Here is a 72,089-nt window from a genome sequence, read left to right on the forward strand (position 1 = left end):
CTTCCCAGGCACAATATTCATTTTCAGTCATGGATTATTCCCATGACTGGGCTGCAATGCAGGATTTACAGGATCAAATTCTGTGGCCTGTGCTATACAGGAGAACAGATTAGCTGGCCATAAGGGTCCCCTCTGAACTTAAAATGTGTGAAGGTGTGCTAACTCCTATTGTTTCCTCATTGTACTCTGCCTGGGCTGACTAACTCCGACCATACTCCTTAGTTCCTCTCTGTCTGAGCGCACAGAAATATTGTCACAACAAGTCTTATTCACTTGATACTACCAATGATATATCTCCTGCTTTCCTGCCTCCATCCACCGACCATACTTCTTAGTTCCTCTCTGTATGAGCGCACAGAAAGTATTGTCACAACAAGTCTTATTCACTTGATACTACCAGTGATATATCTCCTGCTTTCCTGCCTCCATCCACTGCATCTCACCCATGCTTGCACGGGCACAGTCTTTACACATCTCTCAACAAAATGAGAATCCAAAGCTAGCACTGGTAGGGGCACTCTCTACATCAAAGGTGGTGGGGAATCACTGGGCGTTGGTGAGATGCAGACCATGTATCTGCACCAGATACACTACACTTTCTTAAGAGATGATTGGAAGCTTCTGGATGTTTTGAGAGCTTCTGGAGACATTGTGTCTATGCCACCTAGAGCTCTCACTCTGCCTACAATGAGGGGTTGTGCCGTACAGGCACACTAGAGCCCTCAGGCCATGTCATTCACAGAGTAGTACAAACTGAAGGCCAGACTAGTACAAATTGGCTCCATTGAGCTAATCTGATTTAAACTGATAAACTCATTGAGCAGCTGAGCATCAGACCTTACTATTCTCTACTAATGTGTATTCCTCCACTTCGTACAGCACAGAGCACACTGAGAGTGCTGTGTTGGTAATAAAAATACAGTGTTCTGCACTGCAGACAGGAACAACCAGTGTGAACTTTCCGTTTGCATTTCCATTAGCTGTTCCATGGAATGTGTAGCAATGCAAAACAACAAAGAAGAAGAAGAAGATGTTATACATGGGCTATTGTTTATTTGGGTCCCTAGAAGAAGGAACAAGTAAATTGTCTGAGGCAATTTACTTTACTGAGCTATCCGATGATCAAAGGCCCTTTTCAAACTGAAGGTGAGGTAGGGGAATGAAAAGGAGAGGAAGGAAGCTGGTGAGAGCAGCTGCACATGCTGCAGGATGAGATAGGTGAGCAATTCTGAAAGCAGCTAATCCTGGGTGAAGGACACAATTGCGGCAGAGGGCCAGGAGTTGCTTATCAGACAAAGATCATTGAACTCAAAGGGAATATTTCCATTGACTTAATGAGTGCTGGGTCAGGCCCTAGGAGAGAAGGCACTGCCCTTGCTCTCTGGGTAATTCTTTAGCAGCTGTCACCTGGCAGCTTACAGCCTTGCTCAGCTCAGCCTCCTTCAGTACCTATGCCTATAAATGATTAACTTGCTCTTGGTCTTTGCTCCCTCTGGGCCTGAGGGAGGCTGTGCCGGAGCTAGGTTAGTTTGGACTCTCTTCTCCATTCTGACATGGAGATAGGCATTTGGGGTGTTAGGCTGGAGCAGAGGATCCAAGATAACTTGGCTGTGGCACAGTTTCAGGAGCACAGGGAAAAAAGACCAAGAGGGTGAGAGTGAGTTAATCATTTATACGTCCCCCAACAAAACCCTAAACCTGAGCTACTCCTTGATTCACAGGTGGCTGCACTGCAGAACAGATCTCAGGGCTCACAGCATCTTAGTTCATGGACTGAAGATCATTTATCTGTTGAAAAAATATATAAAAACAGGTAATTGCCAAGCTAACTGAAACGGTGGTTAACTCTTTCCTCCTGACTCCTGCAGCATCTCTGTGGAGTTAGTTTGTTTTACGCAGTCAGATTGTCACCTAGGCATGCTCAAGGAGATCCCTTCCTTAGGGTTTGTCTGAGAACCCACTGAAATCAGTGGGAGTCTGTCTGTTGACTTTAAGGGGCTTTGGTTACAGTCCCCAATGTCTTGGGGATTGGTTTCTGAAGTCAGTGTAAGTCCCTGAACGAAGAAAAGGGGAATCTAGTAGCTTTGACTTTAAATATATCCTTTCCAAAGCATTTCTTTAGTAATTATGGACTAGTGAGGGGAGTGCTAAAGAACCTATTCCTTGTGTCTTCCTTCCCACCCGGGCCTGGAATAACAGCAGCTCCTGACCTCTTTCCTACAGCTGCAGTCCAACTGAGATTTAGCCAATAGAAAGTGTGGCAAGAAAAAGAAAATCATCTTATGGCCCTTGTACAGCAACCAGGGGACCACTTAGCTGCAGAGGGGAAAACATACTGCATCCTCTTCAGGGCTATAGCAGCTTCCCCAGAATGCCAGAATATTCTGCCCTTTCTCCTTTGCTTACTCATGAATCCTGCTCTCCCCCTGCTTGTGGAACTGTGGTCAGTAATAGAGCCCGGTAATGGAGTGTGTCATGGTGCACTGGGTCCTGGAGTGCCTTCAGTGCTAAAAATACCTATTCCCCCAATGCAGACCAGAGGCTAATAGGCGTGATTAAGCCTTATACTAGTAATTATTATTATTCAATTGCTATTATTCTTCTGCCTAACAGTGGTATCACATAATGTGAATAACACAGGCAGACACGTGAAGTGTTGCTCTCCTGTAGTAATATATATTTCATTCATACATTGTATCTACAGGAAAATTAATTTCTTGTTTCCTGTTGTCATTTCCTCTAGTTCCTTCCAGTCTCCGATATTAAGTGGTGAACTCTGGAGGTTAAGATTTCTCATGAAGAAATGCCATTAAGGCTTCCAGTGGTAATCTGATCATAGACTAATGAAAATTTGCAAGTATGGGGTTAGTCCTTCAAGCCCATGCAGCAATCTTTATCTTGGGCAACCTGGTGGCTTCTCAACCGCTTGCACAAAGTAAGTTGAACTTCCAGATATTAAGTTTAAAACCTGATGTGCAGATTTACATTATTTATGTGGATGCTTTATTTGCTTCATGTTTTATCCAGTATAATACCTTTTAAAAAAATAAGGCTTGCTTTATCTTTGGTGTAACAAGTCACAATGACTTCAGTGGAGCTACACCAGGCATGAATTTGACCCCTGTTTCTTTACAAATCTATAGGGATATAACAGAAATATTTAAAATGGTTTCTTCCAGTTAACATTCAGGGAAGACCTGTGTAAAGTTTTGTTTGAAATAAGGGGAGGGCCTCCTAAAACCCTGAGGAGTGGTACACACTGTCAAAGTTATGAATTATGCTAGCAGGGATCACGTACAAAAATAGAAGTGCAATCTTCTGGCCAGACATTCATATTAAAAACCAGAGATTAAAGTAAGACTTAATTAATATTCTTTCATATTAAACAGTATGTGGGAAAATATGCAGCTATCCATTGACCTGTGGATACTGAAAAAGTGTATACTTAATTATACATTTCCCAGAGGGAAAAACCTCACTTATTATTATTCCACAGTAACAGAATGGATATTTGGTAACCTGGACATTAGAATATCTGTTTGAGATTTTAGTTATATTGCATAGTATCATTATTACTAATGCTAAGAAATAAACAAATTGACTCAAAAATCCACAAAGAAAACCCACCCAGCACACATGGGTGATAATTTAACCTTCATTCTTGTTAACACTAACTTACTGTTTTTCATTTCTGAATTTCATGAAAAAAATAATGATTTAAGATTCTTCCAACAGTTTATCATTTTCTTTATAAATCTGTTCTATATTATATGATATGTCTGAAACATATCACTTATGGCAACTCAGTGACACAAGGACCAATGTTCCAGTGCTAATTACCTGGTGTAGTTATTTACAAAGTGGATGTAACACTCTACTATTCATACATGTTAGATCCAATTTGTACAAGCATAAATGACCTCACAAGATGCAAGGCTGTGGAGAATCAGCCTAGTAGTGCCTAGGTACTGCAGTGTCTGCTGATCCTACCAATTGTGGGCCACTTCCACCTGCTATGAAGCCCAGTAGATGTAATAAGGAATACATCTCCCCCAGGCATATGCACTCTCTCTCCATCTCACTCCCTCTCATTTTTAAGACAGAGATTCATTTACCTTTTATTCTGAGTCATGGGAGCTCATTTCATGCTTTTCAATGCTTATGTTGAGTAGCACTATTTCCTACATGTGGTTCTACTGACTTAGATGAGATTGCTGTCATGGATAAGTAATATTCAGTGCAAGTAGTGGCTGCAGGATCAGTTGCAGAGTATCATTCTCAGGTTGGTTCAATACAGGAGGCTAGGAGCTAATGCGTGTGTGGTTGCTTATTAGGTTTAATCAGTCTGGGGAAATCAGAAGTGGTGATTTTTTTGTGTTCTGTTTTGTTGTTTTGGTGAGACTGCAACGTTCCAGAACGGTTGTGTTCCACTCTGTTATCTTTGTAGATATGTGGTTTTTGTCTGTTCCATTACATTTCAGTGTTCCTTTTGGTTCAATAATAAAGAAAAACATAACTTGTGGTTCTCAGTTCTGCTGCTTACCTAATTGCTCTGGGTTCTACTTGCATAAATGATTGAGGATGGTGGGCTCAACTAATAGTTACATTTTCTGCTTATTTTTCCTATCAGACGACTTACTGCACATGCAGAGATCACGTATTTCATGTATTTATTTCTACACACTTTGGTGCATTCAGTGCTCAACTGTGCTGATAAGACCCTGTCTTTGAGAGCCATGTGGTGCACCATCAATCCTGTTGGAGTTCTAGCAAGAATTTTCCCGCAGAGAACAAAAGTAGAGTTCTCCCCAGAGCTGGAAGCGTTTGACCTTGCTGTGGCCCTTCCAGCAGTGCTAGAGACTCCTGACTGAGTTCTTGGCCATGTCCGCTGGCTGACACAGGGCATGCATCCAGAACAGCTCTTCAGGGCAGGCACTGTCTTTTTGCTGTATGGTTGTACAGAGCCTAGCATAATGGGGCCTTGGCTTCCAGTCATGCTACAGTAACAAATAATTATAATGATCATTAATTAATAACCTTGCTTCTTCCCTGTCATTTTGGGTTGTCATGTGACCTCTCTGCCCTTGTGCAACTTTGGGGCAGTGGGCAAAATGGGGGCTACAATTATTATGAAATAAGGCACCAGACTGGCTTGTAAGGATCCTGTCTGTGTGGATAGTTCAATGTTTGAGACCATCCCACCTATCTTCCTTGGAATCATGAAGCCTATGAAAGGGGAGAAAATATCCCGTTGTATCACTCTACCCTGTTCCCAGCCTCACCCCCTAAGTTAAAATTATCTAACTTGACTCCCATGAAAGCCACTTTCCACTGGCAGAAGATGGTTCTCCTTCCAAAAATGCAGTGGCTGCCCACAGAGAACAATAAGCATCCCTGCAGCAAAAAGGGCAGGAAGTGTAGTGCATAAGAGGGGATTGTCAGCATTTGGATAAGCTATGGAAAAGAATCCAAACTACTGGTTGCTGGTCTGAGTCAACCTTTTAAAATATTATATAATACATTTTCTTTATTTATATTATTATTTGTAAAGATGCACACAGTATGGTCCCAATACTTAAGGAGAGAGCATGGGTCCTGATCAGGGGGCGGCTCTAGCTTTTTTGCTGTCCCAAGCATGGCAGGCAGGCTGCGTTCGGCGGCAAGCCTGTGGGAGGTTCCCAGTCCCGCGGCTTCAGTGTACCTGCTGCCAAATTGCCGCTGAATCCACAGAAAACGGCGGGCCTCTCTCAGGCGCACTGCTGAAGGCTGTCTGACCAGGGCCAGCTCTACAGTTTTAGCTGCCCCAAGCAGCGTGTGGAATTGCCACTGCGGGCGGTGGGGGCAGTCCGTGTGCCCTTAGGGTGGCAGGCGTGTTTTCATGGCAGCAGCAATTCGGTGGCAGCTTCTATGTTTAGCTGTCCGGGGAGGCTTCAGATAAACATAGAAGCTACTGCCGAATTGCCACAGCTGCGGAAACACGCCTGCCACCTTAAGGGCACATGGACTACCCGCACCGCTGGCGGCGGCAATTCCATGCACTGCTTGAGGGCAAAACAACAGGGACTGCCGTCCCTTGCAGAATGCTGCCCCAAGCACCAGCTGGTGCCTGGAGCCGGCCCTCTGTCTGACTGCTGCCCTCACAGGGACTGGAAGGGCACTCCCCGCAGCTTGCCACCCCAGGCACGCTCTTGGAGCACTGGTACCTGAAGCCGCCATTGGTCCAGATCCTCAAAGGTATTTTATTCCCATTAATTTCAGGGGGAGTCTGAGGATCTGGTCCCTGGTCCCTTCTCTGGAACACATATTGTATTGGAGAGGGCTGTGAAATGTGTATGTAATACTAAATCAGACCCAAAAAGTGCAGATCCTGATTTCATTTCCTCAACAGCAAAGCATACTTTAATAATCAAATTATTTTAAAATGTATTTAAAATTATATAAGTCCGCTGTAATTGAGTACATTATTTTAAAATCTTTAACAGGTTATGTCACCAGTTACCTCTTATAAAGTTCTTAGAAACCAAAGTACATCAAGATTGTTCCTACCTCACCAGATGATTTATTATAACCTCCCACTCTCTTTCTATTAATTAATCACTGTTTATTGTTAATGTATTTACAAGATGTGCACATCAGTGACCATTTTGCTAGATGTCAAATACAGATGTGAAAATCCCAGAATTCCAGTCGATAATATGCAGCTGGCCTATACTTATGTGCAGAATAAGGCTGTGATTCTGCAAAGATTCCTGCATGTGGTTAGCTTTACACAATGCACATAGTCCCACTGAAGACAAGAGGACTAAATGTAAAGTTAAGCATATGGGTAAGTCTTTGCAGGCTTGGAATCAAAATGATAGTCTTTAAGGTCAAACAAAAAGCATATAAAGCCACAATATAAGGTCTTTATCCAGGGTTAGATTGAGCCTTTAAGGCACAGCCTATACTACAGGATAGTATGGAGCTATCCTCCCACAGGAGAAGAACTAGGAGGCATTCTTCGTGGGAAGCAACTTACTCTGTTCTTTGTGACCAATCATCTCTATTGGCTTTTTCTTGGAGGACGAGAACCCCTAGCCCCACCTCGTCCCCATCCCTTTCCAACCGCTCTGGGATGTCAGAAGGAAGTGATCACAGAACCTGGGATTTTGCCTTGTGCTTATGAGGGGTGTGTAAGGGTGGGTGTTCTCTCTAAATAGGCAGAAACTGACCCTGATTTTCCCTGGCAGCCTTTATTTTTTTTTGAAAGGGAATCCAGAGGAGCCCCAGTGGCTTCCCTGATGTGTCCACTCAGAGTCTGCAGATCTTGGAACAGTACGTAGTTCCTGATGAGAGGCCTCTATGGGGTGTGGGGGTTATGGGGGAATTTTCCATTTAAGTTCCCCTTTGCACATGGAAGGGAAAGGCAGAAACTTAATCAAGAGCTTCAGGATTTGGTTTTGAGGAAGGGTTGGTTCAGGGGATTGATAAAGGGATTACAGAACCTTTCACCTCTTAGTCACTGATTAGTATGGACAGGAGGTCAGCAGTGATCAAATGCTCTTAGCATATGATAGCTGTAAGGTGTTCTAAGTAAAATAAGTTACATTTTCTGATCCCTTCCTCAGTGCACTTGTGGTCCACATCCCAAAAATACCCCATCATCACAACTAGCCCTAGAGCTGGCATCCTTGTTGGTAATCTCACCATTGAGACCAAGGATTAAATGCCAGTCTGGCATCTTCCACAGGGATTAGTTATTCCTTGTTAAAAGAAATAAATTATAGACTTGTTCAAAAGGACAGGAATTATGGTTTATTTTTTATGAGTATGTTGAGAGGTCATTGTGATATGTAGGAGTAAACTTCCAGATATGTACTAATAGTCACCACAAATTTGAAGGGGAATTAATGCAAAAATGTTCACATCTGGCCACCCACAATATTTCTCAGATGTATATAAAGAAATTCAGACCAGTACTTCCCCTAAAAAAAGTACAGTGCTATGTGGCACAGTTTCTTAGAGCAATAGCTGGCTGAAAGACATTAAAGAAGTAGTTCCCCTTGAGAAGGACTCATAGCCAGCAGATAGCATATGGGCTTCAAGGTACTCCAGAGTCATTTTGGAGCTTACATACGGATCCTACATATGAATCGAAACACTTCTTTACTGCCTGCCATTATGTTTACCTATAAGTCAGTGCATTCTGACAGGCCTGGTCTACACTATGCATTTAAACCAAATTTAGCAACTTTAAACCAATTTAACCCTGCACCCGTCCACACCACAAGGCCCTTTATATCGATATAAAGGGCTCTTTAAACCAATTTCTGTACTCCTCCCTGAAGAGAGGAGTAGCGCTGAAATCGATATTGCCATGTCGGATTAGGGTTAGTGTGGCCGCAAATTGACGGTATTGGCCTCCAGGCGGTATCCGACAGTGCACCATTGTGACCGCTCTGGAAAGCAATCTGAACTCGGATGCACTGGCCAGATAGACAGGAAAAGCCCCGCGAACTTTTGAATTTCATTTCCTGTTTGCCCAGCTTGGAGCTCTGATCAGCACTGGTGGCCATGCAGTCCCAAATCCAAAAAGAGCTCCAGCATGGACCGTACAGGAGATACTGGATCTGATCGTTGTATGGGGAGACAAATCTGTTCTATCAGAGCTCCGTTATAGAAGATGAAATGACAAAGCATTTGAAAAAATCTTCAGGCTATGATAGACAGAGGCCATAGAATAGTGCTACGTGACAAGCGTAATGGAAAGCCAAAGAACATAAGAACATAAGAACGGCCATACCGGGTCAGACCAAAGGTCCATCTAGCCCAGTATCTGTCTACCGACAGTGGCCAACGCCAGGTGCCCCAGAGGGAGTGAAGCTAATAGGCAATGATCAAGTGATCTCTCTCCTGCCATCCATCTCCATCCTCTGATGAACAGAGGCTAGGGACACCATTCTTTACCCTTCCTGGCTAATAGCCATTTATGGACTTAGCCACCATGAATTTATCCAGTTCCCTTTTAAACATTGTTATAGTCCCAGCCTTCACAACCTCCTCAGGTAAGGAGTTCCACAAGTTGACTGTGCGCTATGTGAAGAGGAACTTCCTTTTACTTGTTTTAAACCTGCTACCTATTAATTTCATTTGGTGACCCCTAGTTCTTGTATTATGAGAATAAGTAAATAACTTTTCCTTATCCACTTTCTCCACGACTCATGATTTTATATACCTCTATCATATCCCCCCTTAGTCTTCTCCTCTTTTCCAAGCTGAAGAGGCCTCGCCTGTTTAATCTTTCCTCGTATGGGACCCTCTCCAAACCCCTAATCATTTTAGTTGCCCTTTTCTGAACCTTTTCTAGTGCCAGTGTATCTTTTTTGAGGTGAGGAGACCACATCTATACACAGTATTCGAGATCTTGCAGTACCATGGATTTATATAAGGGCAATAATATATTCTCAGTCTTATTTTCTATCCTCTTTTTAATGATTCCTAACATCCTGTTTGCTTTTTTGATTGCCTCTGCGCACTGCGTGGACATCTTCAGAGAACTATCCACAATGACACCAAGATCTTTTTCCTGACTCGTTGTAGCTAAATTAGCCCCCATCATATTGTATGTATAGTTGGGATTATTTTTTCCAATGTGCATTACTTTACATTTATCCACATTAAATTTCATTTGCCATTTTGTTGCCCAATCACTTAGTTTTGTGAGATCTTTTTGAAGTTCTTCACAATCTGCTTTGGTCTTAACTATCTTGAGTAGTTTTGTATCATCTGCAAACTTTGCCACCTCACTTTTTACCCCTTTCTTCAGATCATTTATGAATAAATTGAATAGGATTGGTCCTAGGACTGACCCTTAGGGAACACCACTAGTTACCCCTCCTCATTCTGAGAATTTACCATTAATTCCTACCCTTTGTTCCCTGTCTTTTAACCAGTTCTCAATCCATGAAAGGACCTTCCCTTTTATCCCATGACAGCTTAATTTACGTTTAAGAGCCTTTGGTGAGGGACCTTGTCAAAGACTTTCTGGAAATCTAAGTACACTATGTCCACTGGATCCCCCTTGTCCACATGTTTGTTGACCCCTTCAAATAACTCTAATAGATTAGTAAGACATGATTTCTCTTTACAGAAACCATGTTGACTATTGCTCAACAGTTTATGTTTTTCTACGTGTCTGACAATTTTATTCTTAGCTATTGTTTCGACTAATTTGCCCGCTACTGACGTTAGACTTACCGGTCTGTAATTGCCAGGATCACCTCTAGAGCCCTTTTTAAATATTGGTGTTACATTAGCTAACTTCTAGTCATTGGGTACCGAAGCCGATTTAAAGGACAGGTTACAAACCTTAGTTAATGGTTCCGCAACTTCACATCTGAGTTCTTTCAGAATTCTTGGGTGAATGCCGTCTGGTCCCGATGACTTGTTAATGTTGAGTTTATCAATTAATTCCAAAACCTCCTCTAGTGACACTTCAATCTGGGACAGTTCCTCAGATTTGTCACCTACAAAAGCCAGTTCAGGTTTGGGAATCTCTCTAACATCCTCAGCTGTGAAGACTGAAGCAAAGAATCCATGTAGTTTTCTCCACAATGACTTTATCATCTTTAAGCGCTCCTTTTGTATTTCGATCGTCAAGGGGCCCCACTGATTGTTTAGCAGGCTTCCTGCTTCTGATGTGCTTAAAAACATTTTGTTATTACCTTTGGAGAATCAAATGGATGCTTATAGAGGGAGGGAGGGGTTACTGAGGACTCCAGCTATCCCACAGTCCCTGCAGTCTCCGGAAAGCATTTGCATTCTTGGCTGAGCTCCCAATGCCTGAAGGGTCAAAAACATTTTCCCGGGTGTTTCAGGTTATATGTCATCAATTTACAACCTCCCACCCCCCAGTAAGAAAAGGGAAAATAAACGTTTCTCGCCTTTTTTCAATGTCACCCTATGTCTACTGCATGCTACTGGTAGATGAGGTGCTGCAGCTCTGAACACCAGCATCCCCTTTCTGGTGGCAGATGGTACAATATGACTGTTATCCATCGTCATCATCAGCCCATCAGTGCTCCTGGCTGGCCTCGGTGAGCACCTGGGTAAAAATGGGAATGACTCCCGGTCATTCCCGGCAAATGGTACAGAATGGCTGGTAACCGCCTTCATCATAGCAACTGGAGGCTGAGCTCCATCAGCTCCCCCCTTTCATGTCTAAAGAAAAGATTCTGTACTGCCTGGACTATCATAGCAGTGGGAGGCTTCCTCCCCCTCATTTTATCTCACTAAAAAGTCAGTGTTTCTTATTCCTGCATTCTTTATTACTTCATCACACAAATGGGGGGACACTGCCATGGTAGCTCAGGAGGGTTGGGGGAGGAGGGAAGCAACGGGTGGGGTTGTTGCAGGAGCACCCCCTAGAATGGCATGCAGCTCATCATTTCTGCGGGATCTCTGGGGCTCTGACACGGAGCGGCTGTGCTCTCCGGTTCTCTAGTACACTTGCCCCATACTCTAGGCAGGACTGACTCTATTTTTAGACAAAACATAAAGAAGGAAATGACCTGGGGAGTCATTCCCATTTTTGTCCATGCGCCCCCGGCCGACCTCAGCGAGGCTAGCCAGGAGCACCCATGACAGCAGCAGACAGTACAGAACAACTGATAACCGTCATCTCATCACCAATTTATAATGGCATGGCAGACGGTGCAATAGGGATGGTAACCATCTCTGCTACCTTGCAAAGGCAAATGAATGCTGCTGTGTAGCACTGCAGTACTGCCTCTGTCAGCAGCATCCAGTACACATACAGTGACAGTGACAAAAGGCAAAACGGGCTCCATGGTTGCCATGCTATGGCGTCTGCCAGTGCAATCCAGGGAAAAAGGGCGCGAAATGATTGTCTGCTGTTGCTTTCACGGAGGAATGATTGAGCAATGACATTTACCCAGAATCACCCGCAACACTGTTTTTGCACTGGGATCTCAACCCAGAATTCCGATGAGTGGGAGAGACTGCGGGAACTATGGGATAGCTACGGGATAGCTACCCACAGTGCAACGCTCTGGAAATCGACGCTAGCCTCGGTACATGGATGCACACCGCCGAATTAATGTGCTTAGTATGGCCACGTGCACTCGACTTTATACAACCTGTTTTACAAAACCGGTTTATGTAAAATTGGAATAATACCGTAGTGTAGACACACCCACATTGGAAAACTAAATGAGCATTGAATTTGACTTAGCCTTCAAAGTATGTGATTAAACAAGGATGCAATGCAAACATGCACTATTTGTTTTTTTTTATTCTAACATATCAAAGTTAACAATTCCTACTTGATTTATATAATGAAAAATTGTCATAATGATAATAATCAAAATGTTTATTTGCCTGCCTCTACAGGCTGTTGTGAAGACTAATGAGTTAATGTGTGTAAAGGGACTTCAAGATGTCTAGTGTTCTGTATACACTAATATAAAAATATTTCAATTTTTAAAAATTTAATAATATGGGATCTTTATTTAAAAGAAGAGATGTGATTGGAAAGTAAGGAAAAACACACAATAAATTTGTTTAACTATTCACAGATATAATTTATGCCCACTTTAAGGCCCTTTCACACTGCCAGAGATGTGTAATGTGGCCTTTGTGTCAATAAGAATCAGGTCCAATCACCTGTATCCTGCAAGTGAAGAATTGTTCCCTATAGTAATTTTTCTTGTATTATGTGATAACTGGAACCTACAATTTATAAAGCTCATTTTTAGGAGTTTTGTTTCTGATATTCAGCATAAATTTTCTTACTCTTGATTTCATTCCACTACCTATAGTTATGCTTCTTGTATAACGCAGAAGAATTCCTCTGTTTCCTTGATATATGCACCCTTCAAATATTTGTAGCTGTTTATCTTGTCTGTTAGTCAGGCTCTGAGGACTATACTTGATGTACCAATGTGGTATTCTAATCAAGCCTGAATAACTGGAAGCAGCATTGGCTTTGATCAGATGCCTAGAATCTGAGCGAGAGGGAAGTCTGGTAGAGGGGAGCAGGATGTGAGGATAGTAAGATGCTCTGAGGTGACCTGGCCATAAGGAGGTAGGTAAAAGTGGCCAGGTCCATTGGGAGAAACCATAAAATTCCTTTTTATCCACTGATCCAAATCTGGGACCCTAGCCAAACTAATTCGGAAGGAGAGGGATCAAAAATGGCCAGATCAGTGATGCTGCATATACTCTATGGAGGCAGTGCCACTTTCTAATGATTCCACTTCAAGCAGGTATTTGAAATATTATTTGACTGAAGCCAAATATCAGAAAGTTGGCTAGATTTTCTCTGAAGAGCTATTCAAAACTGAATTTCAGTATAGCCCCACAAGCTACCCAAATTCAGATCTGATACTTCTCTCAGACTGCTACCAATATGCAGTAAATCTGTTGAAGACACTGGAGTTACACCTATTCAAAACTGGTGTGAGAGAAGAAATCAGGACCATCATTCTTCTTTCCCAAATACTTAATCACTTTTTCTTGCTACTCTCTACATTCCTCCTAATCTGCTGACATCTTTCTGGTATTGTGCTGCACAGAACAAAATGAAATATTCCAGAGCGCTTATACTGGAGTTGTACAATGAGGGACTGACATCAACCTGCTCTGCTGTGTGATGTCTCTGCATATGTTTATGGGCCTATTGTGCTGCCACATGGCCTTGCAAACTCATATCTATTGTTGTACACTATTAACTTGTCTACACTTGAAATGCTACAGAAGCACAGTTGCAGCACTTCAGCTGCACTGCTGCAGTACTTCAGCGTAGACTTTACCTACACAGCCGGGAGGTTCTCCCACTGGTGTAGGTAATCCACCTCCCTGCGATACTGTAACTATGTCAATGGAAGAATTCTTCTGCCAACCTAGCGCTGTCTACACAGTGGGTTAGGTCAGCTTAACTACATCGCTGAGAGGTGTGGATTTTTCACACCCCAAGCAATGCAGTTGGGGCGATCTAATTTTTTATTGTAGACTAGGCCTAACAGTTCCTAGGTGTAGTTCATTCACTACTGTTCTCCAGGTTTCTCCTTCCAAATGTTTCAGATTATATTTTTGCAGAGGCTTTGTTTTGCACTTTTCCAATCTCAATACCATTATTATTTTCCACCCATATTTCTAACCTCTATATGTTCTTTAGTCTTATTTCCCTGCCTTGCAAGTCTTCACATCACCTCTCATTTTTTTGTTATCTGTGATTGTGGAGTAATTAAATCAGAACTACTGGTCTCTTAACAAATGTGTGGTCATGTCCTTGATATCTAGGGTTGAAATTGTTTTGTCTGTTATTGCAATGACAGGTTTGAAAGAAACCATCAAAATCACAGCAGTCAATTTCAATGGTGAATGGATGCAGATCACATGGGCAGCTAAAGACTATTTCCCTGACAGGACTGTGACTTTTTTTTACAGGTAAGTATTGGTAATGGCTATCCTCTTCCCCTTGGTTAATGGCTTTGCTTAGTGATTCTGAAAGTATATCTTTACTGCACTTAAATACCCATGGCCTGTGTCAGCTAACTTGGGCTTGTGGGGGTCTGGTAGCCCATCTACACCACATTTTTACAATCCGTAGCTCAAGCCCTGCGAGCCTGAGTCAGCTGTTATGGGCCACCTGTGGGTGTTTTAATTGCAATGCAGACCTACCCTTAGACATCTCATTCAGTCCAAGTTGTGTTTGAGCTACACCCGCAAATGAAAGAGAAGCTTATATTTGATTCAGATCAATATGCAGACTTGTTCATGTTTGCTTCACACCACAACCCTATTTTCCAAACTAATCATCAGATCTGCTGAATACTTAGTGGCATGCAAATCATTACATCCACAGTTTTGTCCATTCTTGTGATGCCCATCCGTGTGTCAGAACATTTGGAACCATTTTTCACACACACTCACAGCTTTATCTGGTGTTTAATTAAGAGCTGTGCCACAATCAGTTGAAGCTGAAAATGGAAATGAAACCTTTATAATTGCTTTGGGTCAATGACAAGTCAGCTAGTAGGAGGTTTACTCAATTGTTAGTGGGTATATGAGACAGCATTTCCAGTAGTATGGTGTAGAAATAGGACATGTCATCAAAGGGTGAATGTCTGACACAGCTGTTAAAGCAAATCCTTCCCTTCTTAGAAAAGACAATATTAAAGAAACCTCACAATCTCAAATTGTAAATAACAGATGTCTGGAGAGGCAATGGGAATTGGGTACTGGACTCCCCTTCTCCACTTTGAAAATCCCATCTATAAATCTCCCATGCAAATATCATTTGGGAGAAGTATTTTAATAAGCTAAAGTGACAAAAAGCAGCTAATTCATTTCAATAGATAACAAAATGACTGCGTAATCTAATTTTATTTTGTTTTTACTTGTAGATTTGGCACAGCTCTTCAAAACAGAGCTTGGAAGCAATGCCCCAACTATATACTTGACCAAGGTTACAATTCTGGCTGTCTCTTCAAGACAGAGGGACCCACTCTTAACATTTCTTTTAAGGATAAGAATGGAACTGAAGAACTTTTCAATTATATGCTAAAATCCGATTTCTTTAGTAAGTGAGTGAGTAATGACATTACCAAATTCTTTGGCAATGCTAGTGCCTTCAGTGATCTTCTTTTGTATTGAGTCTGAGATGAAGAGAGAGAACTATTTCAGAGTATAAAATATTATCAAGGAAGACGATGAATTAGTTAAGTGTCTAAAATATTATCAGGAAGGACAAAATAGAATATTGTTCTCTGTTTGGGTATATTGAGGCTGCTTCTTCAACACTTACTTCCCTAGTCACATTGTCTTCACTGGGGCTACTTGTTTTGAATAAAGGCCCCCAAATTCAGATCGAAATCTGGGTTTTGAACACTCAAAATGTAGGTATGTTTGGATTTTGAAATATTTAGTATATTTGACTATGTAAAACATGTAAACGTACATGTAGCAACAACCGGAAGCCTTGGTTCCATTTTCATAGTGGAGGGATAAATGTATGATACCACAATGCCAAAATGACAACAGGTTACAGTAAGAAAGCACTGGAAGAGTAAGAGAAAGGCATTTCCATTTCTCTTACACTTTTATTGGTTTTATGTATTATGACAGACCCAGGCCAGTAGGGTGCAGGAGTCTGGTAGAGGGCAAATATACTGGTCACTGGGTGAGTAGTTTTCTGTTTCCTGGTTGACCAGAGCAGGGTCTGCACTAGAGTAATCAGGAACTTGCTAGAACCAATTAAGGCAGACAAGCTGGTTAGAACACCTGCAGCCAATCAAGGCAGGCTAATCAGGGCACCTGGGTTTTAAAAGGAGCTCACTCCAGTCAGATGGGGAGGAGCCAGAGGAGAGGAAGTGTGTGTGAGGAGCTGGGAGCAAGAGGTGCAAGGAGCTGAGAGTGAGAGGGTGTGCTGCTGGAGGACTAAGGAGTACAAGCGTTATCAGACACCAGGAGGAAGGTCCTGTGGTGAGGATAAAGAAGGTGTTTGGAGGAGGCCTTGGGGAAGTAGCCCAGGGAGATGTAGCTGTCACACAGCTGTTACAAGAGGCACTATAGACAGCTGAAAATCCACAGGGCTGTGGGCTGGAACCCAGAGTAGAGGGCGGGCCTGGGTTCCCCCCAAACCTCCCAACTCCTGATCAGACACAGGAGGAGTTGATTCAGACTGTGGGGGAGATCACTGAGGTGAGCAAAGCTGCCAATAAGCGCAGGACCCACCAAGGTAGAGGAGGAACTTTGTCACAGTATGTAGATGTGTCTTATGGGTTCAACATGTAATGACTATTATTGCAAAGAAATCTACATAATAGTAGGAACTAATACTAAATAAAATAAAATAAACCAGCTATAGAACATCATTGAGCATGTGTTCTAAAATTAGGACAGCTTCCCAGGAGGAAGGCTAGTTTTATGGCCAAGGCACTGGAGTGGCATTCAGGAACTCAGGTTTAATTCCCAGCTTTGTCACAAACATCCTGTGAGACATTGGGCAAGTCACTTTGGATCTCTGTGCCTGAGTCTCCCATCCCTAAAACAGAGATAATAGTGCTTCAGTCCTCACAGGGGTGTTGTGAAAGTTCAGTAATATTTACCAGATGCTCAGATACTACAGGAATGGGAATGAAGTAGTTAGATTTCTTTGCAGGTGGGGTGGATCAAAAGAGAGGGTGCACTAATGTACTTTAGGAAGGGGTGTTATGCTCCAAATCTCAAGAAGATGCAACTTCCACGGCTCAGAGGTAAACAACCAAATGGTTCAAAATATTGTGCCCATAACAGCTGACCATCTGTACACAATGTGTCAGTTTAGAACAGCTCAAATGCATGATGCCACGGGTCTGAATTACATTTTGATGCACAGAAAACAGACCAGCTGGAGAACTGAACATTTCAGGACCTCTGAACTGAATAACAGTCTAAAGAATTCCAGGAAGGCTTGTGGGTGGGGGCAGTGGTTTGAAGTGAGATGTAGTGATTCATTTTAAAAGGGTATTGTGTAATTTGTATCTGTTTTTTTCCTCAGTAAAACCCAATCCACCTGAAAACGTAACCTTCCATTGGAAAGGAGATAGAGTTACTATAGAATGTAATAAACCAAAGACACCAGCAAGGTGCTTGCAGCTCGAACTTCAGTATACAAGCAAGTATGACAAAGAATGGCAGGTGGGTAGAGTTTGCAATTCTCACTTAACACAGGAAAGAGATGGGAGTGGCACCTTCACAGAACAGACAGCATAGGTTTTCCCAGCAGGCCCATCCCATCCCATTAACATACACTTGATGGACTGGCAGCAGAATAAGGACTAGTCTTCAGTGCAAAAAAGATGCATTTTTTCCTTCGGGGTAACGAACACACATGTGCTATCCTGAGGTAAATACATGCTGAAGGCCAGACACTTTAATTTAAAGAAAGGTAAAGCTGTCAAGCAAAACAGTCCTATACCTCCTCCAGGGATTGGCCTTGAGGAGTTTACCTCATGGTAAACTAAGTGGCTGGTCTTCACTGTATTTTTACCTCAGGATAGCTCAGAAGTGTTAGTTACCCCCAGTAAAAAAACATATCTTTCTTAGCAGTGAAGGCAAGCCCTAACATTTGCTAAACTACTGGATATCTAGTGTGTGCTAAATGTCAGCATTCCAGTAAATGACCACATTTCAAGGGAGTTACACTTCACTGCTTATGCACATGTCAAGAAGACATAGAGGAAAGGCAATATATAAAAAATGGAGCAGGGAGGGGAGTCATAAGTGGGAAATGAAGATGAAAAAATGGGAGAAAGAAGAAAAACAACAGAGAACAGGAGATGGGAAAGAGACAATGTTCCAGGCATTTTATTTATCTACCAGCTTTACATTTCATTTAATGGAATTAATTCTTCCTAGGCTCATAAGTAACATGTGTATGCTTTGTGGACCAAAGCTAATTCTGTTTGTTTCACTGCAAATAATTACTGAGGCATAAATGTAACAAAGAACTATATGTTAACTTAACTGTAACATTGTTTAATGCTAGAAATGTGTCTGAACAAGGAAAATCCATCCAAGGTCCAGATCTCCTAAAATTTTGAGGATGTTCTGTTTGTGTTGAAGAGTTTGCTTGTGTTCATTTTTGATAAAATGTGGTTTGCAGGGTGTTTATGCATAGGGTAGTGGAGAACTATGGGCATGTGATACACAAATCCATATATGGAAAGGTTAACTCTTATTGGTTAGAGGTTCATGTTATATAACTTGTTATGTAAGTGCCATGTGTTATAAAATGGCAAGGGGAGGGGCTCCTTGCTGGAGGGATTCTGCCTGATTTTTGTACCAGGGGCTCTCCTTTGTGCACATTGAATAAAGCCTTGTTGAGTTGAATCACATCGAATCACATTGAATCGAATCGCATCGCATCGAATTGAATTGCATCGCATCAGATCGAAGTCCCTTGACTCTACTGAGCATCTGACTCACTGGGAACCACAAAATCCCAACTGTGTCAGCCCATTTCTCATGTTTGTTATTACAATGATATATATAATACGGTGAGAAGAAAAATATATGTTGGAACTAATAATTAATGATCAAATATCTTCCTGGCCAGTCTAGAAAATCTGCATGTTGCAAAGTTGAAGAGCAAGGGTTTGATCCTGAAAAGTGCTACTCCTTCCGGGTCAGACTGGAAAGAATACCCGATTGCAATAGAATTCCTTATGCCAGTGAATGGGCAGAGGTAACAGTTTGGAGAAATGGCAGCTTACTAGGTAAATGTTAAGATACATTCATATTCTTAGCTGGAAATACAATCAGAGGAGGGGAGGCTGGGAGACGGGATGTCAGGAGGTGTATCAGGTTAATTCAAAGTAAAAATCTAGTCAACAATGGAACAACAGAGTCTAAAGCAGCACTGAGCATTCTGGCCTTTGCCCTGAAGTGCATCAATGATTTAAGACAATAACATGGAAGTAGAGAATTTCCCTCGAATCTGTTAAATACTTGGGAAGTGACACAGACAGTTGCTGTCATGTTTCAAGCTCTTCAGTGACTTCTGTGGGGTGGTCGTGACATCAAGGTTGCTACAAAGTTGTGGATCTACACAACTGTGGTTATACCGACTCTGTTGTATGGCAGTGAAACTTGATCACTGCTCCATATTAAGTGGCAGGACAAGATCAGAAATGAGGATATTTGAAACTGAAACCGACAGCCACCTCGATCAATGATGGTTTGGTTTCAGTGGCTTTCTTGGTACAGAGATATTAATAGGATGGAATGCCAATGAATTATGAAGCATGTTTATCAAGGAATGCTGCTACACAGCTGACAATCATCTGTTCGCCAAAAGCTTTGGTGGCACAATAAATTTGCCAGCAATAGACATAAACTGAATATGTATTTGGTCCTGCCATGAGGGCAGAGGACTGGACTCGATGACCTCTTGAGGTCCCTTCCAGTCGTTGAGTCTATGAGTCTATGTAGCCAGACCACTTAAAGGACCAGGTAGAGATTGATGTGGGTGGTGCTCAATCAGCAAGGAGAATACGTCCCTTTGCTATTTGCCATCATGACGATGGATGTATCAGATTAATTCATAGCCCTTTCAAACATAATTTGATTCGTGAATGCAAATTTGGGTTGGTGGCCTGATCCTTCAATTCATATCTATATTGCTGTAGCTATCCCAAGCAAGTACTGATTTGGCCAGTAACAAACAGGCTTTGTATTACAGTAGCACCTAGATACCCTAAATGAAATTAGTTTCCAATTGTGCTAGGCCCTGTACAATTTCTCTCTAAAGTGGGAAGTTTGTCACTGCACAATTTCAAAATAACAGTGACACTGATAATTATACACAAAGCTGATTCATAGATTGTTCAAATGTTGTGTGCAATTTTTCAATGACAGAGATAAATAAGGAAAAGATGCTGCCTCTGCCATTGAGATCTCATATGTATGATTTAATGTTTTTGTTCTAGATAATACCATTTCCTTTCTCCCACTGTATTATCTACCTTGTCTGGCCAGTCTGTAAGATATATATGCTGCTGACATACCTGTTTGATAGAACTATTTAGGGTTCCTTGCTGCTATTTATTTATTTATTTTGATTTATAAATGCAAACTTCCCATCCATAGCTCTGGGAAATTTAGCTATAGTTCATGCATCCAATAATCACTATAATTATGAGATAATACAAAGAGTGTAGTGCAATATAGTAATAGAATAAAATAGAATACCACAATAACCGCCAATAAAAATACAATTGAAATACCCAGATCCAACTAAGACTAAATGCCTTTAACCATCAGCCAACCATTCCCTACATCCTCCAAAAACAGAGGGGCTTTTCAGCATGTCTGGAAGGTTAACAGATCCAGGTTCTGGCAGGCCAAAGGTGGAAGTATAACCCAGAGCTGAGTGGCCTTCACAGAAAATGCCACACCAGCAATCCAATCATGTTTAAAATGAGAGAACTCTACCAGTGTAGGCTGAGAGAAGGTGTCTCCCAAGTAGCCAGCTCACTTTCAAGGATGTGTAAGTTAAAATCACCACTTCGAATTACATCTACAAAGTAACAGGCAGACAGTGCAGCTCACTGATCACTAGTGTTACAGTATCAATAAGCAAGTAACTACCTGCTGCACCAGCTTCAGTGTTTGGTGGTCTCAAGATGCAGCCGCCTTTCAAGATGCAGCACTCCAGAAAATCATGTCTCCGGCTAGGTTTGCCTCTGACCTTTTCCTTTGCACATTCCTCGTCAAGCACAATGAAAACCTGGCACTCTTGCCAGCAGCTGCTACATGAACATCAAGCAGAAGCTTTGGATTTAACAAGACCCCCTAGTGCCATTCTGTGCCTCGTTCTTCTAAATACAGTCTCAAAGACAGACCACATTAAGTTACAAGACACTTTTCATCAGCTTTAGTAGGTTTGGGATGATCCCTTATCGCTTTGCTGGGAAAGCAATACTCGCAGTGAATACCATGAACCAATAGAGAGAGTTGCTGTAGTTACATAAACACAGGCAGTCACTCAGTCCCCACACCTTTAAATCAGATCTCCACAAGGTGCCATTCACTAGGCTTTATAAGAACGTAGTCTCCCAGACCTGCAGAAGAGCTCTGTGTAAGCTGAAAAGCTTGTCTCTGGTTTTGTCTACTCTATCACTTTGGTCAGTAAAATCTTTGTTGGCACCCCCCCGTCCCCTGACATAAGTTTCACCATCAAAAGCGCTGATGTGGACACGGTTACGCTGACAGGAGAGGCTGTCCTGCTGATGTAGCTAACACTACTCCTTGAGGATGGTTTAATTATGCCAGCAGGAGAGCTCTCCCTTGGCATAAAGCTCTCCCTTAACATGGGAGACCTTATGGCGGCAGAACTATAGTGGTACAGCTGTGCTGATGTAAGGTCTGCACTGTAGACATAGCTTCTCTCACCAACAGAAGTTGGTCCAATAAAAGATATTACCTTTCCTACCTTGTCTCTCCAACACCCCCAGAAGGCATTTAATTGCAAGAGTGAAGGAATTGTGGTTTTCTTTTGCAGAGTTAGATTAGTTTGTCTTGTTTCTTCCTTAACATTGCTATTGTTTTAAAGAGAACATCTGCAATAGGCACATTTATAAATTTACATTTATAGAAACATGACATTTTAAAATATTATTTTTGTGATTACTCCTAGATTCATGTGCTGATGATATAAAGCCTCTGTCAGACAATGTGATCCTTTTAATTTCTGTGCTGGCAGTCCTAGTAATACTCCTCGTTCAGATTTTTGTATGCAAATGCCAAAGGTAAGTGTTACTGGTCCCTACTGATATTTGTGCCATGATAATACAACATGTGTAAAAAAAAGTGCATATTTTGATTCTCTCCCTCTCCCACCATCCAGTGTTGTTTGTTCTCTTAAAATGCAAATTCTCAAGGGCAGGGATTGCGTGTTCCTTGTGGTTGTGTCCTGTGCCTCGCACATTGTAGGTTATACTGGAAAACAAAGAATAATTAAATATGCTCCCCAACCTAATATACTCTCACTGGTCTTTATGATGCCATAGAATCATTGCCCAACCAAAGAATCTCTGGCACCTTTAGCCTACAGTCTATGGACTGCAGACCCAGTCATTCACTCTTTAGTTTCCTGCTGCCATCCCTGTACAGAGCACGTCTCTGGAGCGCCTATAATCAGAGATCCCAACCCTCACCTTCATAGAAGCAGGGAACTCTGCAGCTGCAGACGCATACTTTCTACTAGAGGAGCTAAGAACAGAAAGTGAAAATTTCCTTCTACCTGAAGAGTGACAGTTGGAAGGGTGATGGAGTGGCAGGGTGAGAAAGGCAGGGTAACAAAGAAGAAAGGATGACAAAAGTAAAGAGGAGGAGTGCAAAAGATGTGAAAGGGGACAATAGGGGAAGTGGTGGAGGAACAGATGAGCAAGAAAAGGAGGCAGGTAAAAGATGAAAAGATGTAAAGGGTGATTACATGGGAGGGCTTCAAATAGTGGTAGAGGAGCAGGGGATAGGAGAGGTGAAGAGAGTGACAGTCTCCTGATCTGTTTAATGTCCTTAACAAGACTACCATAACCATCAGGGATGTTGTGAAGATTCTGTCAGTAGTACCTGGAAAGCACTTTGGGCTCCTTGGATGGAAATAGTATTATTGTAATAATTCTGACTTACATTACTGCTTGAATGACAAATGTGGGATCAAAGCCCCAAGACATCTGCATTTGCTTTTCTCTTTCTTTTATCAATTGTAAAGATAGTTTAAAAATAGCATCTCCTGGCTGGGGTTTATAAAACATTGGCACTAGATTCTTTTTACCAACTCCCTCACTTGCCTTCCTGCTCCATCTGATCTATTACAAATGAAATGTGAGAAACAAAAACTGAAACTTCGTGGCACTGACGTGCACATTATAACATAATTGTAACAGCTGTGAGCACGCAAAAGAAAATCCATTTTATGAACATTCTGTCTTGTTAACAGTCCTTCTGGCTTGCAATTCCAAGGAGAATTTAGGCTGTTTCTGTTAATTTTTTGAGCTACAGTACTAAATATTAAAAGGGTGCATGTTGCAAGAGTGATAGCTATTATGGAACCTGAATGGTGTTTAAAGAAGCTGCAGTTGAGAATATTCATTATTGTTTGTATATTTCTATTGTAAAACCATTATGCACGGCGATTAGCAACTTAAATTAAGACAGGCACAATATAAAGGGACAAATATAGGGCAGGGATGTGTGAGGGGAGGGGATGAAGAAAAATAATGTGTGTGTGTGTATGTGTGTGTGTGTGTGTGTGTGTGTGTGACCATAGACTAAAATTCTCCTTGAAGAAGTGTGTTTTGTGAAGTAACTCAGCCTATGTCTACACTGCAATAAAAGCTGTGATTTGCAGCTCAGGTAGGCATACTCATGCTAGCTTTAATCTAACTAGGTTGCTAAAAATAGCAGTATAGACCCAGCAGCATGGGCTTCAGCACAGGCTGTACAGGCCTCCAGAATCCTAAACGTGTACTGGCATTGCTAGCCCCTGGTAGAGTGTGTACAGCGAGGTCTTCACTGCTATTTTAGCTCTACTAGCTAGATTAAAGCTAGCAGGGGTATTTTATTTTGGTCTAGCTCAAATGAGTAAGAAATCAGTTTAAGCTAAACCAAAATAAACTGCCTTTAACCTCAAATAAGAGCATCCATACAAGGGTTTGCATTGGTTCAGGCAAATTATTTTAAAAACTGATATTAAGTTAAATGAGTACAACTTTCTTGGGTTGACAAAGCAGTAGAACAGGAAAGAGTGGAAGCATGGCAGGTGGGCCTGGGAAAGGGCCTCTGGGCATGAAGGCTACATGAAAGAAAACATGTTTGTCCTAGTGCAGGGTTCTCAAACTTGGTTCGCGGCTTGTCCAGGGTAAGCCCCGGTGGGCCACGAGATGCTTTGTTTACCTGAACATCCACAGGTACGGTCACTCGCAGCTCCCAGTGGCTGGGAATGGCGAACTGCAGCCACTGGAAGCTGTGAGTGGCCGTATCTGCGGATGCTCAGATAAACAAAGCATCTCGCGGCCCACCAGGGGCTTATCCTGAACAAGCCATGATCCAAGTTTGGAAACTTCTGTCCTAGTGCAATGGGGTCCTGATCCATAACTGGTGCTCCCAGGCACTACAGTAATACAAATAACAATACTACAGCTAATGGCTACATTTTGGAAAGCTTGACTTTAAAGAGTCACATCTGCCCATTTAATATAAAACAAATCATCTCTTTCCAAACATCAATAGGACTTAAAAATAAAGTAGAGAGACAATCTCTTCCAGCTGAATTTCTGTCAGCCTTCCAACAATGTGTGAGTTGTGGGAGGGCTCTAGCTAAGGGTCTGTCTACACTAGCACTTTTGCTGGTAAAACTTTTGTTGGTCAGGGATGTGAAAAAACATACCCCTGACTGACATAAGTTTCACCAACAGAAGCTCTCCCACTGACTCCTTGGGGGGTGGTTTAATTATGCTGACAGGAGAGCTCTCTCCTGTAGGCACAGAGCGGCTACACAAGAAACCTTAAGTTGGCAGCTACAGCGATACAGCTGTGCCACTGTAAAGTCTGTAGAGTAGACATAGCCTGAGTCTTTCCAAGAGTAACTATGAAATTCCATACAGTGGCCCTGCAGCACCTCTTGATTTGTACTTGAAGCTTCTCAGATTGCCAAGTGTAGAATCTCATCTGAACACTGGCTGCTAGGAAGGAGCTACTTTTAATTCCCATGCTATTGCTGGATTTGACTTCAAGATCACACTGCTTGGCACTCAATTACTTACCTGATAATGAAGTCAGCTTTAATGGCTGCTGAGGAGCTGCAAGCCAACACATTAATTCAGGTTTCCAGATATACCGTACCGTGGAACTTCCTTTTCTTGTACTTCCCCAGATTTTTCTTCCTTTCATTTTCAGGGATCACTAGGGTGATTGTGAGGCTGCAGAGGTGACTTTTCCAGTCCTATGAGGCCTACATAGGCCAGGACTAGAGTAGTTTTCCAGAGGAAATTAAAAGACAGTTTTTCAGGGCAAAATTTTGTCTGTTCCACTTTATTTATTGCTCCTTTGTAAAGCCCAAATTAATTTTTTAAAACCAACTGTTTTTTCCTATTACTGATAAACTTTCACTCCTTTTTTCTCTGTCAACTGCCTGCTTCAGTACTGGACAAGATCAAAGCACCAGTGATCTTGGCATCAGTCTCTGTTGCACTGATGAGCAAAGTCAGCCCATACAAGATGATGCCATTGTTAAGATTTATGGTTTACATGTCTGTGGTCATCATTTTAGATCTACAGTACACTTATTACAGCTCTACAAAAGCTGCCAACTGCCAAAACCACAGAATTAGCTTTTTTCCTCTCTGAAAAATCCCATGCTGTTGTACCATAGTTACATTATTGGAGATAAGTGTTACTGGAAAGCCCATGGATGTTATAGGCCCAGAATTGCTTCTTCTATGCACTCTGTTTATGCTACTCTGAATAGCAGAAAAGTGGAAACATGCCTCAGTTCTGCAGCAGGCATACAACCACTATGATTGGCTTCTACATCACAACTCCAGAAGGGAGGGGAGGGACATGGCCAGATATACTGTGCTCAGGTAATTCCCTGCCAGTGGATAGTTCCTTTGGGACAGTTACCAGCTGGCAGAGTTTAGAGCAGCTGAATGTTTACCCTCCTTTGTTTTGTTCCATTTACAGATTTCAGAAGTCAGTCATGCCTGTTATACCTGACCCAAAGCATATATTTTCTGATCTCTTTAATGATCATAATGGAAACTTCCAGGTAAATATCCAAGCACTCTTGAACTTCCTTGGTGAGGTTGCATTCATTCCAGTACAACAGTCCTACTTTGCACATAATTTAAAAAATGCAGCCTAAACTTTGTGGTCTCTTTTGAAGTTTAAACTAAGTGCTCTCTGATCCAAAAGCAGCCTCTCACTCTACTACTTGACCACCTGGTCTTACAGAAGAATGATTTGCACTGTAGTATCACATAGGGACCCCAATCATAGAAGAGGACTCAATGTGCTAAGGACCATACAAATACAGTTCCTGCCCACGGGAGCTTGTAGTGAAAATAGAAAAGACAGTATGTGGAGGAATAGCTTAGTGGTTTGAGCATTGGCCTGCCAACCCCATGGTTGTCAGCTCAGTCCTTGAGGGGGCCATTTAGGAAATCTGGGGCAAAAACCTGTCTGGGGATTGGTCCTGCTTTTAGCAGGGGGTTGGACTAGATGATCTTCTGAGGTCCCTTGTAACCCTCATATTCTATAATAGCTATGAGACACACAGAGTGAGACTGAAGCAATGGTGGTCAGTATCAAAAGCAGAGATCACAGCCTGCCAAATTATTGTACAATGTCCTTTCCAGACCTCCTGTCACAAAAAGCCACAAGCCTTTATCCTTTACAAAACTAACCATGGTTTCCCAAATTGCCTGACTAACCACTATTCCCTCCAATCCTTTAGCGCACAGCTTGCAGTGAAACAGCAAATCTTCAGACAGTCTGACAGAGGAACGAACTTAGTGTTTGTTTCCCGTTAAGTTGAAATGTATGTCGCTTACATGAAGAGCATTTTTATTTGAATACTCTTGAATCTGCCCAGCACCTTACCATTTAGACTGTGCTATAGCTGAAAGCAGCCTGGCAAAATAATTAGGAATATTCACTATCTGTTGCATAATAGTGGGCCAACATTACAATGGTAAAGAAAATGAAAACCAATAATAATGTTTTACTTGTGAGTCAAAAATGTACTTGCCCAAGGTAAGTTTGAAAAGATACAAAATAATAATAATTAATAATACAATGCAAAATAATAATAAAGGGCCTGATCCTTAATCAGGCAAATCTCCCACTGAAGTCAATTTGAGTTTTGATTGAAGTAGGACTTGGCTTAAAGAATTTGCAAAACCATGACAAATGGAGGGGGGGAGGGATGTAATGTATTCATCTAGTGTATTTTGAAGGCACCTATCACTGTAAGTGCTACATAATAATTAAATCCAACATTGAAGGGTCCTTAGTGGTAATTTTCTTGAAGTTTTCCTTGTTCTTTGTGTGCATTCATGTTTTTTGCTTTTGTCTTATTTCCTGCTTGCCTGCTATTTTCTTCTTTCCAACATGACATCCCTCAATTGTGTAGGTCCTGGGTTCATGCCATTACTGGAGCAATGGTGAAGGTCACTGTAGCCTGTGCTTGCTTCAAATGAAATTAGGGCGTGTGCTGACACCAACATTTCATTCTCCTAGGAATGGATTGACAAAACTGACAATGCAATGGGCCAAACCAAGATGGAATGTGTAGAACATGAGTGCATCATTGAAGAGAGAACTGAGCAGAAAGATGAGATGGAAGCTAGTGAAAAGCATTGTGAATTATCAAACATGAATGAAGGAGATTATCTGATTTCTGCTCATAACACTTGCCTGCCACCAGCAGCCAGTGATACAGTTTCTTTCAGGAGTTTTAAGTTTTGTATGAATGAAGACAAGTATGTCGTCTTATGAAACTATATAATGCAGTAGGAACATATGGTATCTGGAAAAGGTACACAGGATCCTGATAAGTTTAAAGGAGCATCTAAGTACAGTAAAAAGTTAGGATCAGGCTTACCTAGCATAACATAGAAGGCTATCCAATCTGGATCTGGATTGCACCTTTCCCAGAATTTAGCGGCAACCTATGTAGGCCCATTAGAGAAACAAGAGGGCATGGCAATTCAGGTGTATTTGGTTTTCGGGATTTAGTGTGGCCCATCTCTATGGCTAAACCGAGCCCCGTCCTGCATGGTGAGAGTTCAAGGAGCCCTTCTCACTCACTGCATGCCTTTTAAGAGCTGGGCACAAACACAGTCCTTGCTCTGAGGGAGTGCACATATTATGTGCAGTTAATGAAAACAATAGCCCTAGCCTCCCTGAGTGGGCAGAAAATGTAAGAATTAAGGCAGCACCATCAACTTGCCTTCTCCTTCTCACCCAGTAGCAGAAGATGGTTGAGTACATGTGACACTTTTCCAAAGGGGATGGCAGGAGCTGTGCACTCTCTGCTCTCCAGAAGTCATCCTTCCTGCCGCAAGCACAATGCTTCTAGCATGGGTGGAGTGAACATTTGCACCGAACCTAATAGAGCTAGGATCTGAAAAAAACAGAATTTGCCCCCAGGAATATGATAGTGAGGATGTACAGAATCATACTGGGTCCTGATCCTGCAATGAGATCTGTTTGGGCAGCCCTTTCAAATGTAGCAGGAGGTCCATGCAGGCACAGAAGTCTGTGTATGTGGACCTTATTGCAAGATCAGGCTAATAGCATCTAGTTATGCCCATGTCCTTAAGGTTTTCTCTTCATATAGTAGACACATTCTTGTAGAAAAATGGGATAAGTTACCCTTAAAGCAGGATTGATTTGACTGAGAAAGTCTCATCTTTGCTTGATATTTTAAATCTTCTTTTAGCATGTTCAGCAACCGTAGATTTTATTAATGACTTGCTGTTCATATATCAGCCTTTTATTGTATGTGTTCCAACTTCAGCTAAAATATGTCATATTTTTGTTCTCTTAGATGGCAGACTCGGGAAAACCCACTCGATTCATCCAAATTGTGTTTTGTATGTCTTCCTACATCATTTAATGTGCATGCTTCTTGAAAGCAAACATTGTAGTCAAACATCTAGGATGAAATTCATTACTGGCATAAGTCTATTTAAGGCAAAGTAGGTACACCAAGGATTAATATGTCAGTCTAGCTTCTCAGTTAGTGTAAATTGACATTACTGTATGGAAATGAAGCTTGTCAGAAAAACCATTGATGAAGTCATTTTCTGTGAGACAGTAAAGTGTCTTTGAAATAGAAATGCTTTATGAACTAATGTTGATTTTACCAAAATTTCATTGTGGAGAAAATAAAAAATAAAAACAAATAAAAAAAAAAGAAAAAAAGAAAAAGAAAAGTTGCCACAATGTCAAAATGGCACATTGACTTTTTCAGGAAAATAAATCAATTTTTTAATTTTGAAATAACTTTTCATTTTAAATTTGTAATGTATTATATTATATATAATAATATAAAATAAAAAGTCAAAACAGAAACAAAACATTTGGTCAATTGAAACAATTTGTTGGTTTTGGACCTTTGTGAATATACATTTGGGAGTTTGTTCTGATTCAGAATGAAGCCAAATTTTTCAATCTCAAAATTCTTTTCAAAACAGAATTTCTGTCTTCCACATGCATCTAGACACATGTATTCAAAGCTGTTAAAATATTGATTAAAGAAATAAAAAAGATGTTTTCTTACAAGTGTTGAAGTTGATTGTTGTGGTTACATGTGATAAGGCTTTAATCATTCTGTGGTGTCTGAGGATCTAGCCCAAAATGTGACACATGTACAGTTTGGGAGGGGAAGTGAGAAAATGTACTATACCAGTTAAGAGGTGTGACATTTAATAACTGAAATATAGATGGTTCAGTGATTTCAGAAAATCCCTTGACTGCTATCATAACCAAATTATTGCTACATCTGATGTTCAAGATATGCAACTTATTATGCTAAGACTGTCTGAGGTACTTCAAATATTATTACAAACCCAAATATACTTCTGAGGACAATTTCTTTTCCATGATGTTTTTATATGAGTAAGTGAATCAGATCCCATTTCTTCCCCTCTGTATGTAGTAGGAAAAACAAAAACCAACAGGATGTTGCGATAACCTTCCAAGTTCTTCCTGTGGTCATCCTATAACTTAAGGTACAGATTTGAGTATCTTAGACTCATAGACTTTAAGGACAGATGCTCCTCTAGTCTGACCATGCAGGCCACAGACCTTCACCCACCTACTTCTGTAATAGACACATAACCTCCGGCGGAGTTACTGAAGTCCTCAAATCATGATTTATAGACTTCAAGTTACAGAGAATCCATCATTTACACTAGTTTAAACCTGCAAGTGACCCATGCTCCATGCTGCAGAGGAAGGCGGAAAAACCACAGGGTCTCTGCAAATCTGACCCAGGGGAAAATTCCTTCCCAACCCCAAATATAGTGATCAGTTGGTCTTGGGGCATTTTGTCAACACCCAACAACCAGGCACCAGGGAAAGAATTCTCTGTACTAACTCAGAGTCCTCCGTATCTAGTGTCCCATCACTGGCTGTTGGATATACTTTCTGCTAGCAAATGCAGATTAGCTACACGCCATTGTCAGCAATCTCATCATCTTATCATAATTTATTTTCTTAAAGATGTATATAAGAAAATTTAAGAGACTTAATTTAAAAATGTGGTATTCTTTTATACAGCAGATTAGAGAACAATTGTTTTAAGAGTTCTTTTGTTAGACTCCCCAGTTCCAATTAACTTCATATTTTAAAATCATTTTTTTTAAAGTGATTAATAATTTGGGGGGGCTGAATTTTTGAGTGCCAGACTTGAGATACCTAAAAGGGGTCTGATGTCATGTGGGTGGGTGCTTAGCACTCTCTGATCCTTCAGCCCTGCCAGGTGTCTGAAGCTGGGCCCTCCTTCGCACACTGGAGGTACCTAAAATCATTTGAAAATGTAGGCATGAAAATCTGGAATCCACTTTTTATGTATTATTTTTCTCTTGTGTTGGGGATAGAATTGCCATTTTGGACTGAACAAAACCGAACACCCTTGCCCACACCCTTCTCCAAGGCCCTGTCCTGCTCACTCAATCCCCCCTCCCTCCATCGCTTGCTGTTCCCTACCCTCACTCACATGCTCATTTTCACCAGTCTTGAGAGGGTTCGGGAGGGTCCCTTTACTACTGGCTGTTTGGTTGAAAACTGGACACGTAGCAACTCTAGTTGAGGACTAGAAGGCCATTTCATACAGTTTATTATGTGTACACTTTCAGAGCTTTGAGTTTTTCTTCCCTTTTTTGCAAACAAACAACTTCCTTTGTAGCAGTATACATTTTTATGCTTTCTCATACTGCAATTCACATAGGCACTGTAGTCTGTTTGCATGGATCATAATGCAGGGCTGGGGCCTAATGCTATGTAAGGGGATACCCCAGACCAATGCAGATGATTTTCTTATCCACACACCTGCTGGTATTTTCAGTACAAATGGTTTGTCATCTCAGGATAATTTATAGCCCATTACAGCAAGATGATTTTTTGTTTGTTTAGTTGGTTTTTTTAAATTTAAATCAAGGGATTACAAGCAGTAGGGTTGCCACTGTAACTAATGCAGTGATGTCCCTTCTTCCTGGTCATTCATATGACATACCTTTGTTTTCCCTTGCCCTAGTCCTATGCACGCAGAGCACACTTAGCCAAGCCCATCCTTTTGCTGGTGCTATGATGCCATGCTGCCCACAGTGTACCAGGCTCTGTCTTTTGTCAAAGCAACTTGTATAATGTGATTAAGTGGCTAAAAGAATATATTGCACAATTCTCTACCTGAATTGCACAGATCCACAGGCCTGACCATTTTCCTGCCGTCATCCCATTCTTTCACTTGATTCTTTGTCAATTTACCTTTTTCCTCCAGGCCTGTTTATTTCTTTTTGAATGCCTTTCTGAGTGGAAAACAGTGGGTTCATCGCCCCTGCTTTTTCAGTGAGTGACAGATAAGAAGAAAGAGATTCTTTGTGATTCAGGACAAAATGGACTCCTGGAGCCTGACTCAGGGATGGGAGAACAGAAAGTGCTATCTCGTGGGGAGCACATGGAAACCTACAGAAGGCGGCAGCTCAGCAGGAGTAAAGCTGTATTCCTGAGCCAATCAGGAGTCCCAGAAAGTTGACACCTTCTGCCAGTTTAAAAAAGATCCTCCCAACCTCTGACAGTGCCATTAAACATTGTGCATTGGTTACAATTCCACTTTGTGGTGCATTTTTCAGATTATGAACCTGGAAGTTGTCAAATGATGTTGTAACCCAGTGGTTCTCAAACTTTAGTAACCCAAGGACCCCCATTTTGATTTAAAATTTTTCACGGACCACCAAGCTTCCCTGCTCAGCCCCAGGCCTCTCTCCCAGCCCTAGACTCTTCCCCCTCCCTCCCTCCCAGCACCTCCTGCATGCTGGGGAACAGCTGTTTTGCAGCATGCAGGAGGTCCTGGGAGGGAGCAGGAAGAGTTGAGGGAGGAAGGGGGAGAAGTTGATCGGCGGGGCCCTCTGACCCCCTGGAGTACTCTCGCAGACCCTAGCTTGAGAAACGCCATTGTAACCAATTAGCTCTACTGCCCAGTGCCTGTGCTGTGGCAGAACTGTGTGCTGCACTGTAGCATAAATCAGGAAGCCTTGTGATATGCTGTGCTGCCAGCCCTGGCCTGCTATTTTAGATATTTTCTGAAGCAGTGACAGAGTATGACTAGCAAGAGCTGAAGCCTCTCCTTACAACTTCATTTCCTGGTGGGCCATTTCCTAACATTTTGTTGTCACTTTCCCTTCTGCCTGCAGCAGTGAAAGGATCAGTCACCTCCTATCTTTGCTGATCATTTGGCTGGATGGTTAAATGACCATTGAGATAAAGTATCAGAGTGGGTTAGGAGAGATTTGCACACCCCTAGTTATGTGAGAGCAAATTAAATAACCAGTCAGAAAAAGGCATATTCAATTCCCCACAGTGAGAAGGAGGGTAACACAGCATCTTTCCCATCTCCCTTTTATTTATTCAAAAGTTACCATGTTCTTCAAAAGCAGCAAAGAATCCTGTGGCACCTTATAGACTAACAGATGTTTTGGAGCATGAGCTTTTGTGGGTGAATACCCACTTCGTCGGATACATGTAGTGGAAATTTCCAGGGGCAGGTATATATATGCAAGGAAGCTAGAGATAATGAGGTAGTTCAATCAGGAAGGATGAGGCCCTGTTCTAGCAGTTGAGTTGTGAAAACCAAGGGAGGAGAAACTGGTTTTGTAGTTGGCAAGCCAATCACAGTCTTTGTTTAATCCTGAGCTGATGGTGTCAAATTTGCAGATGAACTGAAGCTCAGCAGTTTCTCTTTGAAGTCTGGTCCTGAAGTTTTTTTGCTGCAGGATGGCCACCTTAAGGTCTGCTATAGTGTGGCCAGGGAGGTTGAAGTGCTCTCCTACAGGTTTTTGTATATTGCCATTCCTAATATCTGATTTGTGTCCATGTTCTTCAAAGGGATGAGTCCCTCAGATAGTACATCTTCTTCCTAATTATATCTCATTGAAAGGGAAGAACTGCACATCATGCAGCTGTACAGACTAACTGAACTGTATTTTCACAGCAAACAAGCAAACTGTATATTTGTGTCTCATGAAATGTATGCATTATATATACCTATACTGAGCCAATTTGCATTCATATAGGTAATATCTATATTGTTAGCTTTGTTTTTGATGTATGATTTCCAGTGAAAGGAAGGGTGGGAGGAAACCACACTGCTCTTTTAAACAGATAACAGGATTTATTGGAACCTGGTTTGCAGCTTTTATTTTTACTCATTTTTGTGTTTAGTTGTGGCTATGTTAGTGCTGTATAATTTCCTCAAAATTTATAAGTTTATTTATATGGCAAATACATTTGTCTGAGCAGAACTTGCTTGCTTCTTTTGCAATGAAACAAACAAAAGCATGTTTAACAATGTCCTGTATAGTCCTTCTGCCAGATGTTGTCAGTGCCAAGGTCTGGATTCAAATGTTTGGAGGAAGGGGTCTTCTAAAATTAACAAATGCACTGGTTCAAGCCCCTCATGGGAAAACTAAATACCTCCCCTGGGGCCCCTTAGTAGGTTTCTCTCAAGGCCTGAGTCTGTGTATAAAAATAACAAAAATGATATGTAGGGGAAAAGGAATAAACCATTAAGAAAATACAACAGTAAATCAACCATATGTTTATACAAATATAAGTACACACTCTCACTTTCTTGGGCATCCACCCCAACAGTATCTTTGCCTCAGTTTCCCCATCTACCAGCGTGAACATCTGATGAACAAATGCCCATTTGATACCTCATTCCCCACCCTCTGATTTTTCCCCTCTGATGCTACCCATTCATCATTTATTTGCTTAGTGAAGTTCCAGAGCCTGTGAATTCACTCAGGGCAGGTCCATTTTCAACTACTAGGAGGAAGCATTGCCTAGCTTCCATGAAGAGACACTTTGCTGCCACCTCTGAGTTGTCTTTCACCATGCTGCCACCTCTAACCACAATACTACCATGTCTAAACCAATTGAGCCCAGTCCTAAGGCATGACAACCACCCCCCCCCCCCGACCACCGGAGTGAATTCAGTTCTGTGAATGGAGGGCAAAGAGGGACCATCACTAAAGTTCACTCAGCCCTGTTGCTGTCCTCTGCAGTTTCAGGGGAGAGCTACTATAATCTCTGACCATGACATCAGTTCCAAGGCTCTACCATATAATCCATAGTCAATAATATATAACATTACTGAGAAGGGTTCCTCCCATAAGAAATTCATTCCTCCCTACAAAACAAAAGCTTTCTTCCTTACACATGTCAAGCTCTACTGCCCAGTGTACATGGCAAACTTTGGTGATTCCCTCACTTAGGTCATATTACGTACAGTTCTGCTGCCTTTTAGAGACACAATGAAGATAGCATTTCATTACCCCTATATCCAAAACTTAAAGAATTTTAACCAAAACAACCAAAAGGTACACTCTGGCAAAAAAAAGAGGCACACATGCAAATGAGGTCTGTTGATTCTCTCTTTCCCCAGGTCATCAATAGATGGTGACAAAGAGGTCCTTCCCCATGATCCACCCGATCACTAGGCTACACTAATAAAAGCTTTTAAAGTCAATTTTTAAACCATTTATTGGTTGCAGCTTACATTTCTACAGAAACTATTTGCACTCGTACAACACAAATCTCCTTTTCCCACTGCTGCTCTTCCTGAATCAGAAGTGAACTGTGGCAAGCAAGGAATGGAAGTAGCAAAGGGTTCTACACATGAGGCTAAAGATACTCACGTGCATAAGTGTATGAAGGGTTAGGGTGGGTTTCCCAAGAGGGATTTAAGCACCCAGCTGCCATTTTAAGAACCTAAATCCAAAATTTAAATACTCAAAACCTACACTCAGCTGCTGCCTAACTCTGTAGCCACTCCTTAGGCACCTAAGGCTCCACTGGTAAAGTCTTCTACATGTCTGTCAGTAGCACGTGCACAGCCCTTTCAGTTCTGATGCCAGTGAGCAGCTTAGCACCTAACTCATCCCTAAGTCCCTTCAGGATTCACAAACTAGTCGTTCCCCCTCCCGGCAGGCCCAATCTGGTAGACATTCTCAACTGCCTTGTTATAACACATCTGCCAGATTGAGTCCTCCATGGAAGCCAGGAGGAGGTAGTATTGCCTCCCATATAACCTTTAGCCCAGTTGGAGTGGTTGGAGCCCTTACTCACAATGTGGGAACCTAAGTTCAACCCACCTCCTCCACGTGATGTGGAGCAGGGAGTTGAATCCTGCCTCTTCCATGAGAGTGCCCTGACCACTGGAGCAGGTACTTCTCAATGTCTCTTGTTGGAGCTGCTGTCTTTTGTATAACTCATTAAATATTCATTAGTGCAGAGATTTGAAGTTGGGTCCCCACCTTTTCAGGTGAATGCGCTAACCACTGAGCTATAGAGTTATTCTCACACTCTTTTGTCCAGCGACTATTATATATTTGATACAAAGTAGAACAGTTTCAACAGGAGAGATTCTGAAGTCATTTTGCAGACATGCAATGGAGAATCAGGCTCTGTGTTGCTGAGTTACCACAGATGGTATGTATCTTACAGCTAGTACAGTGCAGAGCTGATTTATAGAAAATGATAAGCTTCTACAGTAATCTGAAACCATGATTTTTTCTCTTGAAAACCAGTACCTAATAGATGGTTATTTTGCAATGTGGTGAATTAAGAAGAATAATCATCCCCACACACTGATATTACAATGGATTCCTGTGATTGTTGCACTTATTTCTTAGCATGACTTATAGTGACACAAAGCAAAATAACTAAGTATCAGACATTTTCTATTATCTAGGTTACCAAATACCCAACCGATGCTGCTCTGAAATAGTAGTGAGTGGTGAGGCTTTACCTTTACCTGGTACAATGGATAACTTTCCTCACACAGTGCTCTACCTTACTTTCTTTCCTTCTATCTTTTCTCATATATGTGCACCCAGTAATTAAAACTATTATTTGACAGTACTGGCTCCCTGCTCTGTGCTGTCCTATAAAGACCTCAGATGAAAAGTACCCCTGGAATGCCTGGTTTGTGGATATGGCTAAGCAGAACTGTTCTTAAGCAGTATTCACAACTTCCTGGCAAAAAAGATACATTGAAAGCAAAAGGGAAGAGGGGAAAGGACATTAAAGGAAGCCTACGATATAGAAATGGCCTTCTGCCTCTCTGGGTCTGAAACCTCTTAACACAAAAAGCAGACAACCCACCTACTGCCTTACTTGATTGAAAGAAAGTACTTCAGGAAATTTTTCCCACTGTGACTTATCACAGAGAATTGGTCTAAATGTCATCACATAGTGCCACTATTGTTTAGAAAAGCTGCATGTCGGACTCTCCACTCAGCAAGCTCAAAATGTATTCCAATGGTGTCTGCCACTTGTCATATCCTGTCTTAGAGCAAAGCCCCACTAGCTGGAAAGTGGAGACAAGACTCTTTCCGTTCATCAACAGGAGTAAATGCCCCTTGGATCTATGTGTGACAGGGGTAAATTAGCAGACCTATCTTCTTATATGGCCCCCATCACCACACTATCTGAGAAACTCATAAAATTAATTCGTTAAGCCCCACAATATCCCTTTTAACCATTATTGGAGAACCAAAGCACAGAGAGACTAAGGACCAGATTCACAAAAGGATTTAGGCAATTAATTGCCACTATAGGCCCTCAAATCCAAAATTTAGATCCTCAACCCCCTGCTAAGCTGCTGCCAAACTTTGGAGGCAATTCAAGTCCCTAAGCATTTAAGTTTCTGCCAATCAAGTCCCCAATGACATCTAAAAATCTGACAGTAAGCATGTGCATAGCAGCATCAGCCTTGGAGCCCATCTCATGCCTAAACCCCCGCAGGATACTCAAAGTAGGCATTCCCTTGTTTATCTCCACTGTGGGACCCAATCTGGCGGGTGTTCGCAGAAGCTGCTAACTCTACGAGGCCCCCCAAAATAATGCCCAAGAAGGAGGATGCTGTACCCTTTTTATAACCTCTAGCCCACTTGTCAGGGCACTCACCTGGGATGTGGGACCCCTAGGTTCAATGCCTCCCTCTGCCTGATGGGGAGAAGGGATTGGAATATGGGTCTCCCACATGACAGCTGAATGCCCCAACTACAGGGCTAAAGTTTATAAGTTGTGGCGGGCTGCACCTCCTCCTCCTTCTTTTGTTTACGACAAAGGACTTAGGTACCTGACTCCAGGAGAGGATTCACAGTACAAATCCCAAGCAGAAGGAGGCACCTCCCTCTGGCTCCAGCTTAGTCACCTAACTCCATTTGAGGGGCAGGATTTAGGACCAATCTCTCACCTTGGCATTCCCTGCCAGCTAGCTTAGATTGCTCTTGGCTCAGTTTGTTTGCTTTTTCAGTTCCTTTTTTAGATGCCTAATTCTCCCCAGGCACTATATAGGGAGCCTGGGCATCTAACTCAGGGTGGTGGATTGCACCAGGAGGCAGGACCCCTAAAGTTAGGTGCCGCAATGCTGAGTCTAAGCCCCCATTGTGGATCTAACCCTAAAAGAAGAATTTTCAAAAGCACCCGAGTGATTTAGGAACCTAGGTCCTGTTTTCAAAAGTGATTTAGGCACTGAAGAGTGTACATCTCATTAACTTCTATTTTCTTTATGGGGCTGAGCCGATTGTCAGCTCTCAAAAAGTCCTATTGTTAGTGGATCACTAATACCACTTCAGCAGCACCTCTTCAGCCTCCTACCTGAATACCAAGTTTACCCGACCCTGTTTACTTTAGGAGAAACAACAGACAGAACAGCACAAGACAACATAGCAGCAGGTCAGAGTGCAACCTACCATAAAAGAACAATACAAAAAAAGCTACTGAAAACACATGCCTTTGTTCCTTTTCATATTCTGCTCATGCTGTTGTTAATAAAAAAGTTGATGCTTGTGTGTGTGTGTGTCTGTGTTTTTTTCCACTTCAGAATACTTGAACTGCAGCACAAAGTACAGTGGTAAACACTAGCACAAAGAGTCTAGCAGATGTTCACGATTATCTCTCATGGCATCTATATGCGTGCAACCATCTTGAAAGAAACTCTCTTGCATGCTACTTTGCAGGAGGTTTCAGATCACAATCAGCAATGAAAATGATCCGAAAGCCCATCTGTTGATGGATATTTCCTCATCAGAAAGGTCTGTTAAAGCTGAGCATACTGGCAGGCAGACATAGGTAGCCTGGGTAATATGTTATCCATTAAAGATGAGAGGTAAAACAAGTAGTGGAAGATATCTTTGTGTTTTCCATTAATTTCAGCTAAATCCTTGACTGAAAGGTATTCTCTAGTTTAGGCTAAAATCAGCCAAAAAGTTGTTTTCAAAGGCCACTACCCAGTAAAACACCCTGGGTTACAGTCTGCTTCTGCTCCTACTGAAATCAATAGCACTTCTCTAATCATGAGTGCACTCCAGGGAGGTTTGGAGAAAGTGAGCACCCATATGTATCATGACACTTTTTGTTTTACAATATTAACCAAATGAAATGTTTCAAAGAGCAGGTTTTTACTTTGAAACAATATAAGCCAGTTTCCCCCCGCACCGACCAATTTGATGTGAAAGCATCATTTAAAAAAAATGCAAGGTTCAAGAAACACCCCTCCCTCCTACATTCACAGGCTCAGGTGTATGTTAGGGAAGAATTTGTCTGCACTTCCCAGCATTCCACTGGGCAACCTACACCTACACCATTTGACAACTGCTGAATGCTGAAGGAAACTCCAGCTGGTGTTTGTTCTGTTTCTAGATAGTTTGATGTGGCTCTTTGAAGCACAGAAACTAAAGGAGTTGAAAGACAGAGAACTTACATAACCTTTTGAACAAATGTTGCATATGCAATAACAGGAAAATTCATAGAAAAATTAAATGCCTCTTTCAAGAAGGAAGAGCATTCTTACTTGCAGGACACATTTCTTCAATGATTAAAAACCTCTCTTAAAGCAGCTACTATCTGACTTTGTTATGAACTTAGCTACACATTAACTGAGCCAAAGAGTCTCAAAATTTAGACTCAATATTATACAGACATCCTCCATAATCAGTACAATTACTTAAACTGCACTCTGAACATCCAGCACTGTCTAGGAGAAATGTTTAAGCATCATTCCTATAGAATAACAAAGCAGAAACTAAAAAAAAGAAAATTAAAGGGTATATAATAAGATTACATATTCCTTTTTGCTTTTCTTTTACAAAGAAAACTCATTTTCTTTGGGCTTCAGCGACATGTGACCTCATTTAGATGGATGGGGAACACGCTGCCTAAAGACAAACAAATTATTTTGCAAAAATGTAATTTAAAAGTGAGTGGGAATGGTGCGTAAGATGATTTGGATATTTAATACCCAGCTTGCACTGGTGTAAATGATGGCACAAGTTGTAGGACAAAAGAGAATCGGGCCTATTATAGTAATAATAGCCATCTCTTATATAAAGTGTAATAGTAGCATCTTCTTGAAGCTATGACTCTAGTCTGAAGGTTTTGTCATAACTGAAGTAAGGTGAAAAGACAGAATAACAATTTCACTGATGCTATTCACATAACTCTCATTTCAGCATCAGTGCCATGTCAGCTTTTGCATAGGTTTATAACTTTGTCTTCTGAAGAATGAAAATAAATCTAGGCAGAAGATTTGCAAACAAAATCATCATGAAGAGCAAAACTATTTAGCAATTTTAGTGGAAAAATATTCCTTTAGCTATATCTAGGCTATCAGACCACACACAAGCACAAAATAAATCTTAGTAGTATCAGATGTGTTTCTGTACTCATACTACTTGAGTAATACAGGTCAAGTGCCTCTAGGTATTTTGGAAAAAGGAACCATTATAAAAATGCCCCGGGTTAATTTGCTTAGGAATTCAGCTTACTGCATCTACACATTCATTTTTTAAATTAAAAAAAAACACTTCTAAGGACTCTTATATTCACAGAACACAAGCATACATGTTGCAACCAAAAGGTCTATGGAAATGTAAGAGGTGCTGAGTGTTTGGGGACATGAAAGAGCCTAGTAGGTCAGAAGAAGCCTAATCACAAGTCAAAAATTAATTTTTCATGAACTCCTTAAAGGTGAATGAGAAAGTGGGTTGTTTCTTTTAAGTTATGAACTGTTTAAAATCTCAAATCAGTAGCAGATTTACAAATTACATAGCTTCAAGTAGAAAATTATTTCCTCCTTTATTTCCTTACAACGACCAGGTTTTAGAATTTTGTATTTCTCCTGTTGGAATTGAGGACATCAAAAGTCACTCAGAGTCTGACCCTTTAGAACTTTACTCATACAAGTAATTCTCAGTCATGTAAATAAATAGTGCCATTGACTTTAAACATGTCTTCAGTGCAAGAATTATGCCTGGTCAAGGTTTGGCAGGAGTCATTCACTATACCAGAGCATTTCCCTGTACTGGTGAAGCATCTGATCTTGCAGTCCTTATTCAAGCTAAATTATCATTGATATAAATGGGAGTTTTGCCTGAGAAAGAGCTGCAGACTTGGACCCAAATGAATTAGAGAAGTACATTACAAATGCTTTCCTTAGATGAATATTTTAAAACCTAAACCTAAATCATTTTCTGTGTAGATTATCCTCACACAGGATAGCACAAACTCTCCATCATATGAGTTAAAGATCCCAAGAAAGAAAGAAAAAGAAGAGAGACCTCTTCCTTGTTATTTTTGTGTGGCATACAGAGATGTTCTAAATGCCCAATGCTCCATCTGTGTGTTAATGTCTCTATGTATGTATGTGTGTTTCATAGCAATTTTAAGTATATTTCAAGGCAGACACTAAAACCCCAGTCTGTTGTTTAATTAGTAAAGGATTCCCCAGGTAGAAAGAAGTGCTCATTCTAAAGTTGCTAGAATATGATGTAATGATTTAAAGATCAACTCTGTGCAAGCCTGCCATAAAGGCTGTGTGTGTACAGGCAGAATAAGTACAGTAAGTACAGTGAAATAGAAGTTTCCTCAGTGGGACTTAAGGAGAAGTGCTAATGTAATAAAGAAGTCATTCTAAGAGCTGTGTTTCCTTGGGACCAGCGAGGGAGATCACTACCAGCTTTTGGCAGTGTCCCTTGGTGGAGACTCTTAACTCTCCTGGGTCTAAGTAATTCTTCCGGGAATTCTATAATTATCTTAAATAGCTGTTGTGTTAATTGCACATACTGATAAGTTGAACCATTGATTTATTTCAGTTGTAACCTTGATTTGATCAATGCATTATGTTAATTTTATTGCTGATTGAGACTTCAAACTGATTGTTTTTATTCCATCTTTGATTTAGGAAAGTTATAGTACATTCAGTTTGTAAAATATTTATTTAGTTGTATCTTTGCTTGCTTATACTTTTAAATAAAATCTATCAAAAACACTCTGAACTGATTTATCTGTCATAAATATAGTGTGGCTGAACAAAGTAAAGGTATATAAAGGCCACTCACCTGTCCTTGAAGTAAACCCTTATTAAATATCCCAGGTGGCATTCCTCAACCTCATAGGATTCTGTTATTGTTAAAAATTATTATAATTATTTAGATAGTGCTTTAAGTGTAAGCTTTAATACATTTGAAATAAGATACAAAAAATATATCAGCAAAGAGGGTCCTATTGTGCAACGGACTCATACTCATGAGCATACCCACAAGCAGTCCTACTGGGGGACATAGAGTATCAGTGGGACTACTTTCATGTGTAAATACAGACAAATGTTGGTAAGGGATGCAGGTAGCAACGTTGGTAAGAGTTGGGACCTGCAATTCCTCCCCTAAAAGGTTTAGGGATTGAGCAGGTACAATTGGCTCAGATCCTTTTCTGAGTTGCCATTGTGGCTTCTAGCCTCAGGGTGGGAGGGCACCTCAACAAAGCAACTGCCAATCCAAAAATTGCCCCTTTTTGTTATGAATGAAACAGACATATTTAGGGTTGAGACAGGGCTTAAAGATGATCTCATTGGCTTCCCTCAACATCCTAAAAGAGACTCTGAGTTAGAAGACTATTGGGGAGTGAGTGGTGTCCTGAAAAGAAACTTAGGAAAACAGGAATTGCCAGAAAGGATGAGGCTAGTGGTCTATCTAGGCCAGTGTTCTCTCACAGTGGCTGATGACATGTATTTCAGAAGGTGTAAAACCTTCTTAATGGACAATGAAGCAATTGCAAGAACATGGGAGAAGTTCTCCCTAAATCAATGTAGTCAGTGTTTGCCTTATGTCCTTAAGAATAAAGGTTAACATCCCTTGTACAATTTTATCCTGTTTAATGACCATAAACAAGTAAATGAGCTAATGAGCTGCCTACTGATGATTAAACAGTGCAATGCACTCTTAGCCTGAGCTAAAATGCTTTGCAGTCAGTGAGAAGGCTCCCACTGACTTCAATGGCCTTTGAACTGGGATCTATGATACCTCTGCTTTAACTCCATTAAATAAGACCAGCATTGATTGGATGTTCCATCTTGTCACTAACTATAAGGATCACTGATAGGGTTCAGGGCAAATAGTCTTTGACTCTATTGAGGCAAGCCACATTCTGATGCCCCCAGAAATCTCTTCATAGGCAATATTTATGGTGGCATGAGAAGCTCCTCTGTTCCCACAGTTTTCAGAGCTGGGCATGAGGGTAGAGCTCTGTGTGGGAGCTTTGGGGCTAAGGACAAGAGACCTGCCCTGCCATTAAGTCCTGCCTTCACGTATGACCCTATAGCACAGAGAGGCAAGGAAAGAAGAAGTTGCATGAAAAACTGTTGCTGGGACCCTGGCAGAGGAGAAGCTCTGGGGCAGCAGGGGGCTGGGGAGTTGAGGAAGTGGTGCTACTGGGGCCCAGGCAGAGAAGTCCCAGGGCAGCAGAAGGCAGAGAAGTGTGGCTGCTGTGTCAAGACAGTATAGAAAATGGCTAAGGGAACTGCCATCTCAGGAGTGAGGAGAGGATAAATACCGTCTCCCTCTGGGCAGCCATGGAGCAGTGTGCATATTTATGTGCATTGAAGGCTGACTTTTCAACCTGAAATTATCACACATGCATTGACAGAGGAATAGTGGTGAGTTAAAAATGCAAAATACAGTTAAATATATGGTTAGATTTTTTAAAAAAGCCTCATGATTTTTTAGGCCTTATAGTTTTTGAGAGCCTGACTCATTATTTTTGCTCTCTTGAGATTGGCATCCTGTATTTAATCATTTTGGACTGAAGTTATTAGCAGACCCTGCAATAAATGCCTAGCTATTAAAGTGTCCAAGAATATAGCCGTCAACTGCTCCTGTTGCATCTTTTGCTCTTTACAGAACAAGAATAACATGCAGCAACCACCTGGATACAGCTGGGTCCCAAATAAACATGTTTGCTAAACATACACAAACTTGCAAGGTCTGGCTACATACTGACTGTTTTTTAGCAGTTTCTAAAGTACAGAATGCAGTGAGCACCACTAGAGGGCTCACAAACCATTTAAAAAGCATACTGTCATTCCTATACATAATAGCTACCCATTAAAAAGAATTGCTAGACTTTAAAATGTTACCTGAACTCACAGGAAACCAAAGAGTCTGGCAACAGGAAATTCTAAACCTCTCCCAAGCCTCCCAACCAGGATGGGAAAGACCCATATTACAAATGACACCCTATGTATATATCCCAGCAAACAAATAATAGGAGTTTCTCAGTAACCATTCACATTCTGTGGCACATTTCCGCTTTGCTGCATTCCCTCTTCCAAAATATTTCCTGGTGGTCCATCTGAAGGTAGGATATGTTCTCTCTCACATACATAAAAGCCAACCCCAATTCTCAGCAAACAGTTTCCATGTGAATATAGGGTTTGCTCAAGGGGGATACTTGAGGAAATTTAAAACAAGTTTTGATGTTCCAATAAGATAATTTCAGACCACATGGACAATTGCCCCTGTGAAAATATTAAATGCAGACTCCTTTGATCTCACACAATAAGATGTCATTAGAACCATTTAATACAAGATTACATAGATAAAAGTAAATGGAAACGTATCAAATATGATTTTTTAAATGTCGGTTGAGGGTTGCGTGTTCTGTTTTACTTGTATCATGTGAGGCACATCTTTTTCTGGCCTGACAGGTTATATGCCATTGTGGGCCTTATTTATTCATTTTAAAATGTTTTTATCTGAATACATTTTCCTTTCAAAGCTTTTACATTTCTACACGTATTTTTTTAAAGATGGACACCTACAGTTAGCGTCGAAGTCCATGAAAAAGCATCTAAAATCAGGACTTACACAACAGACCTCAAACATCTTGTAACTTGAACAAAAATGTGCAGAAAAGAAAATGCAGATAGCTAGCACAAGAGCACTGGTTTCTTACAGAAGCAGAGGCAGGTAATCAAGCATGCACTATGTAAAAGTTAATTATTAGTGTTAATTTAGTACATGGCTACACACTAAGTAACTTGCAGCAAGTCCTGAGCATGAAAGCTTCGTAAGGGACTTCCAACTAACAAAAGCAGAATGATCCCATGGAATGCCTGGAGCTGTGGTGTGGGAGAATTTGCTGAGGACCAGGATGTTGTTAGTATAACTGACTGGACTGATGCAGCTGCCACATAACTTTCCAGGACAAACAAAAGTCAGGAGAAATTATTGTCTATAAATGTCTTGAAGAATCCAATCTTGAGGGAAATTGGGATTTTACTGAGACCAAATATGTAATACAACTTCTAATGACACTGTCCTGACATACAAGATGCTTAGCAAACCCCAAAAGTGAGAATGGAGAGTCTTCCCCATATGGGGCTGGTTAAGCAGGACATGAAGTTAGGAATAAAATACCTATAGAGCAATGTGCACACGGGCATATTAATATTCAAATTATAGATGGACTAGAGTTGTAGCTTAGATCCAGATTTTAATGTCTCCCAAGTTCAGGTTCTAGGTTAATGAGTCATCTCAAAAATAGAGGTGAGGGGCAGATGTGAAATCTGGATTTAGATTTGAATGTGGCTTCTAAACCCTTCATAAAGTTGGATCAAGGGTTTTGATTTGGACCCATCTCTAATTATAATCTATCCATTTTGTTGCAGAGAATCACTAGAATTCTCTCTCTCTCTCTCTGCATGTTAAATAGTATGCTCTGGGAGGCTAATGCAGCTAGAGTAAGTCTAGAATTGGAAGACAATTTCCACTCACAACTTTAAATAAAGTCAAATAGCAGAAATTATTATAATTAACAGCAAATTACTGGCATGGGACAGCATAGACCCCAACCTGAAGATGTTTCTGAGATGGCTATTTTTACCATCTGAGTAATGTAAAACTGAAAGCAGAGTTCTGGGTAAAAATAAAAACTGGAATTAAAAATGTTCAAAGTGGGAACAAATAGCATGACATCAACAGACAAGAGACAGGCCTCAGCCTCTGATTGCCAGAAGATGGTACTGGATGAAAGGGAGAGGATAACTTGATAATTGCCCTGTTCTGTTCATTCCCTCTGAAATACCTGACACAAACTAGATGGCAGAATGACAGGATGCTGGGCTAGATGGACCATATTAATCTGACCTAGTATGACCATTCTTATGTTCTCATGAGAAAGGCACATGAGTACTTTATAATATTCAAAATATATGGCTTCCAAGTATGTCATAATACTGTGTCATTTCTCAGCCATGTGGTGGACTTAACTAAAAAGATAAAAGACAAGATCAAATGTTCTTTCTCCTTCTTTGGTGCCCAGTGGAGCTCTGGCTGTACATACAAAATAGTGCAAAAGGCTTTATAACCTTTGAGTTACATTAATATAGACAGTGCAGTAGCAACACTGCTAGTTAAGGTTGCTTGTCACTTTCCATTATAAGACTCTGTTTTCCGTTGCTTATAACTCTGCAAAACCAAAACTGTTTGGGCTGCAATTTTCTATGCTGGGTGTCAGCTTAGGCTGTTTTTTTGTTTGTTTGTTTTTTTGTTTTTGTTTTTTAAATTCAGCTAAAATGGTTCAGACATTTATGAGACTAAGGTTAGGAGAAAATATACTAACTACACTAAATTTGCTCATGTGAAAAAATTTCTTACCTTAAGAAGATCTACCTCCATGCTTTGATACAAGGCCTCAAAATTTAGCACTAGACTCACCTTCATGTCAGGGATGTGTCTTTTTTCCATCCATGCAAAAATCTGCCAAAATTTGGCTCAGTTATAAGAACTGAAAATTATCTTAGTTCACATACACTGACTTGTTAGCATGGCAACTAAGTTCACCAAAGATTCTGTCTGCACTGACTATGTGCTATCCTCTCACAGCTCCTACATGCTGACCAAACAGCATGGGTCATCTCCATAGAGCAGCTGAGCATAATCCAGCGCAGGGGCCGAGCAAAACTTTAACAGCTATTGTTCTTTCTGACTGCTGCAGGCCAAGGTGGCGTAAGGCATCAAAACTTTCTCTCTTGTGTGCTCAGTACATCCTGCTGGGACTCAGGAAGCATTGCAGAGAAGGAGGAGACAGCCTGATTTGAATGCAGGAGGGGGAAATTTAGGGAGGCAGTGGGGATAGGGATCTGGAAGGGAGGCAGTTAGAAGCAGGAGCAAGAACAGTGGACAAGAGCAGAGATGGTCAGAAGATGGACAGTTAGGAACAAGGATGGAGAGAAGGGCAGGACCCATGGAAGGTGGGGTGGATAGGCACAGATGGAGGGAGCAGGGTCAAGGGGAGGGGAAGGAGCAGGATCTGTGATGGGATGATAGAGCAGGAAGACAGGGACTGGAACTGGGTAAGGGTGCTGGAGTAGAAGGGGAAAGGGAGAGATGGGAGGAGAGAGGGACATAAAGGTCTGTAACCACTGGAGAACACTCCCCTCCAGAACCTGGAAGAGAGCCCATTATTCCAGAGTCTCAGCGTTCCTTTGCTGTCTAGCAAATAACTATGAAACTTCTTGGGAAATTGTGTGCCTCCGTCCCCCTCTAGTGGCAGGTCCAAACAAAAAATAAGCTTTCTTCAGCTACCATTTAGTCCTTATTTCAAGTGCTAGAGGATTGTGTTGTGGTTCTAATGCCCTCAGGATGATGGAGAAAGGGGAAGAGGACAATGAGGGTTCACATTTTCTGTTTTTTATTTTGTTTTTAAGTCAGAAATTACATTCCAAAAAACTGTGTTAAAAGAATGTTAGGGTTGCAAAGAAAATCGCTCACAGTTAGGAAATGCCAGAATTAAAGGTTCCTGTGCAAGTGTAATTCAGTCCCTGTGTGTGTATGCTTTGTGCTATAGTCTTTAATAACATGAGCACATGCTTTTTTCCCCACAGGACTCCTGCCTCATTCAGTGCACAGAATAGATGGTGCTCAGAGAATGAATCAGGCTTGTGCAGTGAACTTCTTGCAGAAGTTTAAAGGTGTATAATGAATGAGACAGGAAACTTCAGGAAAAGAAAGAATGGTCATGTGGCTAAGGCAGTTGAATGCTGCCCTGAAGAACTCTGCCACAGAGTTCCTTTGTGATTCTGAACAAGTCACATAAATCATAGTTCTCAGAGGTGGCCATTGTATGTTCCTCTTTTTCTGCGTGCCAAACGTGGGACACTTGTGGTCTGATTTGCAGAAGTGCTGAGCACTTGAATGACAGCTACAACTTCAGTTAATGGGAAGAGTGCTTTGGACATATAAAGTACTATGTAATGCTAAATATACTGAAAAACCAGGCCATAGGTTTCTCATATTGGGTGCCCAAAATTAGTTGACACGAGTGGCCATATAGGGTCAGACCAAAGGTCCATGTAGCCCAGTGTCCTGTCTTCTGACAGTGGCCAATGCCAGGTGCCCCAGAAGGAATGAACAGAACAGGTAATCACCAAGTGATCCATTCCCTGTCGCCCATTCCCTGCTTCTGGCAAACAGAGGCTAGGGACACCATCCCTGCCCATCCTGGCTAATAGTCATTGATCGACCTATCCTCCAGGAACTTATCTAGTTCTTTTTTGAACCCTGTTATAGTCTTGGGCTTCACAACATCCTTTTGCAAAGAGTTCCACAGACAGACTATGCATTGTATGAAAAAATACTTCCTTTTGTGTTTTAAATCTGCTGCCTATTAATTTCATTTGGTGACCCCTAGTTCTTGTATTATGAGAAGGAGTAGATAACACTTTCTTATTTACTTTCTCCACACGAGTCATGATTTTATAGACCTCAATCACATCCCCCCTTAGTCGTCTCTCTTCCAAGCTGAAAAGTCCCAGTCTTATTAATTCTTCTCATACAGAAGCCGTTCCAGACCCATAATCATTTTTGTTGCCCTTTTCTGAAACTTTTTCAATTTCAATATATCTTTTTTTGAGATGAGGAGACCACATCTGCATGCAGTATTCAAGATGTGGGCATACCATGGATTTATATAAAGGCAATAAGATATTTTCTATCCCTTTCTTAATGATTCCTAACATTTTGACTGCTGCTGCACATTAAGTGGATGTTTTCAGAGAACTATCCACAATGACTCCAAGATCTCTTTCTTGAGTGGCAACAGGTAATTTAGACCCCACAATTGTATATGTATAGTTGGGATTTTGTTTTCCAATGTGGATTACTTTGCATTCATCAACATTGAATTTCATCTGCCACTTTGTTGTCCAGTTACCCAGTTTTGAGAGATCCTTTTGTAGCTCTTCACAGTCTGCCTGGGACTTAACTTGAGTAATTTTGTATCATCTGAAAATTTTGCCACCTCACTGTTTACCCCTTTTTTCCAGATCATTTATGAATATGTTGAATAGGACGGGTTTCAGTACAGATCCCTGGGTTACACCACTATTTACCTCTTTCCATTCTGAAAACTGACCATTTATTCCTACCCTGTGTTTCCTATCTTTTAACCAGTTACCAATCCATGAGAGGACCTTCCCTCTTATCCCATGACAGTTTACTTTGTTAGGAGCCTTTGGTGAGGGACCTTGTCAAAGGCTTTCTGAAAATCTAAGTACACTATATCCACTGGATCCCCCTTATCCACATGCTTGTTGACCCCCTCAAAGAATTCTAGCAGATTGGTGAGGCATGATTTCCCTTTACGAAAACCATGCTGACTGTTCCCCAACACATTATGTTCATCTATGCATCTGACGATTTTATTCTTTACTACAGTTTCAACAGTTTGCCTGGTACTGAAGTCAGGTTTACCAGCCTGTAATTGCCCATTTTGGCTTTAATCTCTGTGCGTCAGTTCCCCATGTATACAATAGGGAAAGTAATAGCCCTCACTTTACGAGTGGTGTTGTGAAGATACATTCATTAATGTCTGTAATGCAGTAATACAGTACAATGAGAGCACCATAGGAAAGCTCATGAGGAAATTAATAATTCTATATTCAGTGCAGGTTTTAAATGGTATGCAATAAATAAGACCTAGGACCACATACTGAATGATGATGATAAAAATAATATGCCACCTTAATTCTGACATTTCCTAACTTCTGAGTGCTTGGCTTTGTAAGCTTATCATTCTTTCAACAGAGGTTTTGGGGATGTTGTGACATTCCCCTCTGGACCAGTGATCTGCTAGGTCACTCCAATCCTTGTCTCCGGGAGCCAGCCTTATCCTGCTCTGCTATGAGAACCCCCACTCCTGGGCTGTTCACGCACAGCCTCTGGCATGTAAGCTGCTCCTTGGATTTTGCAATTGAATGACACTAGCCAATATCTCCGGTCCCAGACACAATCCTGGGAACCTCCATATTGCAGTGTCCAGTTATGCCCACTGAATGCTACAAGTTTATATGAGTTCGTCAATTTAAGAAAGAAAGTGATATATACCAGACTTGTTACCCCAAGACGAGACTCTAACACCCTTCACACCAAACACTCTGCATCAGGTAGAATAAACAAACAGATTTATTAACTATGAAGATAGATTTTAAGTGATTATAAGTCAAAACATAACAAGTCAGAGTTGGTCAAATGAAGTAAAAGCAAAACACATTCTAAGCTGAGCTTAACAGTTTCAAAACCCTTACAAATGTAGATGCTGGTTGCTCTTAAGCCAGGCTCTCTCCTTTGATCAGCACTTCAATCACTTGGTGTGGTGTCTGAGAGGAAGAGCATGGCAAATATCTTTCCCTTTTATCATGTCCTTTCTTCCCTCTTGTCTTTGCCCCCCCTCCAGAGTCAGGTGAGCATTACCTCATCGCAATCTCAAAGTGGCCAAAGGAAGGGGGTGACTCACTTGAAGTCCAACGGATTCTTTTGTTGCTGCCTAGGCCAGTGTCCTTTCCTCCTGTAGGGCTGGGCTGGGTTTGTCCCATATCTGTCCTGATGAGGTGTGAATTGCCTTTCTGCTCTTGGAGAGTTTTTGCCTAGGCTTATTTTAAGCCATGAGGATACATTTTCAGCCTCATAACTAATACATGAAATTATAACCTATAACATTACTATAACAACAATGCTCAGTGCATCATGAGCCTTCCTAAGACACTTGATGTGACAAACTTTGCATTGGATACCACACAATCGTTTTACAAGGATGCACATGGGGGTGCTGGGTGTTCCCCCGAAGTACAGAACGTCACAGATGTAATTATATGTAAGATGAAAAAATGCTATGTTAGAAGAATGTTAAGAATGCAAAGTCCAGCACTCAGAAGACAGGAAATTACAATTGCCCTTTCAACACTATTTCTATGATAAAAGTTTTGCCTGGCATCACCTAGAGGGTCCATGGTAGTCAGGAGCAGAACCTCAGTTTAGCATTTTAAGCACAAGTAAACAACATTCTCTTCTTGAATTCCCCTGTCTCATTCATTGTCTATCTTGTGCATTGAATGAAGCAAGGATCCTGTAGCACAAGTAGTATTTAGAGACAATATCTTTACGTTTCCATTGGGGTTGTGAGCATACTAAATTCAGTTTGCACATAGGAAACTCCATAGTGATTGATCATGCTCATTGTAGTGGGTTTGCAGAGAGCTCTCCAGCACTGGAGCATGCACAGAGTACATGGATTGTTCAGAGATATTAGCAGCAGGCTTCTGAATAATTCTAATGAGCATTTTGAAATGTAAATTTACAGAGACCTATAACTTTGCCAGATCTGAGTGAATTTTCTTGGGAACAATAAAAGAGGCCCTCCTTAGGCCTAGTAATATATCCTTAGTAAATATCAAGTCCCTGCTTCAAAATATGGTGATGCAACTGCTCTTCAAAGAAACAGTTGTAATTTTTATTTGACATGGGCAAAACACCCCATTTTTCTCTAACCTTGTTCTCAGAAATGGCAGAACCATTTTGCTGAAACTTTCCAAAAATCCAGACTGATGGGGGCGAGCAGTTAAAATTTGACAAAGCTACAAGTCATTGGAAAAAGGGGCTTATAATGGAAAGAGTCAGGCAATCTTGTAATGTGAAAGTTATGTAAGCTCCACAGATACTTTGAGATCTCTTATATACTGATCACCAATATATCTTTCACTAAAAAAATGTAGCTATTTTGTCAATGACTCATTTTGTCAGTGGTTGATTTGCTGCCAATCACCTTTACAGAGTCCCTCCTACCCAGCATGACTGCTCAGCAGCAGCTACCTGAAATTGTCAAAGGACGTGATCCAAAGCTTATTGTAATCAATAGAAAAACTGCCGTTGACATCAATGGGCTTCGGATCAGGCCCACAACTGGCAAGCTTCCAGCTAAAGATGAATTCATTCATAGATCTTAATGCCAGAAGAAACCACTAATTATGACCATCTTTGTCTGATCTCCTCTGCAACTCCAGCCCAAGAGCCTCATCCAATAATTTATGCATCATGCCAATAACTTCTGTCTGAACTTTTAAAAATATGAGAGGCAGGAATAGGAGCTCAAGGTGGGAGGAATATGATCGATAGGTCAGAGTAATAGCAGAAATATATTCTGAATAATTAATTCAGCCTGGCAACCGTTCTTTTGGTTTTCAAACAGCTCCCCTTAGTGTCACTGTAGATAATTTTTTTATTGAAAGCCACTGGGACTTAGGCTCCCAAGGGCTAGATTTTCAAAGGTATTTGGGCACCTAAAGATGTAGAGAGGTGGCTAGCAGGATTTTCAAAAGCATCTATGGGAGTTAACCTGTTTAGGCACTTTTGAAAATCCCTCTAGGTGCCTCTCTGCATCTTTAGGCACCTAAATACCTTTTGGGACCCCCAAATGCCTAATTCCCATTTGAAAATAGGATTTAGACCCCCACCTCACTTAGTTATTTTGGAAATTTTTATCCCTATTCTATTCTAGCCTAAGTTTTTATACTGCTGAGAAATGTAATTATTTTGCTGGCAATCAAAATCTAACGTAGGTCATTTTAGAAAAATCCCTTTGCATGATTTACCTTACTGCCTGGATGGAAATGGATCTACTTTTGAATAAAGAAAATATGCACGATTGCATTTCACCCTGTAACTTTTTCACTTAATCATCAAACTTAATAACACTTACCCAGCCTATGCTGGAAAAAAATACCATTATTTTATGTATTAGTATTTACATACTGAAAGCTCTCAGCACTTTGGCCAACACTGGCCTTTGTCAACACAGATTTAAGACTATATAAACGTGATAAAGGCAGGGTGGGCTGAAATGCTGATAGCTTGCAAAACGGGATGCCAGTATGCAAACTAAATATGTTGTTTATGCTGTGTGAAACACATAATTTTTACTGAGTTTCCTGATTAAGCAAATCATCTCAGATTAAATTGCACTTTAGTGTGCAGAGTGGTGTTTCCCCCCCTCAGACTATGAGGACTTCTGTTTTACATGACGTTTCACCCTATAAGACATAAACAAATCTATTGAACAATTCCTTACTGTGTGGCATGTTGTCTCTAAATAAAGCCATTTTCTAATTTGCAGTGGGGATAGTGATTATTTTTTCCTTTGTCAAGAGGTTACACGATGACTGTGAGTGAGTTTTAGTTGAAAAAATGTTCTTTCAGCAATGGACAAATAAGACAAAACTTCTGTTGTGAGTATATAACCATGTAATTAGCTGAGTCCCTGAACTCAGTGAAACTGAATCACAGCAGCAAGCTAAAACTAGTGTTTGTGATGGATGATGTGATAAAAAATCTACCTAAATAACAGGTCTGTTCTGAAGAAATTAGGCTCCAGCATTAATGTTTATTAGGCTCAGACCAGTGTCTCTGATCCCAGTAGAAGACCCCTGTTACTTCTGGTGGAATTAGTTTCTGTTACTTTAGGGAGGGATCAGAAGTGCTAATTGCAACAGACGTCACCAAGGAACCCTGCCCTGATGAGGGTAAGAGGTTAGACAAATGGCTTAGAACTTGGCATGCTTACAAATGCTATAAGATACAGCTACAAAGAAAAATTACTGGCAGCTTTTGAGTTGCTTTCCCTCGAAGAACCAATCAGAGAAATGCTAAAATATGATCAGGTAGCCCGGTGACCTTCAGGGGCAGGTCGGCTCAGAAAGGGGAAAGCCAAGGCTAAGAGCATGGAGAAAGTGAGCAGATGGACTCAGTGATATCATTTGTGAAGAAGACATGGAATTTCAGTCTCTTATTGTTGTTATTACAAAGCACCCTAGGCTATAATTTTCTGTTGTGGATTTCTTTTCAATGTTATGGCCATGTTCGTACTGCTGTTTGAAGGGCCTCTCCCGTAAGATGTTTGCTTCCCAATGGAACTGTCTTCTGAATCTGTTTGGAACTCTAGTGTTGTGAACAGGGTTTAAAGTGCAACATCTGTGCTCTAGAAATGCAGCTATATTTCTCAGGATCATTGCACCCCCCATCAATCACTGAATAGTTTTCAAAAATACCAGCTATTATTTGATACTAATAAGGTGGAGTTATTGCAATTGGCTTCTCAGTTGGAAAGTTGCTGTGCTTTTCCTTTGGAAAGAGGCTTTTATTTGCTTCTCAAAATTACACAATTGCTGCCAAGAACACGGGATGCAAAGCAGGTACCAAGGATGAGCAAACTGGTGGATTCAGATGATATATGTATGTGGGGGTCTTAATATCCAGAATCTATCCATCACTCCAAGGTGACCAATGTATCCAAACTTTCTTTTCATCTTTCTGCTGTTCTGCTTTATCTGATTTGCAGGTGCAAGGACTTTCTGTCTCCTGGTCCTCTAAGGCTCAGAAATAAGTAGCACTAACTGTCATCTTCTTGCTAAATATCTATAGGCCCTTTGGGTTTGAAGGCCTGGTGTTGGGATATATAGTAGCTTGCATGGAATACAGAGGGGTAAAACAGAATATGTGCTCTCCCATCAATACAAGGGAAAAAGGGGAGCACCTGGCTGGTTGATGGCAGCTTAAGTGTTGTTGGGCAGGAAAGCAGAGCTTGGAAAGTTCTTAGCCCCAGTCTGCTGCTGTCAGATACTGCTGACAGAAGTAGGCTGAGGTGGGCACTGATTATCAAATGTGCTACTGGAATTCAATACTATTCAATGGAATTCAGCTTGCAGGACAGGAGGAATTTTAAGGCTCCAGAACTGTTCATGAAAAGCTAACAGAGAAGGTGATGGATGGGATAGATTGGTGACATAAGACAGGATTGCAGGTATATTATTCAGCCATTTTTAGTAAATTCAGGAAATGTTTTATCCAGGTTACCCATCCTCACTGAGTACTATACCTGCTTGTGTGAAGCTCCTTCCCCCACAGGGAATGAGTAATTCTTGCATGTGAAATAATAATAGAATCTATTGGACATTTATATCACACTGTTCATCCTGAAGGATCCCACAGTAATTTTTAACCATTTACCCAGAACTAAAACCTATTAATTTCTAGGGTGGAATTCAACAGCTATTCTGCATCAGCAATAGTATGCAACAGTTTTCTTTTTAGGAACAGGAGTAAAGATTAACTACACTGGGAATTTTAGGGAGACATAGAATCATAGAATATCAGGGTTGGAAGGGACCTCAAGAGGTCATCTAGTCCAGTGGTTCTCAAACTAGGGCTGCCACTTGTTCAGGGAAAGCCCCTGGTGGGCCGGGCCAGTTTGTTTACCTGCCACATCCACAGATTCAGCCGATCGCAGCTCCCACTGGCTGCAGTTCATTGCTCCAGGCCAATGCGGGCTGCGGGAAGCAGCCCAGGCCCTTCCTGAACAAGTGGTGGTTCTAGTTTGAGAACCACTGATCTAGTCCAACCTCCTGCTCACATCAGGACCAATCCCCAACTAAATCACCCCAACCTGACCTTAAAAACCACTAAGGAGGAGATTCCACCCCCCCTCCCCAGGTAACCCATTCCAGTGCTTCACCACCCTACTAGTGAAAAAGTTTTTCCTAATATCCATAAAGTACTATGATGTATTTTACTGAGCACAAGTAGTCAGGGCCAACCTCAGTTTGACGTTTCATTCAGAAGATGGCTGTAAATGGGTGGTGTCCCCACTCTGCTGTCAACACAGCACATTAACAATGAGTTATTATCCAAACCTCACCTTCCTTCCTGCGACTTTCCTTTATTCTGAAGTAACAACAAACATAACCTGAGTCCCACCCTCTAGGCCCCCCGCCCAGGGCAGGAGGAGGGTCCGTGTAGCTGCCCACAGCTGCCCGCATGACTCTTACCAAGATTGGGCTGTGGCTCCAAGCCCCCCCGCCCCCCCGTCCGGAGCTGGGTTGTGGAGAGCCACATGGGCAGCTGTGGGGAGCCAGCATGGAATCATGGACCCTCCATCTTGACTTGCCTTGGGCCAGGAGGGGTGTGGGTGCACAGACACAGGACTGCTCTCACTGCCCCTGCACTGTGGGCGGGTGGAGGGTCTGCACAGCTCCCTACCACAACTTCCCAGGCTTCCCAGCTGGACTCCACATTGGCCTGGCCGGAGGGAGGCAAAGAGGCTGGGATCTGCTCTGGCACCACTTTCAAATAGTGGGAGGGCCCTGCCTCCCCCCCCCAGTTCCGATGCCACTGCTTGCAGCCCAAGCCCTGTGAGCCCGAGCCAGCTGACCTGGACCAGCTGCAGGTATTTTATGGCAGTGTTGCCATACCCAACAAACTACATTCTGCTCTGACTTGAACTCCATGCAGCCCTGCGACTTCAGTGGGACTGCCCCAGATATAAGCTGGGGAAGATTTTGGACAGCAGATTTCATTGTGGATGCACAGGTGTAATTAAAGGCAGAATTTGTCTGATGGTATCTTTGGAATCCAGACATTTACTAACGTGGTCACACACTTATCAGTCGCTTCACATGGGGATCCCTTTTGGAAGAAGGAAAACTATGACCAGGTTTTTCCAAAACTGAGTGCCTAAAGTTAGACTCCGAAAACGTAGGTACCTGATTATAACTGGCATGATTTCAAAGAGTCTGAGCACTTCTCTCCCACTGAGTTGGTGGGATTTGAGGGTAGTCTGCACTTCTGAAAATCAGGCTTTTGTTTAAGTGCCTTAGGTTTAAAAATATTGCCTAAAACTTCCACTCCCCTCTTCCTTTTAAGAAGGGATTTCAATCATATCTCATCACATTGTCTACACTGTATTGCCTGGTGTATTAATCATTCATATGCAGTCCTAAAGCCTTAAAATTTTACCTCTCCTGTAGATGGCCAGCTTGTGTAAATCAACAGTCCTTTAACTGAGAATTTGGCCCATTCTTCCTGTAAAAAAGAAACATCTTCCTTCCACTACTATACAGTGTTGCCTTCTCAGCCATTCATTTCTTCCATTTTCTCCACAAGGTCTTTTTATTGTCCTAGTGTCTTAACAGTAACTATACAATAGATTCATATAGTCTAAGGCCAGAAGTGACCAGTGTGTGATAATCTAGGCTGACCTCTGGCATAAACAAGCCACAAAATTTCACCCAGTAATTCCTGCATCGAGCCCAATAACTTGTGACTCCATAAGAATGGATCCATTTTCCCTACTTACCCACAGAAGGGCAAATTCTGGAGTAACCTTAATTTTAAGCACCAATATTCTACTAGCCATGCTGAATACATATTTTCTTATATACCTGGCTTTAGGACATTCCCATAACATGTGCAATGAATTTGCTCTCTGTCCACAATCAGCCCCATCAACTTGCATTGCCTAATTTCTTCATGTTCCCTTTCATAAAATGACTGTATGCCTTGTGAATCACTTTGTATTTCCAAACTTAGAAAAAAGACCTTTCAGGGCTTATAGTTACTCTCCTTCATTATTTTTATGCGTATTTCAGTATCTGGTTCGACTGATTTTGTTTTGTCTTATGACAGTAGTACTAAATTTGGCATTAGATTTTAATAACTGTGCAGTGCTTTGAGAGCATGCTGAAAGGTATTTTATCAATTTAAGTTACTAGTCTTTTATTACATTACCCAAGGTTCATCTCATTATAGCAAAGCCCCACTCAGTTTTTGTGGAGTCATCACTTTTCCTTTTCTTTTTCATTCCCCTGCCTCTTTCCCTGACTTTTTTCTTTCTGATTGGGATAGGCCAAATACACAGTTCTCTCTGAAGTACTGTCCTATCTGATAGGATTAATGCAGATGTGGGCAAACTACGGCACGTGAGCCACATCTGGCCCGCAGAACCATCCTGCCTGGCCCCTGAGCTCCCGGCAGTGGAGCCTAGTTCCTGGCTTCTCCCCTGCTGTCCTCCCTCCTCTGCAGCCACACTGCACTCCTCTAGCCCGTCACTCCTGCTGGGCAGCATGGAGAGCGCAGCTGACTCTGGTCAGGTGTCGTGGCTGCGAGCTCCCGCTGCTGGTAAGGGAGCTGTGGGGGGGGGTTGGGTAAAGGAACGGGAGGTCCTGGGGGCAAGTCAGGGAGGAGGGGGCGGTTGGATGGGGCTGAGGTTCTGCAGGGTGGTCAGGGGATGGGGAACAGGGAGGGTTGGGAGTTGGAGTCCCAGGAGGCATGTCAGGGGGCAAGGACATGGATAGGGGTCAGGAGGGCAGTCAGGGGACAGGGAACAGGGTGGGGTTGGATAAGGGAGTGAGATTCTGGGGGGCAGTTAGGGGCAGAGGTCCTGGGAGGGGGTGGTCAGGGGATGAGGAACAGAGGGCGGTTGGATAGGGAGTGTGAGTCCCGGTGAGGCTGTCAGGGGGTGGGGGTGTGGATAGGGGTTGGGGCAGTCAGGGAACAGGAAACAGAGGAGTTGGATAAGGGGCGGGGATCCTGGGAGAGGGCGGTCCGGGGGCAGGAAGTGGGAAGGGGTGGATAGGAGGCAAGGGCCAGGCTGATTGAGGAGGCATAGCCTTCCCTATCTGGCCCTCTGTACAGTTGTGCAACCCCGATGTGGCCCTCAGGCCAAACAGTTTGCTCACCCCTGGATTAACGTGAACAGTAACTTCACTGATGCCTTTTTCCCTAGAAGCCAAATGTATCATAGATCACATCTGCATTTACCTAGTCTCATGGGGAAAGGAGTATGATACACATAAACTTCCACAGTGTAGAATTTGGAGTTAGGTTCAGAAAAGTATCCAAAATATACATAAACTTTCCAAACTTAGAAGTAGTCCCCCTGCATCACAGTACAATTTGTCACCCCCAACAGGACCCAGCTTGTCATGTATGCTGTTAACATCATGTGGTGGAGGCCTGGGTGCAGACATCTTTTAGGGGAGGAGTGGCAGGGCTGGCGCTACCATTTAGGCAGCCTAGGCAATCGCCTAGGGTGCCAGGATTATTCGGGGGGGGCAGCATTTTGCCGGGGGGGCGGCAGGCGGCTTCGGTTGACCTGCCGCAGTCATTCCTGCGGAGGGTCCGTTGGTCTGCGGCTCCCGTGGAGCTGCCGCAGTCATGCTTGCGGATGGTCGGCTGCTCCTGCGGCTCCGGTTGACCGCCCACAGGCACCACTGCTGTAGCTCCACCGGAGCCACGGACCAACGGACCCTCCGCCGGAATGACTACAGCAGCTCCAGCGGAGCTGCGGGATCAGTGTGTGTGGGGGGGGGAAATGGCCGTGCGCCTAGGGCACGAGAAACCCTAGCGCCGGTCCTGAGAAGTGGTAAGTCTGGTGGAATTGGAAATCTTTGTAGTATCATCAGGAGAGAAAGTAAGGGTGTCCAGGTCCAACTGGAGCTCCTGTTACTAATCTTTAAAGCCCTTAATGGTATGGAACTAGGCTATACCAAAGGTCACCTCTCTGCTTGCAAACCACCCATACAATTGCTCTCACTGAGACAGCCTTTCAATGTGAAGGTGAAACATTCAGAAGCAAGAGCATTTTCTGTGTTGATTCTTAGCCCATGGAGTGAACACCTGGTCAGATAAGACCAGAATGAGCTCTGTATGTTTGGAGTCCAACTCACGTCTTTTCCTAACAACCCAGCTTTATAAAAAGTCCTAAAGAATGAACATAAAGAAGCTTGAGAAGCGAGAGGGGAAAATAGAAAACGAAGAAAGGGAATATGGAGTAAAAAAAATCTGAGTAAAATAAGGAACCAAAGCCAAGGAGCAATTTCAAATAACTTTATACTTTTCATAAATAGTGTTTTCTAACTACATATGACCCCAAAAAGTTCCATAAAAAGTGAGAATTGGTCAAATTATGAAGGATGAATATAAACTAACAAAACAAGCACACAGGGACAAAATTAGAAAGGCTAAGGCACAAAATGAGATTAAACTAGCTAGAGACATAAAGAACAAGAAACAAAAAAACATTCTACAAATACATTAGAAGCTAGAGGAAGACGGATAGGCCCATTACTCAGAGAAGGGGGAAAGATAATAACAGAAAATATGGAAATGGCAAAATTCCTAAATGATTTTTTTTGTTTCAGTTTCCACCAAAAAGGTTTGTAGTGATTGGATATCTAACAGAGCGCACCCCACTGAAAGTGAGGTAGGGTCTGAGGCTAAATTAGGAAAGAACAAGTTAAAAATTACTTAGGCTTGATGTACACTACACAGTTACGTTGACGTAAGCTTCCTTGCATTGACCTAGCTGTGGAAGTGTTTATAATTAAATTTGGCTCCTGCCAACATAAGTGCCTCTCTACGCCGATGTAATAATACTACCTCCCCGAGTGGCACATTCATGGCTGAGGTAATTAGGTCGACAATGTCTACCATAGGTGCCAACTCCATGGGTGATCAGGGGCTGGAGCACTCACAAGGAAAGAATGGTGGGTGCCAAGTATCCACCGGCAGTCCCCCTATCATCTGCCTCCCATCCCACCAGCACCTCCCGCCCGCCACAGGCTCAGCAGATCAGTGCTTCCCCTGCTTCTCACGCCCCCTGTGTGCCTCAAATAGCTGTTTTGTGGTGTGCAGAGAGGCTGGGAGTGAAGGGGGAGGAGTGAGCTTACGGAGCACTCAGGAGAGGGAGTAGAACTGGGCGGGAAGAAGGGGGCGAGGATGGGGCAGGGACGGGAAGAGGCAGGGCGTGGATGGGGCCTTGAGGGAAGGAGTGGATTGGGGGTAGGGCCTGGGGCAGAGCTGGGGGGCGAGCACCCCCTGGCACTTTGAAAAGTCAGTGCCTATGCTGTCTACACTGCATTGCTTACATTTACTGTTACTGGCTTTCAGGAGCTGTCCTACAATGCTCCACACTGACAGTACAATCAATACAAGAGCTTCTGGCCGACACAGTGAGCCATGTGTGCACACACAGAAGCAATTAATAACTGTAGTGGCTGTATGCCGATGTAAGTCAACATAATTTTGTAATGTAGACATGGCCTAAGACAAATTAGATGCCTTCAAGTCAGCAGGGCCTGATGAAATACATCCTAGAATACTCAAGCAGCTGACTGGAGAGATATCTGAACCTTTAGTGATAGTCTTTGAAAATGCATGAAAGATGGAAGAGATTCCAGAGGACTGGAGGAAGGCAAATATAGTGCCAATCTATAAAAAGGGGAATAATGACAACCCAGAGAATTACAGACCAATCGTTTAACTTCAGTACCTGTCAAGATAATGGAGCAAATAATCAAGCAATCAATTGCAAACACCTAGAAGATAATATGGTGATAAGTAACAGTCAGCATGGATTTGTCAAGAATAAATCATGTAATACCAACCTAATAGCTTTCTCTGAGAGAATAACAAGCCTTGTGGATGGGGGGAAACAGTAGATGTGGTATATCTTGACTTTGGTAAGGCTTGTGATCACATGGCATTCTCATAAGCAAACTAGTGAAATACAAAGTAGATGGAGCTACTATAAGGTGGGTGCCTAGCTTGTTGGAAAACTGTTCCCAGAGAGTAGTTATCAGCTGTTCACAGTCAAGATGGAAGGGCATATCAAGTAGGGTCCTGTGGGGATCAGTTCTGAGTCTGGTTTTCTGTTCAATATCTTCATAGATGATCTAGATAATGGCATAGAGCAGTGTTTCCCAAACTTGGGATGCCACTTGTTTAGGGAAAGCCCCTGGCAGGCCGGGCTGGTTTGTTTACCTGCCATGTCCGGAGGTTCGGCTAATTGCGGCTCCCACTGGCCACGGTTCGCTGCTCCAGGCCAATGGGGGCTGCGGGAAGCAGCGCGGGCCAAGGGATGTGCTGGCCATCGTTTCCTGCAGCCGCCATTGGCCTGGAGCAGTGAACCACGGCCAGTTCGAGCCGCGGTCGGTCAAATGGGCAGACACAGCAGGTTAACAAACCAGCCCAGCCCGCCAAGGGCTTTCCCTACACAAGCAGTGTCCCAAGTTTGGGAAACAGTGGCATAGAGAATACATCTATAAAGTTTGTGGATGATACCAAGCTGGGAGGAGTTGCAAGTGCTTTAGAGGACAGGATTAAATTTCAAAATGCTAGGGACAAACTGGAAACATGGTCTGAAATAAATAGCATGAAATTCAATAAGGACAAATGCAAAATGTTACAACTAGGAAGGAATAATCAATGCACAAATACAAAATGGGAAATGACTGCCTAGAAAGGAGTACTGTGGAAAAGGATCTGGGGATTACAGTGGATCACAAGCTAAGTATGAGTTAAGAGTATAACACTTGCAAAAAAACCCAAACATTATTTTGGGATGTATTAGCAGGAGTGTAGAAGCAAGACACGAGAAGTAATTCTTCTGCTTTACTCTATGCTCATAAGGCCTGAGCTGGAGTATTGTGTCCAGTTCTGGGCACTTGGTTTCAGGAAAGATGTGGACAAATTGGAGAAAATCCAGATGAAAGCAACAAAAATGATTAAAGGTTTAGAAAATATGACCTATGATGAAAAATTGAAAAAAAAAATGGGTTTGTTTAGTCTGGAAAAGAGAAGACTGAGAGGGCACATGATAACAGTTTTCAAGTCCATGAAAGATTGTTACGAAGAGGGTGAAAATTGTTCCTTTTAATCTCTGAGGAAAGGACAAGAAGCAATGGGCTTAAATTGCAGCAAGGGCGGTTTCGGTTGGACATTAGGAGATCTTCTTGTCAGGGTGGTTAAGCACTGGAATAAATTGCCTACGGAGGTTGTGGTATCTCTGTTATTGGAGATTTTAAAGAACAGGTTAGACAATCACCTGTCAGGGATAGTCTAGTTATTATGTAGTCCTGCCTTGAGAGCAAGGGACTGGACTAGATGACCTATGGAGGTACGTTCCCGTCCTGCACTTCTATGATTTTGTGATTTATATCCTATAAATAACCTACCATGTAATACATATTTGGTCACATTCATTCCCTATATAATTCCAGTGAAGTCAATGAAGTTACACCAGGAATAAATTTGGCACATAGATCTTGAATGTCCTCGCATTTACACCAGTGTAAATATGAAATAACTCAAAACATGAATAGCATTGATTCTATAAATGCACTGTAGAATTCTCTGTATATGTAAACAAAATAATAGATGAAGGAGAACAGGTAAACAGAATTTATTTGGATTTTAAAAGCCTTTGACTAAATTCCTCACAAAAGGCTGTTTAGGAAACCATGTTGTCTTGCAGTGAGGAGTAATGTATATCATGGATCAGAAACTGGCTAAGTGACAGGAAACAAAGAGTAAAAATAAATGTTCAATGCTCAACATTGTGAAAGACTAAGATTGGTGTACTCCAAGGTTCTGGTCTAGAACCAGTGTTCTATATGATTACAATTATTAGTAATCCAGAAACGGGGCTGAAGAGTGAGATGATAAAATTTGTAGATGGCATAATTATTATATTAGTCAAGACTGAAGCATCTGGTTCTCTGTTAGAGACAGGATGTGGACTAGAAAGACCACTGGTCTGATCTGATGCAACTATTCCTATATTACTTTGTTCTGTCTGTCTTAGGTTATATTGCTGTTCATCATCACAGTATCTGAGCATGTTCCAATTAGTTGCAATAACAAAGTCCCTAGCAGACTTCACAAAGTCTCTGGTTATTCTTCCTGTTTGGCATCAAAACTCTGGTATGGATAGTGGGGTTATTTTTTGGAAAGAGGGGTTTCATACCGGATTGGAAATAAAATGCGGTGTTTTTATTGTGATTACCACTTGTAATGGAAAAGCTTTCTCAAAGAAGAAGGTTTTGCAATTTTTCCAGTCTTTGGATTCTCCTGATCTTGCCAGGCAGATTGTTCCAGAGCCACATCCCCCAATTAAGAAAGCTTTGTCCCCAGCTCTCACATGCTTCATCCTGGGCACATTGTTCAAAGACAAATAGAAAAGGAGAGTTACTGGGATGTCTCTCAGTCTGTAGGAAGCTGGAAAGACCCTTCTTCTCATATTCTAGTATCTGTGGATCCAGTGCCAGCCAGAAAATAGAAGTAATAAAGTTGTGGACGAATTTCCGAACCTCAAAAACGGTATGTTTTAATTTTGGTTTTAAAACTGGGCAAACACATGAGTGTGGAAAGACACATATTACATCCAAACCAATTTTCCTCTTTTCACATCAAAAGTAACTGCTGTAACCCAGAGACCAGCCAAACTGTGGACATATTTTCACTGCTTGCTGGTCTGACACAAAGCTGGAAAATAATTAGCAGGGATATTGCTTTCTTATTTTCTGCATTTTAAAGACAACTTCATCTTTGGCATGGCATATGCACAGAATAACTTTAATCCCAGGATGTCACATAGTACTGAAACCTGGGTTTGTCAGTTTCTTTTTTGTTGCCTTCAACAAACCACTACTTAAATCACACTGCCCTTAAGAAATGCTGATCTGTAGAATATTACCAGATGGGTCTGTTGCCTTCTGAAGAAAGGGGGAAATGAAAGAGTCTCATGTTTAACAGCATATGAAAGAAGAAATACAATGTGTAAACTTTCCACTGACGGATATAATAGTGTTCTCACTTTTAAAGAAAAACAGTGCTTCCTAGCAGGAGGCCTGCAAGAAATTTAACAATTACCCAAGATTTAGTTATACAGCATGACATTTTCAAACATGTGCAGAGACTGTTATTTTTTGTAATTAAATTAATTTAAATAATAAATAAAGTAATTAAAATACATGTGGACTGTCTACTCCCTAGGGTTGGAACTATGTGAGGAGAAGTGATGCATATTCAATGCGAAGTTTAATGAATAAGAAAATGCAGAATCCTGGAAATCTGGTAATGTGCAATGTATTTCTGCCACAAAACCCCCTGTTGCTTTTGAGAGTAAAGGAGGGGCCAATTTGTGAATCAGGCTTTAAATCATTCACATGTCTAGTTTCCTAGAAAGGAAATGTTGCTGGTGTTTAGGGTTTTTTCAGTAAAACATGTGGTTACCCAAATGTTTCCCTACAATAGCCCTAGTGAAAAGAGATAGGAAATTGAATCTGTAACTTTGTAAAAGCAATATTTACTTTACCCTCATCCATATATTACAGACTATAGGAAATCATGATTTGTCTCTTTGTTATAAGGCTAACCGTCATGACAATCTTGGGTTGAGATTTTCAATAGTGACTAGTGATTTGAGAGGGGGGGTCTTACTTTGAGACACCTTAAAGGGGCTTGCTTTTCTGAAAGTAGGTGCTCAGTATTTTCCTCAGAGTTGGGCTCCTGTGAGATATTTTTCAAGATGGTAGCCAAAAATTGCAGTCTGCAAAAATCAACAGTCATTACTGAAAATTTAGGTCTCTATCAATTTAACTGAACCTCAAGTATGGAGCCTGGACGTGTGCATCCACAATACACTTTCTGTTAGTGCCAGATTTTGTTCCCCAATGGTGTTTTTCCACTGGGGTGAATAGGAAACAGCAGTTACCTCAGCTGAACTATCACTTAATTTTTGCAGGGCAGAACACGTGGCACTGTTGCAATTTGGACCACATCATATAAATTACCACGTTGCCTAAACAGCATGGCTGTGCACTGGATTTCTTCGCTGGGGAAGGAAGGAGAGAATCCTACTTCCTAGGCTACAGAGACATTTTGCCTAGCTTCTAAGCTGCCAGTGCCTCCATTCCACAGGGGCCAAAAGCTGGTGGATCCACATAAGATCAAAATCACTGGCCCAGTCTTTCCTTCCCCAGCACTTCTGCCCTGTTACTAATGCCCTCCAGGTAACAGTGGATGAGGGACCCTCCATGATTTTTAAACCAGTCTCGTATTTTTTGGGGGACCTCCCTCATTCGTTTTTAACAGTTGACCATACAGTTATCTAATAGAGGAGCATTTAATACTGCCCTTCTTGTGGATGTTTGCTATGACTGTTTAGTTAGCTATTTTCTTGTAGACAAGGAGCCTTTAGCTCAGATGGGACAGATGGGTGCTTTTGGTAATGAAGGTTTTGGAAGTTATCCTCACTGATGACTGCGGTGTATGTATATGTATATGGCCACTATATATTATAATTAGCTATTATCAGCATTTATACTCCAGAATAATTCTAAAGAAAATTATTACAGTGCAGCAAAGTGGCAGCATCCTGAGTGCTTTACATTAAAAAGGCTATCAACAGGAATACCTCATTAGACACACATTCTTTTCCACTGCTGACATGCCAACTATTAAGACTTACAAATTCTGCAGTTTCTTACTAAATAATAATAATACATGATAATGAGCATTATTAGTTTGTATAGAATTTTGTAATTTTTCATTATGAAATGGATTACATACATGAAAATCACTATTTCTTAATATCATCATTAACATTATTTTATATGGTCTTCATCCAAAGATCTAAAAGTTCTCACAAACTGATTACAAACTATATATATATATATATATATACACACACACATACACATGCGCCAGACAGCGGGATATTGTCACCCTTGCCTGAAATATAGCCACCTTTGAGCTTTTTTGCTGACATTTTCATTTCATCCCAGTAACTGCCAGAAGGTGGCAGCAGATCTCTGCCTCATTTTCTTTCGGAGGGGAGTCTTTTTTTCACAATAGCTCAGAAAGAAAAGAAAGAAAAACTCTTATCAGTCATCTGACAAGTACATAACTTTAATGTATCGAGGACACTATAGCTGAGTTTTAACCCCACAAGCAAATGTTAAAAGGCTGAATCTCATATCTCTTCCTTATAACAATATCATTATTTTAATAGCATTTATGCCTCAGCAAAAATCAAGGAGAATCCGTGGAGGACTAAAAATAATGCTTCATCAAGATTAGCAGGCAGGATTGATGATTGTCCAGCTATAGGGCCAGATTGTGTTTGGCCCTGGCTGAGTCCCCAAACTGGGCTGAAGGCTTGTACAGGGACTGGTCGCAAACTGTAGTCTTTGCTCTCCCTGAGCACAAGAACTTTCTAGACTAAGTGGCACTAGAGGGGAGCCAGCATGGGGGACAGCACGTTCTGCACCTTTTCATGTGGTGGAAGAGCACCACTCAGTTGTGTTTTCTCTAGAGCCTACGTAGGAATTTCAGCCAGAATTTCTGCATGGATCTCCTGTTTTGTTGAGAGAGGAAATGTTCTCCAGTTCTCCTTTATTCTTTAAAACCTCTCACGCAATCTTTTAATTTTCACCATGACAGCCACTAGAAAACCACAGTTTAATACCTCACCGTCAGGGCAAGGCTCCCCATTGTGCAGCTTCCCCTACTGCTGCACTCCAGTGCTAAAACTGCACAAAAACCTTGGGCCAAATGCAGCCCTGTGGCAAGCAGGAGCAACTCCACTGATCTCAGTGGAATCACAACCCACTTACATCAGGTCTGAGTTTGCCATTCGGAGATAAACCCACACCCTTTGGAGCTAGAGGTGATAGTGCCACCAGAGCTAAGAGAGACATCCTAACATAAGGAGGAAGAGGATTGCATTAAACCTGTCATAAATTTAGATAAATTCCATGTGTCTATCCATGCAAAGCAACCCACAAAATAACCTCAATCAACAGCAACAAAGAAAGAAAAGTCATTTTCCAGTTCAATTTTCTGTCCCCCCCCCTTTGTCTGCCACATTGCCCCTTTTCATTAAATCTTTTCCCCAGCCTTTTGATCTGTAGATGCTTCATACGAGTTACAACTACTTCAGCCTGTGAACCAACAGCACAGAAGGTACACTGTTAGAAAAGGAAAAGAATTTGAAGGGGAGGTAAAACCCTTAGTAACTGCACTAAAGAGGTCATAATTAATTATTTGGTTGTAAAGGTGAGAAGCCAAGGACCCACATTTGCTAAATAGTTTATTGTTAAAAGGGAAACTTTCATCTGTGACTAGATTTTTTTTATTTGTAAGGTGAAGATTATTTATGAAAGGAAGCTTTCTTTCTCTAGGTTTGGCTTAAGTGTCAAAATATATTTTAAATATATTTTGTGTGTGAGGCAACCTCCTTTGTTTGTCTGGGAAGTGCCTGCTCCTGATTATTTGAGTTAGTTTGTTTGTTTTGAAATAAACCAATTCACCAAATGTTGATTCATAGATTTTTAAGGCCAAAAGGTACATTGTGAGCATCTAGTCTGACCTGCTACATAACAGAGGCCATGCTATTTCCCCAGCTCAGCGAAGTATGGTTCAGTTGGAACAGATATCCAATCTTGATTTAAGAACTCCATGTGATATTGAAGTTACAACATCCTTTGATAAATGGTTTGAATGATTAATTTCCTTCACCGTTAAAAAGTTGAATCTTACTTCCAGTTTTTAACTGATTTGGGACAACTGAATTGTGTTAGGGAGTTAAGACTAATAGCAACAGCTAAGAACCACTGTTTGTATCTTGGTCAAAAGAACAATGGGTGACAAGGTAGCAAAGAAGAAATCTTTGTCATTTGTCAGTTGGGATTTGGCACATTACAATGAAGAATGCACAGCACAGCTTTCCAATGGTGGTACATAGCCATATTATCACCTACTACACATCCAATACCAGGACATTTTGGAGGCCCCAGTTTGTTGCTCTTCAGAACTTTGTCACAGGTGCCTTATAAATTTGTTTGACTCAAGAGAATAAGAGACATCGATCTCAATGTGAAGGACGATCATATTGAGTAGCTTTGTTTATCGGTCTTCCCACACACTCCGTGCCTTTGGATCAGAAGCTGCTCTCAGTTATACTAGAACAGTGGTTCTCAAACAAGGGTATGCATACGCCCAGGGGTATGCACATGTCTTCCAGGGGGTTCATCAACCCATTTAGATCTGTGCCTAGTTTACAACAGGATGCATGAAAAGCACCAGTGAAGGCAGTACAAACTAAAATTTCATACAGACAAAATGAGAAAGTAAGCAATTTTTCAGTACTAGTGTGCTGTCACAGTTTTGTATTTTTATGTCTGATTTTGTGAACAAATATTTTTTAAATTAGGTGAAACTGGGGTATGCAAGACAGCTCAGATTTGTGAAAGGAGTACAGCAGTCTGTGAAGGTTGAGAACCACTGCACTAGAACACAGCTGGAGTGGTAACTCTTCCTTCAAATGGAGTTATTCCATATGGTAACTGAGAACAGAAACTGGCCCTTTAATACTGAGGTCTTTTAATTTCATTATAGTACAGTTAAAAAGTTTATTTTAATTGATTGTGGTTATATGTGAGAAATAGATTCTATCTGGTATTAATTATCCTAAACGATGTTAGAGGAAAAAAAACTAATTCAGAGAGAATTTTCCAGCTGAACCTTATAAAATGCAAACAATCCCAAAGAAGCACCAAAACAGACAGGAAAGTTATACACAAATTGTCATCAGAGGTTTCAAAGCAAAATGTCAGTTGCTAGAGATACAGTAGTTGAAGATTGATCAACCTTTCAGAATAATTAACAGGAGAAGATTGTTCTTAATCAAAAGGTTGTGACTAGAGCAAACAACATCATTATGAGGTCAAAAATGCTAGCAGGCCAGGAAAGGAGAATATCTCCAGGAACACAGTTTAGATTCTAGAACAGAGGAAGAGTTCGGAATAGAAGAGGTTTGGGGTTGTTACAGATCTCTTTAGAGTGTACAAGAAATCACAAACAGCTGCTGGGGGATGAATTGTGTGGGATGTTCAGTGTCTCACGCTCAGCTCTCACTGAAATCAATAGCAATTGAGAGTCCTCTGCTCCTTTCCAGATCAGACCTGAGTGACAATGATGATAGTCATTCCTTTTCTTTTCCCCATTGTCATTTTACAAAATGTCTGTACAAGTTTATGAGAATGTTGATTATTTCCTTTTATTACCAAAAAGCATTTCCTTTGCAAGAGCCTATTTTCAAGCATTAATAACTTTCTGAAATGGTCACTACTTGGGCTGATATCTTTCAGGTTTATTCCCAGCACACGGATGATTATGTTGTTGTTGTTGGGTTGGTTGATTGACTTTGGTGAAATTCCATGTCGAGGTTTTTCTGTGATATCTGAGTAAAAGCACGAATCATAGTCGTATTCTACATCTGAGCCTAGCAAATTCCCACAACTAGAAAGATACATGGTTCTTACCCTCATGAGTTTATAATTAAGACAAGACAAACAAATAAAAAGGCAAAACACAAGCCAACAGTTTAGAATGGGAGGAGGAAGGGATTATACTTTTCACTAGTTAAGACATTTTGCAAATCTGTTTTCCATTCCATATATACACACATTGACAATTCCAAAAAAATAGACATAAGGGGCCTGCTTCTGCTCTCACACTGGTTTTATACTGAGTGTAGCTCCATTTACTCCAATCACAGTCTTCATGATTTACACTACTGAGAGATGAGAATCAGACCCAAGACACATAAGCTCACTGTAGGCTTAATCCTCAGTGAGGACTAGTGAAAAAATACATTTGGGGAAAAAAAGTTTACAAGTAATGATTGTAGAAGCATTTGGAGTAGCCTATTGCGCTGCACTCTGTTTGAACAGCACAATGAGCTGTAATGCTGCAGGTATGAGCCACTGTGCACACAATCAATCTGGAGCATTGCAGGTTGAATATAGTATTGCTAACCCCAAGCATTCAAAAATATGAACCAGGCTCCAGAATATCATGAAATTATGTTATTTAAAAAAACCCTCATGATTTTTAAACCATTTTGCTGTTTATTTGCCTGCTGGTTTTTGAGCCTCGAGGCTTCGTCTTTTCAGGCTCTTTTCCTGAGCAATAGGGCTAGAAACTTACATTGTTGAAAAACAAAAGCTGAAATTCTCCTGTTATCACCTGACTCCAGGAACTGGGGCTCTCAGAAAAACTCCAGATATCACAAGGCTCTCAATAACATCACAAGATTTTGCAACACTGAATACAGCTCCGTTTTGTTTCAGTGATTACATAGAGTGTGAGATCAGACTTCTTTCTTCTTCTTCTTCTTCTTCTTCTTCAAGAAAAAATTGCAAGGATGTTAAATGTTTAAATCTATGCTAATGCCATATTATGGTTTAGATTTTACACATATAAAATCAGGACATTCAACATTATGGCTCCTGCCATATTATCTGCACTGATTTCTTTCATGATTGCAGTTTTTGTGCTGTGGCAGCATGTGGTAATGCTCCTTTGACGTGCTGATGTTCCAAATCCAGAGTTTGAAGGTGATGGACCTGGCAAATAGAAAAGCGCTGGAATGTTCTGATTACCTCAGAATTTGCCTCTTGCCTTAAGTGATATTATAGCCATTGAAATAATCTGAGATGCCTGAGATAACTCCTTGTGGTTTAATTCTGAAGTGACCAAAAGTGAGGTACTCTCAATGAGGGATCTTCCATTACAAAGTTTGTCTCCTGCCTCAGTTAGTCATAGCCCAAATCTGTGGACCTTCAAGTCACATTGGAAGGGTCATTTTTCTCCTAAGCTTCTCCTAGGAGAGAGAGTGGAGGTTTGGGAGAATATATTATTGTTTTCGAATAAGGGCCTGAAATGTTCTTGTTATGTTAAATTACTTCTACATGTGTCTAGAGCACTGGCACATTTGTGAAATACTGAAAATTGACTGCAATCCTCTTCTTCAGCAGTAACTTACTCCACATGAAGTCCCACTGAAGTCGATGGGACTACAGTGTACTCCCATTTATCCAAAACTCTATTAGCCGAACTTTTGCATTATCTTAATCTCTTCCTTGTCCCCCAGTGTGAGATATATCCCCTCTGTAGTGTGATCTCTTTTTCTGGTGAGGACTGTGAGGAGGAGGACAAGCCCCTGGCTGAGTGGGAGGC

General features: G+C 41.5%; 1 protein-coding gene across 1 annotated transcript; it reads left to right on the forward strand.

Annotated features, from left to right (window-relative positions):
* The first annotated feature begins 2,817 nt into the window (after positions 1–2,817).
* On the forward strand, positions 2,818–29,209 carry CRLF2 (cytokine receptor like factor 2). Its single transcript, XM_050919546.1, has 8 exons — positions 2,818–2,935; positions 14,337–14,448; positions 15,408–15,583; positions 17,543–17,682; positions 19,103–19,262; positions 22,184–22,295; positions 26,233–26,317; positions 27,790–29,209. Exons 1-8 carry the CDS (start codon positions 2,860–2,862, stop codon positions 28,045–28,047), a joined length of 1,119 nt encoding a protein of 372 aa, XP_050775503.1. The 5' UTR covers positions 2,818–2,859; the 3' UTR covers positions 28,048–29,209.
* Positions 29,210–72,089: the final 42,880 nt, after the last annotated feature.

This window comes from Gopherus flavomarginatus, chromosome 1, assembly GCF_025201925.1.
Source record: "Gopherus flavomarginatus isolate rGopFla2 chromosome 1, rGopFla2.mat.asm, whole genome shotgun sequence".
Classification (NCBI taxonomy): domain Eukaryota; kingdom Metazoa; phylum Chordata; order Testudines; family Testudinidae; genus Gopherus; species Gopherus flavomarginatus.

What these genes read in the sequence shown, in the direction of transcription:
- CRLF2 (XM_050919546.1), top strand. Translation starts at nt 2,860, where the DNA reads ATGGGGTTAGTCCTTCAAGCCCATGCAGCAATCTTTATCTTGGGCAAC. An exon ending in GCTAAAATCCGATTTCTTTA is followed by an intron (nt 15,584 to 17,542) that starts GTAAGTGAGTGA and finishes TTTTTTCCTCAG; the next exon opens with TAAAACCCAATCCACCTGAA. An exon ending in TTTGTATGCAAATGCCAAAG is followed by an intron (nt 22,296 to 26,232) that starts GTAAGTGTTACT and finishes TTCCATTTACAG; the next exon opens with ATTTCAGAAGTCAGTCATGC.